A 65630-nucleotide genomic window follows, 5' to 3' on the forward strand; every position below is an offset into this window, starting at 1 on the left:
AATGTAGTGTCAGTCAGCGTAGCTGCCGAATCCATGTTCCAGAGGTAAACCTAACCGCTAACAGAGAACTGAGAGAACGCAAACAAGCACTTTCAAAGTCAATGTCCCACTTCCTGAGCTGCTGCAAACAAGACAGTGAGCACTGCCGCCACCCCCTAGAAGCACTCCAGAGAAAGGGGGCGTTCAACCAAGGGGGTGCCAACGGCGGCACTAGCAGCCTGTCGCCCGTAACCTGTCCCGACATCACTGTCAACCTGACCACTGAGCACCTGTTTCCAGTTGAGACACCCCAGCTGTCCTATTTGCATGCATGATTTGAGGGGAAGACCAGAGTGTTTTAAATCATCAGCAAAAACTGGAGAAAACAAAGGTTATTCAGAGCCTGTCTCTCTTGGGACACAGATCCTTTTGTCCAGTCTATTAGAAATATACATTTTTTAATCTCATGAATTAACCTTTAAAAAAGGGATCCCAAACAAAAAGCCCAACCAAATGCACACAAATAACCTAGAGGATGTGATTACTCTAAAGGATGTGCATATATCACAGAAACGTTAGTGCAGATTAATATATTAAAGAGACTGTTACATAAAATACTAAGGCTAAAGTTTTAAAAGACCCTTCCCCCTAGTCTTCGCGAGGAAAGCACACGTTACTGGGAATGTTAAGACTTAAAGTTACAAACCCCTAAAAACAGAAGTGCATGGTGGAAACACTGATAGGTTTTTAAAAAACATGTGAACACAAACCTTCTTGTTAAAATACCTGAACAAACCAATAAAGCAAACAGAATAATCTTTAACACCTCATTACAAAGTTCACAACTGTAAAGTCAACCATCATGAAAGATAATAGTCCAATTGCTACTTATGTTCAAGTTTTACATATTTGGCTGAGTACTAAAATCTCCAAATTCCTTCTTTAATCCCCACAGTGCAACAGTGAAATGACTCTCTGCCACCGGTGCTTTCTTTAAAAAAAAAAAAAAAAAAAAAAATCAGAGTAAGGATATTCCTTACAGTGTCTTAAAAATATTCCTTAAATAACCTTTTTTCCGTGAACATCTGTAGGAAAGCCAGGTTGTTTGAGAGAAAAACATGCTATAACAGTAGATAGAAAGAAAACTGCATTAGTAAATACTGAGGAAGCAAATCTAGATACAAAGGCAGATGTTAAATTTCACTAATTTTTCAATTTATTAGCACACTGTGTCCTGTGCTAGGTTGCTTCAGTCCTGTCCGACTCTTTGTGACCCTATAGACCATAGCCCGCCAGGCTCCTCCGTCCATGGGATTCTCCAGGCAAAAATACTGGAGTGGGTTGCCATGCCCTTCTCCAGGGGATCTTCCCAACCCAGGAATCGAACCCGTATCTCTGGCGTCTCCTGCATAGTAGGCAGTTTCTTTACCCACTTAGCCACCTGGGAAGCCCATTAGCACACTAAGACCCCCTCCTAAACCTTGTTCCCATTAGCTCATGGTATCAGAATGTGGAGAAGCAAGCCTACAGATCTGTCCCCCGACTACCTTCATAAGGCATGTAACTGGCCTGTTACCCACTGCACACAGGCCTCCTGAACGCATGGCTTCTCCAGCTCTGCACAGCCCCGTAAACTGCGGCTGTAAATGTCATGCGGTCAGCAAGGGCACCGGTATAGAGACAAACGCTAACTGAGCAGTGTCGGAGCAGCATGTCGCATGCTCCCATCAAGTACAGGATTAGAAGTGAAGCACAGAACCAGGAGAAACCATGCTCTGGAGCAGGGCGGTGGGCGCTGCGAGCGGGCTATGCAGGAGTGCCCTGTGCACTAGCAGGAAGCCAAGAGAGGCGCTCCACACGTTTCTACCAAGAGATGAGAAGGACGGGTCTGACAGGAAAACTCTCTATCCCTCAACAAAAGCAGAGCATGGTTCATGGACTCTGAGTGCACATTTATGGTGCAGAAGAATTTCAACTCTCTGTTTTCATAAAGCAAAAATCTCAAGTCTTTGTGATTGAGTTTCACATTAACTGGCACTTTATTTTGCTTAAAACCTAAACATTGTCAGTTTGAGAAGAAATCCATTGTGATATATAGATATCCCCATTTTAATCTTAGGGTTTTTTCTTTTGATCCTTGGTAAAATTTTTTATCCAAGAAACAGAATAGATACATATATATATTTAAAAACATGAACCGTTAGAGAATGAAATAGGAAATCAAGAAAGATTTAAGTTTTGGCGGCCCTTGCTTTTTTTAAGTTCTTTAAAGACTGTAGCTGAATAAAAGGATCACTGGCTCCGAGTCTCCTAGAGATAACAAGTGATGAGACTAAAACCAAGCAAACCTATATCCTCAAACAGGGTCAGGAAACCTCAATTCCCTGCCTTGCCCCACAGTAAAAAACATGAATACCTTTAGTAGCAGTTCAGAATTCATCTCTCTCTCCTACCTGCCCCATCAGTGGAAGTTTAACATCATGATTTTTTAGACATCTGTATTTTTGTATATAGAATATAAACTTGTATTAGATGACAATTGATTTTTTTTAAAATTCAGGTAGAGAAAGAAGCAATAACTTTTAACTAAAACCTTCTACATTTTTTGATTACTGTTCAACTTGCCACCATTTAGCAAAAAGCAAAATTTTCATAGCGTTTACCTTAAATCTTATTGCTTTACAACTGTGGCATACCCTCCATTGAAAATAAAAAGATGAAGCAGTCAATCCAGTGATTAATTTAACATGGCTTTCATTGGGGAAAGGGGAAGGGGGCGGAAAGAGGGGGTCATGACGAAGAGACCAATAGACAAAAAGGTAAATTAAACATACAATGCTTTTCTTTAAAAAAAAAAAAAAAGAAGAAAAAGAAGAAGAAAAGAAGAAAATGTTATTTTCAACAAAAGGGAAAAAAAGCATTGAAAGCCCATGAGTCAAGCCATAGCCAAAACCATATTCTATCTTAAGTAGCTTTTCTCCCCCCCCCCGTTTTTTTTTCTTTTTTCCTTTTTTTCTCTTTTTTTTTTTGCTTTTTAAATAAAATCTCTCCCCAGACCATCATCACTTTTAATCTTCCCCAGACTGGGCTTCCTCTTCAGACCCTTCATCCCCGGATTTCTCAGGCGGGGGACTTGAAGACGTTTTCTTCTCCAGAGGGCTTTCTGGTTCCTCATCTTCTTCTTTGGGAGAAGGAGTCTTTTCCTTTGATGCCTTTGAAGCTGTGGGGCGACCCACTTTCCCCTTGCCTTTCACAGGACTTGGTGTCACTGAAAGAAGAAAAATACAAACTTGGGGAAGGGAAGAAACGTCTAACGTTTTTAACAAAAATCAGCTACAGAACAATCTGTAAGAAAAAAAATCTTAAAGACGACACCCCGACTTACTGAAAATGAAGGTGGGTACTTGGTTTTTAAACACTTTCAGCCAACATTACTATGTTAACAGTAATGTTTGTAAATAAAGAAACTAAATAATATCCTTGGTGGCTTGTAAAACTGTAAGTTGTTTATGTTCGAAACTTGAGTGAAGAAGAGGGGATGCAACTTAACGGATTAGAAAGCCATCAAATACCTGTTTTTTTTACATTTTTTGGCCATGCTTTATGTGGGGTCTTCGTTCCCTCACAAGGGATCGAACTGGTGCCCACTGCACTGGAAGCTCTGAGTCTTAACCACTGGAGGGTCAGGGTAGTCCCCATCAAGTAACTTTTAATACTTCCATCATTACCAAACAGTAAGACATGATGAATAAAAGTTCTATTTGCCAGAATAAGAAGGAAATGGCAACCACTCCAGTATTCTTGCCTGGAGAATCCCATGGATGGAGGAGCCTGGTGGGCTACAGTCCATGGGATTGCAAAGAGTCAGACACAACTGAGCAACTTCACTTTCACTTTGCCAGAATAAAAAAAAAAAAAGCAAATCCAGCTTTCTGATTTAATGACAAACTAGCTTCACCCAGAAGAATATCTGACAGAAACCACAAGGGCCCAAAGAAAATGAGCCTATGCTGTCAAGAGTGATTTCATTCTTTGTACAAATCAGAACACTTCAATGTATTACTGTAGGTGTATATTTTCACAACTTTAAGTCTTTAGTAGCTGCTGGGATTGTGATATCAGTGGGAAAAAAGGCAGTTAATAGCTCAGCTGCTGCTGCTAAGTCACTTCAGTCATGTCCGACTCTATGTGACCCCACAGATGGCAGCCCGCCAGGCGCCTCCGTCCATGGGGTTTTCCAGGCAAGAGTACTGGAGTGGGGTGCCACTGCCTTCTCTGAATAGCTAAGTTGGTGCAGTGTGAATAGGTTATTCCCAAATCTTGCCTTCTGTACAGCACTAGTTGAAGAACAGGGTCAAGCCACCAAACTCCTAGAGGGGCTGGAGTCCTTAATAATAAATAAGTGATACTTCCAGGTACAGAAGACAGGATCATTTAGTTTTTGTTGTGTGACCACTATCAAGTCCTACTGAAGGATTTCTGTAGAGAACGTTTACTGGTGACTTAACCTGACTTCTGCAGAGCTCACCTGTGGCCTTTAGCCTGGGCTTCGGCATTTTCTTTTCTTTTCTCTCAGGCTTCGACTTCTTAACCATCTTTTTGTTTTTCTTTTTTGAACTGCCATAGTCACTATCATCATCATCTTCCACTAGGAAATCCTCATCACTGCCGGAATCTTCTGAGAGGAAAGAAGAATTTCAACGTCCAACTTAATGTATACATCCTTCCAAGTGAACAAAGGGAGAGAGTGCTAAGAATGGGAGATGGGATTTGGAAGTCAGACACTCTTGGGTTCTATTTGCAGCTGTACTACCAATTCAGTTGGAGCTGTCATTGGCCCCACCTGTAAAATGGTTTAACATGCCCATGAGGGTTACATGACTGACTTGTTTGAAGAGTAGGCAGAAAATAGGAAGAGATTAGGCTTAATGTGGATAAAAACTGAAGCCATCAAATAACTCTTGGTAGTTCTATATTTTCCATATAGTCCTGATAAAGACCAGGGAAATGAAAGCAAACTGATTTGGTGTCTTTGGCCCAACATTAAACAAAGTAAGAAACCTACATACAAAGCAAATATATATATAATTAATTAATCTGAGTAACCTGTGAAACATCTAAATTCTTTTAACACCTTTTTTGCAAGGAGAGGTCTATACCTTTCTCCACTAGGACAAAATACAGATCTTAATCACAGTACCCACCAGGTAACTGTTATTCTAACAATGGTTCATTCAGTATATGAGAATGAATGGTGTACTTAATCACTATTTGAGTATTTAATCAGTACTTGAGTATTTATTTGACGAACTTAATCAGATAATAATCATGAGAATCTGAGTCTTTTAAAATATAAATAGATATAAAACAATCATCTCTAATAACACTGAGTATCTAATTTAAGGGGCTGATTTTAACACTGAGCATCCAAAACATTGCTGAAGTAAAACTGAGGTCACAAACTACAACCATGACCAAGATGCAAGGCACGTTACGCACTCTCCTGGAATGGCGTCTCATCCTCCTCTTCTTGCTCTTCTTCACTGCCCACATCTTCCATGAGCATCTCCCTCTGTTTAGAGGCTGCTTTAGAGGCTGCCTGCCGTTGCTGGCGCACATTTTTATGATCTTCTTTTTCATCTTCACTGTCCTCTGCAATATCAAAGTTATAATGCAATGATCAAAGAGTTATGGGCTTGACAGATGACTGGAAAAGGCAATGTAAGATATAAACTGCAGCTTTATTTCATTCAGAAAGGGAAAGTTCTATTCCTAAAAATGTCTACAAAATATGCAAAAAGAGAGGTAAAATTCAAAGAATGAACTTGAATAAGGCTATGCATGCATTATTATGGGCTTCCCTGATAGCTCAGTTGGTAAAGAATCTGCCTGCAATGCAGGAGACACCAGTTTGAGTCCTGAGTCGGGAAGATCTGCTCGAGAAAGGCTACCCACTCCAGTATTCTTGCCTGGAGAATTCCATGGACTGAGTCAGACAAAGAGTTGCAAACAGTCAGACATGACTGAGTGACTTTCACTTTCACCCACTATTACATATGAAATAACCTAGGCATGTAGTTTTAAGTAATAATAAAGCTGAATTTAGGTATGAACACATGCTTCAAACTTACATTATTGCTGTACCCTAAAATTCTCAATTACATTCAAACCTATCTACACAGTTTTTAGAAACTAAAGTTAGAAAAAATATTTTAAATAGTAGAACAGGGGATGACTGTTTTCTAATATATCCATTCTACAATACAAAACATACAGAACTAAAAATAATGCCAAACTACTATCCTTTTCAATGAATGAGGTGTGGCCATTTCAGTTTAGGGGAGACAGAGGGAAATCTTCAAAACACACATTTAGATCAATCAGATCTTAATACAATTTTATAATTAAAAAATTACTCTCATATACTACAGTTTATTAATTAAAGCCTTTTTAGCACACAGTTGTGTGCATAAATCTGACTTAAAGGGCAGGATGCCAGCCTACTGCCTCTAGACCAAGTTATATTTGTATTAGTTTCACCTACAGCCCTTCTCCTGTCAAGGTTTAGCTGTTACTCTTTTGGAAACACTAGAATCTTATTAAGCCTTGCTATGGTCAGTGTTCAAGTCATCACTTCCACTACCAAAAACTTCACCTGAAGACAACAGACACAAGAACAGAGCTGATTTTGGCAGACTCAAAACTAAACCCACTTGGTAGGAGGTATGCTTAACATTAGTAGAGAGTTATTCATCTTGAAGTGCTCAAATGCTTATAAACATGAGAGATTCAAATTAGGGTTTACAAGGTAAAGGAGTAAAAGTGTATGTTACATTATCACAACATTACTAGCTAGATAGTGCGAAAAGTTAATACAATTTCTTTTCAGACAATCATTTAGCCGACTTGAACAAGTGAAAGCGAAACAGCTCAGAGGAGTGCTCTCCTGGTGACTCAGTGGATCCATCTGCCAATACCGGGGACACAGGTTTGATCCCTGATCCGGGAAGATCCCACGTGCTGAAGAGCAACTGAGCCCCTGCACCACAACCCTTGAGCCTGAGCTCTAGAGTCCGGGAGCCGTAACTTCGGTCTGTGTGCCCTCGTACCCGCGCTTGGCAACAAGAGACGCCACAGCAATGGAAGCCGTGCAGAGATAGCGCGGCTCGCTGCATCCAGGGAAAAGCTTTCGCAGCATCGAAGACTGAGCCCAATCCATGATTAGGAAAAAACAGCTCAGTAGAGCGAATGCAGTGGAACTTTGCCTACCCTTCAAATCTTACCTAAACAGCATGGGGACATAGACCAAGACTAAAATGGATGGGAGCGAGATGGAACTCTCAATTCTTGAACAAGTTAAATTTTTAAAAATAAATACCAACCACAAATAATCAGGATTTAACATTTAATCTAGTCAGAGTCTCTTCAATTGATTCTTTTTAAGTTAAAACTCTTAAAAAAAGCTTTCTCTGTGGCTACTGTTTCAAAGGACCTCTTCACAGCTAAAAAGTCAAACTAAAACTAATCATTGTTTGCTTTTCAACCCAGTCATCACTTCCTGTATTTTATACCTTGATTTCACTTAGTATTATATATATTCTATATAGTTTGATATCTTTTATTTGTTCATGTAAGTGGTTCAATTTCGGTTATGCACAATTTCAATTATGCATGAGAATAATCTGTAAATGCTTTTAAAAAACAAAGCCCCAACATCCCACCTAGACCTACTGAATCAAGTCCTGGGATGGGATGGACATAAGTATTCTTAAAAAAAAAAAAAAACTTTCATAGGAAACTGTAATAAGTCACCAGGACTGAGAACCATTGTGAGCTGTTAGAAGATGGAAACACTTACTGTTTGTAATGTGGTATTTACCACAGAGCCTGGCATTATTATGAAACCATTTATTAAAATGTTCAATAAATAAATATATAAATAGAATTACAGCTACTACATTAAAAATTGTTTACTACCTGCTGAATGAGAATCATCCTTCTTAGTCTTCACATCTTTTTCTTCTGAGTCCTCACTATAAGAAAAAGGGGGCAAGTTTAAAAGTCTTAGATCAAAATCCAAGTGAACATAAATCTCTAGAAATCTGACTGGAGAAGAATACTAAAGAAAATCTCTGTTATACATAAAATAATTCAGCTGCTGAGGAGTGAAATTGCTTCCATCATTTCCCTAATACATAGAGATACTGGTGATTAAGAACAATTTTATCCACTTTTGGAAAATATTGCTTCCTTTGAAGACCCAAAAGAAAAAATGAAGGTATCTCAACACAGGCTAAAACTTTTCACCTATGCATAAGCCTTGGTTCACTAGAACATTTACTAAGAAAAAAACTTCATTGTCAGAGACAGAGTATGACTATAGTGAAAATAAACCATGTAATCTATCAACGGTGGTAAAGAAGGCAAATGAGTGGATAGCACCAAATATAAATGCAGTAAATACCCTTATGATTATTAAAGGAAACTGGAGTTATATAAATTAAAATATGCCTAAAAATTTATCTAAAGCAAAATGAAAATTAATTATATCCTATTATTGATATTTAGGAGTCCAGTATGCTGTACATCAGAAATCTGAATACACAGGCCTGCCTTACATCATGGAGAAAATAAAAGCGAGCTAAAGATCATTGCAGGGTAAAAGTTAAAGAGCTTCAAAGTTAAATGGAAAATTTTATCAAATAATTTTTTATGTCACAAAACTGAACATTTTATATCCTCACAAATTTTAACTTAGAAATCTGGTGTCTAGTGTTCTGTCTTTGTCATAAATTAATTAGCTGTATGATCTTAGGCAATTCACTTGGTACTCTTCAGTGCTAAAATTTTATGATTCCATGAGAAATTCTGACAAACAACAACAAAAATCATACATAAAATTGTCTTCATAGCCTTCTTTTTTTCAACAGCAGATTCTGTAAATCTTTTGGTAAGTATTCCCATAATCTAGATCACACTCAAATGACAAACTATTGAGCCCAAGATTTCTAAGCAAAGGAAAAAACCAAACACATTTCTTTACTAAGCAATCTGATCTAAATATATTGTAATTTTGAAAATTGTGACTGTTCTATCTAAATATTTTATGCAAAATAAGCATTTAATTCACAAGTCTATTACAATGATGAAGAATGAAATAATTTTCTCTATTTATCTTATTATTGAGTTTATAGAGGCCACTAATCCTTGAGCCCTTTTAAAGTGAAGTCAAGTAATAGCTAAACTTTTAAGTAAAGACCAACAGAAAAATCAACATAATACTGGTCTGAGGGAATAAACATATGAGATAATACAAATGGCAACAAAAACTGTATTTCAACCATTCTTGGACACATAGGAGTAATAAAACCAAATAACTGCAACAATGAAAGATGTAGTCTAGATATCAATTATATTGATGAGACATGATAACAGGCAATGAAGATGCTCATTCCTAGGGAAAATATAATAAAATAAATACAATAAAAGACAGTTCTAAGTTGGGTTGCTGTATGAAACTGGAGTATGGACTTCCCCGACGGTCCGGCGGTTAGGACCTTGCTTTCCAATGCATGGGGTGTGGAACTGATCCCTAGCCAGGGAGCTACGATCACACAAGCCTTGTGACCAAAAAACAACCAAAACATGAAACAGAAGCAATACTGTAACAAATTCAATAAAGACTTTAAAAATAGTCCACATTAAAAAAAAATTATTTGAAAAAACTGGATTAGAGAGATATATTAATGAAACTATGGAAGAGTTATCTTCCTACAGTAAAATTTTATCTTATTTTTTCCTCAAAATTTTTCCATATTTCTGAAATTCACCAGGAAAGAAAATATTAGAGGTTAGTGATTCAAGCAAACAGAAAATGCTAGGTGAATGTATTAAATTTAGCTTTCTGTGAATTCAGAATGAAAGACTTCTACTCAGGGCTTTATTATACTGATTTTAGTGCTTAAAAGTAAATATCTTAGAAGAACTAATGAGAATTATCATTTCATTTCTTTGAAATGCTCATACTTAATAGTATTGTTTGGAAGTGGTATAGTCTAACGGCAAAAAAAATGGATTTTGGAGTCCAATAGACATGGCTTTAAAACATGTTGGTTCATTTGCCGGTCCTTAGATAAATCACTGACTCCTCTGAGTTAATGTTACTTAGCCTAATAAAGGTTTTGTGAGCATTAAATGATAATGATTATAAATTAACACATAATAGATACTGGCACATAATAATCATAAATGGTAACTATTATCACCACCACCATCAGGAAGGTCTTGGTATAGTTATACTACCTTGAATTTGAGAGCTTACACGTATGCCTGTAAGAGCAGAGATAAAAGCTACAGTACCCTGGTCTTGTGAGGCAATTACAGTTAAAAATATAACTCATCTGAACTCATTTATAAAACGAAGGGAAAGGGAACAGCTCAAAATGATTAAATTATTTAAACAAAGTAGGATTGATTATATAAAACTCAGCAGGCAAAGGAACTTAAGATTCTATAAGCTTTAGTTATAATTCTGTCAGTGATTTGTGCCAGTGATTTTCTGAATAGGAAAGGTCACTTATTCTTTGCTCTTTCTACAATGAAAATGGCAATAGTAACTTTGGGCAACAAATCATCAGTACATACTTAAACAATCTTTCTGCCTTTGTTCAGAGGTTTGTGGTAGCAACAAAATCATTCCATCATTCCTGGAGTTTACTTGAGGCTCCAGGTTGAGTTTAAGCAAGCCTCCATGACCTTAAGGAGGCTAACCTCTAGAATCAAAGCACTGCATGCTTTGATAATATGAAATACACAAAACAACACTAAGTGAGCAATGGGCACTTTCCCAAAGTAACTGAAGATTCTACCAGTTTAGAGATCAGAGACTACCCTCATCTTACAGTGGTGGCAGTGTAAGTAGAAACAGATAGGTAAAATGCCTTACCTATCTTCCTGTGAATTCTTTCCAGATCGCCTCTTATTTTTAGCTTCCCGGGGAGATGATCGAATTTTCTTAGCTGGAGGGCCTGAATCTCTTCCATAATCTTCATCTAAACAGATTATGAAGATAAAATTTTATTTATGAAGGTAAAATTTTTCAAATTCAATGAACTGTATTATGATTTTTACCTATCAAAAATACCACAGTATTTACTGAGATAATTCTCTCAAGCTGTTGAAAAGCTAAGAAGGCAGAATTTCCTAAATAATTTTCTTTCATTACAAAAAAAAAATTCTTTTCCACTCTAGTTCCACCTTGACTCAATCATTTTTATTTTTGCCTATTGCTTTCTAGTCCTCATGTGTATACTTTAATATACTCACAGTCAAACATCTCTTATTTTATATTTTACTCTTTTAATTTGCTAAAGCTTTTTACATGTTTCCACATCTTTGTATTTATGTGGAAACTATTATAGTAACATGGTTTTATTATAAGCATTTTAGAATGTAAAGAACCCACAATTCTACAATCCTAATACAATTACTGTTATCAAGCAAATTACTTTTACGCTAAAGTATTATATATAGCACTCTGACACTTGAAGAAAACACCGTCAATTTAAAAAGTCCCATAAAACCTTGAAAGGTGACTATTTCCAAAACTGTTCACTATACCATTATATACAGTCGTAAGGATCTAGAAGAGTGTGAAGCTTCCAGCAATTATTAAATGGTTGAATAATTATAAATTATGGAATACCACACAACCAGTAACAAGCATAAACTTTTCGTAACACAAGAAAGCTAAGCAGGGGCAGTTGGGAAAGGCACAGAATCCAAAATTCTACAGAAAGATGTCAATTATATTTTTAAAAGGAAAAAATAAGACCAAAAGCCTTTAAAAACAAAAAGGTTACTTGACGGCTAAGGGACCTTGAATAACATTTCTGTCTCAGTTTTCTTATCTGTAAAATGGAAATAACAATACTTATAACCCCATTTTAACAGGACTGAGCTAAGGATTAAATGAGTAAACAAAAATATTTAGGAAGTATTTCCTCTGGGAAGTTGGGTTATGTTTTTTTTTTATTCTTCTTTATACACTGCTGCATTTCCTACATTTCCCCAAAGCATATAATATTATCTTTATAAAGTAACATTAGATTAAAAAAATAAAGAAGAACAGTAAACACATCTTGAAAATTAGAGTAAGGAGATATTCTAAAGAAACCTTTTATGGCTAAGATTTACGATACACTAGCCTCTCTACAGTTAGTTCACAAATCAAAGGTGTTACACAAAATACTCTCATCTTACTTCATCATGTAAAACACATCAGTTCAGTTCAGTCGCTCAGTCGTGTCCCACTCTGTGCGACTCCATGAATCGCAGCATGCCAGGCCTCCCTGTCCATCACCAACTCCCAGAGCAAAATACATACATGCTCCCTATTACAAGGTATGAGTTTTATTGTGATTATAGCAGGAGATATATTAACTAATAAACAATGTATCAGAATTATCGCACATTTAAACTTTGGACTCCAAAACTAGGTAAGAAAAAAAATTATTGAAGTGTTTATTATCAATGATTTACTAAGGAAAATTTAAAATCCATGCAGGTTCAACATTTGAGTGACACAGACTGATGTAATTTATATGTCAAAATAGTCTAAAAATTAAAAATTATTTCAAAAGAATTAAAAAAAGTGTAAATAAGCTGGGTATTCTTCCACTAATCAGTTCAATTTACTACTTACTGAAATCATAAAACTTACCAGCATCATCGGATTCCTGAAATTGTGAATAATCAACGACCTTCCTATTTCTGTAGAAAGAAAAGACTCTAATCAAGATCGTAAAAATATAGGACTTTTCTAAGATATTAGAACACACATTTCTATTTCATAAACAGAATTAGAACTAGCTCTCTGAAATTTATTTTTCAAAAAGCCCTCACCTCAGCCAAAAGAATGTCACATTGTGTTATAGGAAAGCGTAGCTTAAAACAAAAGTATTTCAAATGACAATTCTTATAATGCTCTTCTCAGGGATAGCTCCAATATTATCCTTTCCAACAAAACAACCTCCCAGGAGTACACAGAATGGCAAAATGAGCCATAGTACCATATATTCTTTATATACAGTCTGATATCATATGCACACAAACCAAAACTGTAAATGTTATTTTATTCACACATATTCCTGATAAATAAGGTTACTACTAATTTTTTCTCACGGCAAAGTGTCTTAGCTTTTAAATATAATACAGTTAATTATAATATACAAACTATGGAGACTGTTAAGCTTTACACAGAAGGGAATGGAAGAAACTGATTCATTCAAAAGCTATTCTTTGGGACTTACATGGTGGTCCAGTGGTTAAGACTCAGTGCTCCCGATGCAGGGAACTCAGGTTCATTCCTGGTCAGGGAACTAGATTCCATATGCTGCAGTTAAGATCCAGCACAGCCAAATATATATATAAAGATGCTCTTTATTAAAGAGCATTCTAGGGGCCGCACCTCACAGCTTGCAGATCTCAGTTCCCTTTCCATAGCAGTGACAGCCTGGATGGAATCCTACCCACTATACCACCAGGAAACTTCCCTAAAGAGCATTTATTAGAGAAACAAATTTATGTATCTACTTGGCTCAATGATTTTTAAGTCCTTTCAGTTTAGTCGCTCAGTCTTGTCTGACTCTTTGCGACTCCATGGACTACAGCAAGCCAGCCTTCCCTGTCTATCACCAACTCTCGGAGTTTGCTCAAACTCATATCCATTGAGTCAGTGATGCCATCCAACCATCTCATCCTCTGTCATCCCCTTCTCCTCCTGCCTTCAGTCTTTCCCAGCATCAGGGTCTTTTCCAACGAGTCAGCTCTTTGCATCAGGCGGCCAAAGTATTGGAGTTTCAGCTTCACCCTCAGTCCTTCCAATGAATATTCAGGACTGATTTCCTTTAGGATGGACTGGTTGGATCTCCTTTCAGTCCAAGGGACTCTCAAGAGTCTTCTCCAACACCACAGTTCAAAAGCATCAATTCTTCGGCGCTCAGCTTTAAGAACTTAAAAGTACTTTTAAAAGTATTTCTTCCTAGGTAAAGCATCTTTAATACCTCAAACAAATTTAATTCACATTTTTCTACTTCATATTCTAAACCTAGAAGTTTAAAATTTCTCCCTTAAGAGAGATATAAGAGCTTCCATGTTAGTATCCAAACAGCCTGGCATTTAGAAGAACCTTAGATGCACTGTAACTAAGGGGAAATTGAACAAATGAATTTAAAGAACTAAGAGAAACATACCAGCAACTACACTTAAACCTAAGCTGAGGACTATTCCTGGTTTGATAGATTAAGACGCTTCCCAGGTTGCTCAGTGGTAAAGAATTCACGTGCTAATGCAGGAGACAGGGGTTCGATCCCTGGGTGGGGAAGATCCCCTGGAGAAGGAAATGGCAACCCACTCCAGTATTCTTGCCTGGTAAATTCCATGGACAGAGGAGCCTAGTGGGCTACAGTCTATGGGGTCGCAGAGAGTCGAACACAATTTAGTGACTAAATAACAACACAACAATAGATTAAGACACCATTTAAAAGCAAAAACAGGGCAGTCAGAATTCAAGTACAGGTGCAACGTCTATATAATATGCAAAAATGAGAGAGTAGGAGTGAATTCTGAACACATGCTTGGGGCTTAGATGTGCAAGAAGGTACAGTCACACTCTTCCAAACTGTGCTGGGTCTCTGTTGTGCACAGGTGTTCCTTGACCTGTGGTAAGTGGGGGCTTCATGTTATGGCGCACAGGCTCTAGGACCTTCGGGCTTTGGTAGTCAAGGCTCATGGGCTCGAGAGCTACAGGCTCAGGAGTTGTGGCCCCCCACGCTTAGTTGCTCTGTGGTATGTGGGATCTTCCCAGATCAGGGATCAAACCTGTGCCTCCTGTGTTGGCAGGCAGGTTTTTTTTTTTTTTTAACCACTGAGCCACCAGGGAAGCCCTATGGACACACTCACTCTTGATTAAAGAGAGAAAAAGGACTCGTAAGAAATTTTGCATTGTTTTTCTTTAGTCTACCAACAATGAATTATCTTCTGACTTTATTGCCTCAATGAGTCAAGATGCAAAACTATAAAATATATTGTAACTATGTTTTAAGAAACTGAATTTATAGATTAAAGATACCATTCCATTAGGAAAGTTAATTTAAAAAACATGACTATTAATTCCACTTACATGAGTTACCTAGTCAAATGCAGAGAGACAAAAAGTGGAATGGTGGTTGCCAGGACTGGGGTACAGGAAGATGGAGAAGTCAATAGTATGTATCATTTCAGTTTTACAAGAGTTCTAGAGACTGAATGCACAAAAATGTGAATGTATTTAACTACTGAACCGTATGTTTAAAATGGTTAAGATGGGGCTTTCTTGGTGGCTTAGTGGTACAGAATTCACCTTTAAATACAGGAGGCAGGAGGCCAGGTTCAATCCCTGATGCAAGAAAATCCTACATGTGGCAGAGCAACTAAGTCTGTGCACCACACTTATTGGGCCCATGAACACGACTACTGAAGCCCATGAGCCCTGGAGCCTGTGATCTACAACCAGAGAAGCCACTGCAGTGAGAAGCCCGAGCAGCCCAACTAGGGAGTAGCTCCAGCTCGCTCCAACTGGAGAAGAGCCCACACAGTAATGAAGATGTGGCACAGCCAAAAGCAAATAAATAAAATTATATAAAAGAATCGGGAAAAAACCAGTTAAGATGGTAAATATGCTACTTTACCACAATTAAAAAAAACTTTTCTTAAAAAAAAAAAAAAAAACTATTGGGGGAGCTAGTAAATATTCATGTTCTAGCAAAATAGTGATTTTTAATGACAGATACCATGAAAAACATTATGAACCCAATGCAAAGATGACCATTTTCTGCATTACTTAGTATCAAGGAAAATGGGACACTGAAGTAGGGGGGAAAAGGATCCAGGAGAGGGAGTTTTAAACTTCAACTTCTAATAATTATGTACAGATTCTGAAATTTCAGGTATAATAATTTTAGGTTATCCATGCTGGTGGAATTGTAGCTAAAATGCAGTACAATTTCCAGGGATAGATAGACATATCCTATGATACTGTATAAAGGCAAATAATCATAATGGAAAAGGATCATTGTTGTTCTTAAATCATTAAGTTGTGTCTCTTTGGAACCCCATGGACTGTAGCCTGCCAGGCTCCTCTGTCCGTGGGGATTCTCCAGGCAAGAATACTGCAGTGGGCAGACATTTTCTTCTCCTCCTTCCTTCTTCATATGAAGAACAACTGAATAAACTGGGATTTTTTTTAACTTGCAAAAGGGAAAATACGTTACATTTGGTGGTCAGATTAAGTATGGGTTCAATATAAAGAACTTTCTAACAGTTTGCTAATGATAGTTACACTTCTCTAGTGTATCCCTAGAAACACTCCTTAGAAAGGAATTATGTAGTGATAAATACAGAATCTGCCAAGAGGAATTCCAGGTTCTGGTTCTAGAACTTCAGGTCAATCACTTACTCTCTGGGCCCCAGTTCCTCAGCGGTTGGAACTGATGACCTAAGTTGCAAGATAGATCTAAAAAGTTGCTCTATAAAATTAAACACAATTATCAAAGTTTAATGAAAAACATGACTTTTTCAAATTCAAGTAGTCAATGATCCTTTTGGGCACCACACATCTTAACACATACTGCGGTACCATTTGTTTTCTTCACTAATTTGAGCTCTTTGAAGGTAACAATTATGTCTTATGTCCACACTGCTGCTACAGAACAGGTAGGCACTCAAATATTTTCTGAACTTTTTGCTCTTAGGGCCAAATTTTAAGAGCTCTGTTAGAAATTTAATTATAGAAAATATTGTAGAAGTTAATCATTCAATCTCCTTAAAGTCTGGAGAAGGCAATGGCAACCCACTCTAGTACTCTTGCCTCGAAGATCCCATAGGAGGAGCCTGGTAGGCTGCAGTCCATTGGGTCACTAAGAGCCGGACATGACTAAGTGACTTCACTTTCACTTTTCACTTTCATGCATCGGAGAAGGAAATGGCAACCCACTCCAGTGTTCTTGCCTAGAGAATAACAGGGATGGGGGAGCCTGGTGGGCTGCCGTCTATGGGGTCACACAGAGTCGGACACGACTGAAGACTGAAGACTTAGCAGCAGCAGCTCCTTAAAGTCTTTTTGGATCTCATTTCTTGCCACTTAACAATCAATACCAGGAGGCATAATTCCACTAGTTTTTTTTTTAAACCACTTGGTCCTGCAGCTTCCTTGCTTAGAATGCTATTTGTATCAGTCTCATTCATATCAGCTACACCATCACCTCTCAACGCCTTTAATCCCTTACTGATACTACATAAACCACTAATGTCTGTCTCCCCTATTAAACGTGAACTTCTTGAGGACAGAGGCTGTCTCCCCTTCACTTAGAACATCGGATTCAAGGAAGGTTTGATGAGTGAATGGATTTGGCCTCCGCAAAGGATTAGGGTGAGAAAGGGCAACAGAAGGGAGGATGTATGTGCCACTTGAGGTTTTAAACTATCAGACTTTCAATCCCACTGTCCTTACTCCAAACTAAAAAACTTTATTTTAGATTTAAGAGATTGGAAAGGGGAATTCCCTAGCAGTTCAGTGCTTAGGACTTGGTATTTTCACTGCAGAGGTCCAGGGTTCAATACTCAGTCAAGGAACTAAGATCTTGCAAGTCACCTGGCACAGCCAAAAAATTATTTAATACGTTTTTCTTAGTTTGGCCATGCTGCATGGCATGTGGGATCTTTCTTAGTTCCCTGATCTAGCCTCCTGCTTTGGCAACGAAGACCACCAGGTCCTTGGACCACCAAGGAAGTCCCATATTTCGTATCAATGTATTTTTTTCTATCCTAGTTTTCAACACAGGAAAACTACAAACATGTTATGATGCCACTGAAAGCATGGAGTCTTAACTGCTGGAGCAACTATCAAATGCCAAAACCAACCCTTCAGTGTAAAATGAACATCAAACACTCAAACTGGGAGGACAACACAAAATTTCAATACAGACACTGTGAAGCAATGATTCTTCAATTAAAACAAATTAAATTAAAAATTTTCAATACAGCATAAAAGTTAAAAACATGGATTTTTAAAATTGGGTTTAAATCCTGTGACTCCCAGTTACTTCCCCTCTTTGAACTTCAGTTTTCTCACCTGTAAGACAGAAATAACACCTGTCTCTCAAGGTTGCTGTGAGTGCCAGGCACACAATTATCCAATAAATAGTAGCCATTATTTCTTGTAAGTACTAACCTGTTCCATCCAAAATACCACTGCAATCTTGAACCCACCTGAATACACAACACTCTTCAACTATTTATCTGAACAGCATGATTAAATCACTCCTCTTAAAAACACTGTGTCTGGTTCTAGTATTATTTAGAAAGATCGTGTTCAAGAGTTTGTTGCTCATTTCACTAAAATGCAATGTCAAAATACCTATTTTAGCATTATTTCCAACTCTATGATAAAGTTTCCAGTTACCATTTAGGCCAGAGAAAGTAGCAATACTAGGTATTTTAAATCCACCATTCAAGTTCGATCAATTTCTATTACTCAAATCAAATGTAGTTCCATTTAAACAAGTCTAAAAATTTACACTAGAAAGCAGAACTGTAATCCAGTAAGGAAAACAAATGTTTAAAATAGAAACTATAGGAACACAAAAACTTCAATTATGCGCCTGTTCTTATTTTAAAAGCTGATATAATCACTATATTTAGATTCTAAAGGTAACTTGGTTACACATGAACCAACTCCTGGATGACCACCAGAGGGCTTTGAGATAAGTCCTCACTTTTGCATTGGTATAAAGTGCAAAAATGAAAGGTAAAGTTGGAAGCTAGACAAAGAACAAGAAAAGATCCGTTTTGGGCACCAAATATGGCTAACTCAAGCAATAGGATTTTTTTCTTCCTCTCTCTTGATCGTCAACTTCCTTCTACTAAATAATGGTGAGTCTACCCCCCCAAACATCTTTACTTTCTTATAGCAGCAACCATCTAAGACCAAGTCAATAATATTTGAATAACATTCTAAAGATCAAGTGAAGTGAAAGTCACTCAGTCGTGCCCAACTCTTTGCGACCCCATTGAATTCTTCAGGCCAGAATACTGAAGAAGGGAATACTGAAGGTTCCCTTCTTCAGGGAATCTTCCAAACCCAGGGGTCAAACCCAGGTCTCCCACATTGCAGGTGGATTTTTTTTTTACCAGCTGAGCTATCAGGGAATGAACAGTATTTCAGAGATGAAAATTACCACACCTTTGAGATGATCTCAACTAACCCTCTTAACCTTACAGATGAGAAAACAATTAAAACCACAAAATTTGATGCTAATCTATAACAAACTTTCACATCAAATTCCAGGTAAGGAAGCAGAACTTTAAAATAGAAACACACATTTAATTGTTGACACCTTAAGCTTTATACTACTTAAAGAGCACAAAATTATTTTCTCAAGGAAAACCAGAAAGAACTTATAAACAACTTATATTGTTTAGCTCATTCAAGCGGACTATCCTTCCATTTGTAACCCTGAAGAAATCACACTGCTCTGGTCAATGCAGGGAAGAAGAAATACCTAATTTTCTAGAATTTAGTTTCTCATTAGGCACTTAAAATGCACTTGAAATCTGAGTTTTGAGAAACCCAAAACAGCTAACATAGCTTTTTTCACTAATCATGTAAGTGGTAAATATCTAGTACAATGCTTTTTAGTCTGTCAGTCACAACCCATTATTGGGTCCTGAAGTCAATTTACTGATGTACGCCAGCGAGTGTGCTCAATCACTTCAGTCGGGTCCAACTCTTTGCGACTCTGTTGACTGTAGCCTACCAGACTCCTGTGTCCATGGGAGTCTCCAGACAAGAATACTAGAGTGGGTCGCCATGCCCTCCCCCAAGGGATTTCCCTGACCCAAGGATCAAACCCACAACTCCTGTGTCTCCTGCATTGTACGCAGGTTCTTTACCCACTGAGCCCCCTGGGAAGCCGCTCAGTTGTGTCTCTTTGCAACCGCATGCAATGCAGCATGCCAGGCCTCCCTGTCCATCACCAACACCTGGAGCTTGCTCAAACTTACGTTCATTGAGTCAGTGATGCCATCCAAGCAACTCATCCTGTTGTCCCCTTCTTCTGCCTTCAGTCTCTCCCAGCATCAGGGTCTTTTCCAATGAGTCAGTTCTTCACATCAGGTGGCCAAAGTATTGGAGCTTCAGCATCAGTCCTTCCAATGAACATTCAGGACTGATTTCCTTTAAGATTGACTAGTTGGATCTCCTTGCAGTCCAAGGGACTCTCAAGAGTCTTCTCCAACACCACAATTCAAAAGCATCAATTCTTTGGTGCTCAGCTTTCTTTATGGTCCAACTCTCACATCCACACATGACTACCAGAAAAACCATAGCTTTCACTAGACAGACCTTTGTTGGCAAAGTAATGACTCTGCTTTTTAATATGCTATCTAGGCTTGTCATAGCTTTTCTCCCAAGGAACAAATGTCTTAATTTCATGGCTGCAGTCACCATCTGCAGTGATTTTGGAGCCCACGAAAATAAAGTCTGTCACTGTTTCCATTGTTTCCCCATCTATTTGCCATGAACTGACGGGACCAGATGCCATGATCTTAGCTTTCTGAATGTTGAGCTTTAAGCCAACTTTTTCATTCTTCTCTTTCACTTTCATCAAGAGGCTCTTTAGTTCCTCTTCACTTTCTGCCATCAGGGTGGTGTCATCTGCATATCTGAGATTATTGCTATTTCTCCCAACAATCTTGATTCCAGCTTGTGCTTCATCCAGTCCGGCACTTCGCATGATGTATTCTGCATGCAAGTTACATAAGCAGGGTGACAATATACAGCCTTGACGTACTCCTTTTCCTATTTGGAACCAGTCCCTTGTTCCAAATGGAAGCCCTTACTGATGTGTAACTAGCATTTTATTTTTTTTGCCACACAGGTGGGGGATCTTAGTTCCCCCCACCAGGGGGTGAGACTACTGGACCACCAGGGAATTCCCTGTAACTAGATCTTTAAAAGAAAAAGCAGCAAATAGAAAATATCAGAGAAAATTGTACCTAAATAACTGGCAAGTGCCTGAAGCTTGTTTCTATGTTTGTATTCTTACATGTAACAAAATTGCAATGTCAAACCTATTTCTTACAGGAACCTCATCAAAAATGTTTTGAGAGCCACTGCTTTAGAATATACCGATTTCCAAAGTAGTTTCACTTTTACAAGAAACAGTTATAATCCGCGGCAACAAAAGTTAACATTTCTTCCTACTTTAATTGGTCTTTTCAAGAACATCACTTTTTTAAGCTTAAGCACTCATAAAGCCTATCCAAGGTTAGTGGCCTGTGGGGGTCAGGGGGAAGAGTGATATACCACCAGGTACTAGAACTACTGGACCTGGGAGCTAACCCAATCTTACCCAAAACACGTTATCCTATTAACAGAATTACTGTAAGGGCTTGACGAAGGACCTTTCATGATCTTCCAAGGCTACTAATTCTAAGAAAACTCCATAATGGAAGTTTCCAGTGTGGTGAGATCTGCCTCTAGGGTCCACTCACTAATTGTCTTGTCTAGCTCCTGGTATTACCATGGTCTAAATCTAAACTTTCTTTCACAGGGCAGCCCTTAAAATTGATGTGACAGTTTCCACTCTTTCCTTCAAGGCTAAATATGAAAGTTTCTGCTTATCAACAATCACTATCTACTCTCCCCTTAAAACTTAGGACATGTGCCTCTATTTTTCTAACTCTCAGGATTATTCATGTGCCAAATTTTCTCAGGATGTGAGAAAATTAGTTCATAGAAGCTGAGATACGTAAATTCAATTCAGGATAATTTCTCACAATTGCTTATCTTTGAACTTCATGTTCCTTTTGGCTAAGAAATGTTGCTTTAACTGTATCTTATATCTTTCTGCTTTTTACAATTAAATAGAATTCAAAACCAGTCACAAGATACAAGAAAGCAAAAATTTTTAAATAAAAATTAAAAAAAAATAAAAAAATCAAGAATGTTACAGAAAGAGTTCTCAGTTCTTCAAATGGGAAAAGTAAATTTCTAACTTCTGCACGAGAATAAAGGCATTCTGAATGATGAGCCAAATATATATTATATAGTTATTATAATTCCCTCCTAAACCTTTTATCAACTTGCTAGTATTTCAGTCCAGGTGAATAAATATAAACTGTTATATGGCATTCCTTACTCCCAAAATATATTCAGTTCCTCCATATAGGAAAACATTTCCCAACATAATTCAGTGCAAAAACTATGCAATTAGGAAGAGTAAACCTCAAGCAGGTGAGACTAAAGGGGTCTCAGATGAGCACATTACCAAGTAGAGTCCTGTCTGCAGCAAAGTCTTGGAAACTTCACTGGACTCTTCCAGTTGTCTTCACACAACTATCAGGGACAAATATGTAGCCTAAGAAAGTCAGATTTACTGACTCATTACAATAAAGATGATAGAACACCAGAAGTGTGGAGCATCTAACCAAACAGGAAAACTGAAAAGGATTTGGGGTACAATTTAGGTGAAATTTAAATGAATCAGTGTCTTGATGGGCTCAAAGCACAGTCGGACAGTGTGAAAAGGGGTCTTCATCAGGTTTAGACTGTGAAGTGGACCTTGGGTCCTATTTCTTGGCAAAGAAGTTAAGGTAGATGTGAATTTTGTGCCCAGGAAGCCCTTATTTGAGGCTCTAAAATTGTAAATCACGGACAGTTCTCTGCATCAAAAGGACAGCTTTTCCTGACAAAAGTGTGATGTTTCACTCTAAATGATGCAATATCAAACAGCAGAGTTTGACAGTCTGATTTTAGAGAACTCAGTGGGAAAGCAGTAGTCAAAATATTATTATAAATTGTTTGCATTTATTCATCGTTATAAATTATTATAAATCTTTCTAGTTGTAGCTTCTGTGGAAGATAGTCTGTTGTCCCAGCCCAATGAATAGCTGGTTGGATTTTTACTTCTCAGTGGAGCTAAGTTTTAGTTTCTTTCTTTTTTTATTTTTTTAGTTTCTTAAGAAATTCACTTTCTGGGTCATTTTATCTTGAGAGATGAAATCTTCCTGAAGATCATCTTGCTTTGCAGGTAACTGTACAGGTGCACAGTTCAAAAGAAAATAAGAAACACCTGAAAATAGAGCCAGTTGAAACACTCTGGCAACCTAAAGTTTTTCAAACACCTCTTGACTATTTAGATACTAGTTACTTTAAAATATGGCAATACAATTCTGTAACAATCAGTTCCACTTCCTAGAACTTAGACAGTAATACATTTTTTGAGACAAAACAAAGGGATGCCCCAGTTTGATCAAGTTGTCATGTGCTAGATCAAATGTTTTCTCTTACTGTCTACAACACTGCAGTCTCTTATTTCTAGACTCAACAATCCAAGAAGCCACTTCTTCATAATCCAGAGTGATATGTTTATTTCTCTTTGCAGCTAAGAATTTAAAAAGGCAAACAGAAGTAATACTTCACAGGATATTCAACAACTTCATTAAGTTCAAGTGAGTCAAGTTTGCAAACTCTATGTAACTGTGTATCATTAACTCTCAACTCCAGAGAGGCTCCATTCACATGGACTGTAACGTGAATGTTAACTGGGTTGGTATCCCAGAGTTACACAGAATGGTGGCCTTGTTTTTTATCTCTCTGGGGAAAACAGACCAAAAACATAAATAAAACCAATCTCCCTTTCTTTATTCCAAATTACTTCTCCTTACTAATGAGTTGTATTGCTAAATGATTTCAATCACTAAAACTCAACCACTTAATTTCTAACTTTTGTCAAGTTAAATCAACTCCAATTTATTAATCTTAATTTCCTACTAATTGCAGCATACTAATTAATGAGTTTTACAATTGGTGCTGAACCTTTTCAAATGGTCTTTCTCCTTTGGTTGTTTAATAATATGATGAAATCAGTGAAAGAGTCTACATTTTGTTTCTGGGACATATTGTACTTGATATTTTTAATACATACTAGATTCAGCTATGTTTGGCATTCTTGCATCTATGTGTATACGTAAAATGAGCCCATTAATTTCCTGTGGTGTCCTTTAGGTGGTTTTGGAATCCACTTACGAACGGTGTTCACTTAAAGCAATGCTATTTTCTTCCCACAAAAGCCTCATACTACTTCAGTGCGTTTTCCTCTACATTCAAGTGTCCTAACCCTTCAATGAACCTCTTTGCTTATTCTCTTCCCCCGAAACTCTCCTTTCCTCCATTCACACCCCTCCGCAGCTCACTTTAAAGCTGGTCTTGTCCACCAAAGTCCTGCTGTAAACCATAAACCCCCCCAAAGATGGCAAAGTGTGCTACTACCATGTTGTGAGTAATACCCCGAGGCAGTGACTCACAGAAAAGGTCACACTGGCTTTGGATTGGCCACAGTTTCTATTTGAATTCCTGCTTCCTCTTAGTGGTTAGGTCAACTGGGCCAATTATGTAATTACCTAAGTTTCAGCTATCTCACATACAAAATAGGGATAATATACATACTTTGCTTAAAGAGTTGTTTCAAGATTTTGAAAAATGCGTAAAGCACCCTGCAGAACTGGCACAAAGTGTTTCTCAGTAATAGCTCTATTGAGTTTTGAGTGATTTTACTTTTTCTAAAATTAAAAGGTTGAGAAAGGGACTGCACTGTTAAAACGTCCATTCTCTCATCTATGATTTGGAAATTCAAAAAGTTCTGAAAACCAAGTTTTTTCATAATCTATATGGTGGTAAACATATGAGGGGCAAATGAGAGGATTTTTAGAATTTTAGTGTGAAAATTCCTAGGTTTTACCAGAGATTAATGTGTTTCATTATAGAGGCACTACCCCCGACTGGTGATGGTACATTATATATACAGTATAGGAACCCTGTTACTTCTTTTTTAAAAAATCTTGTTACCTGCTTAAAATTTTTGAAAATACTGAACTCTCAAACACATATAGTCCCCCAAAGGTTTCAAACTAAGGATTGTGGACCTTTTTGTAATATATTCGGTGTGTAATCAAATACAATAAATACAAATCTGGAAGAGACTTAAATAAGTAAGATTCATGCAGCCTAAATCCACCTTTACTATTATTTCTACACCTTAGCTCCTTGACTTCAAAGTTACCACTTCAAACAGATGGTACTGGACTAAGCTGAATTTCTTTCTAGTTGTTCTTTTAAAAAATGCTTTTAATTAAAACTTATCTCTGAAAGTTAAAGATTGAGTTGGAAAAAAACATAGATCGCTATTTAAAACATTTTGGCCATATATTTCCCCTCAACTATTTTCTATATAAATCTTAACTACTGGTGCATACAGAATGCACTCACCATTAGAGATGACTAAATAAAGAGCATTTGCCCATCTTCATGCCAAACACTAGGAAGGAAAGAGTGGTACCACAGAATGAATGCCAGCATTGTACTCAGAAAATCTCAGTTCAAATACTGGCTCTGTTTGATAGCTTTGTGACACTGAGTAACATACTATTGAAACTTATTTTGTCATCTATTATTTGGAATTTTTAAAAATGTTCTATTACAGGGTGATAAGGATGACACAAGATAAAGTGAAATCCTCGAGTGGAGTACCTGATTCTGTATTTATACTTAGCAAATGTTTATTTACATTTAAGTTTCTTTACATTTAGAGAAATGTAATTTCTCTAAAATCAAACTTAAAACACTTTTTTTTTTGGCTGTGTCACATAGACAGCTTGCAGGAGGATCTTAAGTTCCCCAAACAGGGATCAAACCTGGGCCATCGCAGTTAAAGTACCAAAAGTCCTAAGCACTAGACCGCCAGGGAATTCTCAACGTTGTCTTGTTATAGTTTTCACATTACATATATACATGTTGGCAAATGTTGAGTATTTAAGTGTTGTTACAAAATTAACTCCTCCATTATTCAGGCTTTGCAAGTTATGTAAGGTATTTTGGAAGGTAAAATCTAGGAAGAGTTTGTCTTTTTAGAGGAAAGTGACATGTAAGTAACAATGTAGATTCAAGGTTAATAAAAATCACACTTCTTTCACATGCACACACACACACCCCCTCACTGGACATAAAGAATAAGATGAGATACAAGGAACCAGGCTCATCTAAAACCACATTTATTAGTATATGACCCTTAGTGTCTACTTGTGGGCTTTCCAGGTGACGCTAGTGGTAAAGAACCGGCTCAACAATGCAGGAGGAGACGTTAGAGATGCGGGTTTGATCCCTGGGTAGGGAAGATCCCCTGGAGAAGGGAATGGCTGCCCACTCCTGTATTCTTGCCTGGAGAATCCCTTGGCCAGAGGAGCTTGGCCGGCTACAGTCACAGTTGACTTAGCACTGCGTATACTTGGTATCAAAATCCAAACTATCTAAAATTTTCAGGTTTCTAAGTTTAACAGGCCCTTTTTTCCTGTTTTCCCTTTAACAGGCCGTTTTGAAACTAATTTCCCGGTAAGAGTGAGTGTCTTTAAAAAAAAAAAAAAAGAAATCCAGACACATTCCAAACAAAATTCTCTTTGAAAATAAAGCAATTTAAAATCTTGGGAAAGCTGTTAATTCTCAACAAAACTATAAACAAGACCAAAAGTATTTTTATCAATCTGTAAGAGCCTGAACTTTCAATGTTAAAGGTTCTTTGCAATCTCAAGTACTAAACAAAAAGAGGCAGGATATCAAGTACTTACAAGATGGAGAGAGAAGAAATAGATTAATCTGAGTGACTTGGGAGTATTTTCAATAAGAGAGGATCTCTGGAGAATACACCAAGCTGAATTTCAAAAAACCCACTTCCTAGTCTGGGCAAGTCAGTAAATCTCTGAGCTTTCTTTTTCATCTTTTACAAGTAGTAGCATTTTTAGTCTCTACCCCAAAGGATAAGAGTCATAAAAACAAAAGTTGAAAGTGTCATACAGTCAAGTAACATCAATACTTATCTGGTAGAAGGTAGAGCATTTATGTGGGAAGGGGGAGGATGAGGGTAAGCAGGGCTGGAAATTAAGAAATCCAGGTTCCAGGCCCAATATTGGCATGTATTAGCGGGTTACGCAAGGCACTTCATTTGTCCAGGTCCCCACATAAAGTCACTTGCAAGATGAATGTGCCTAAATTTCTTTCTGGCTCTAAGACTGTAATTTTATGATATAAATTTGAACCCAAGGCCTAAAATATTTGAGCTCTCATTTATATGTGAGTCCTATACTATAAAAGGTGAAGAGAGAGCAATATAGCCTGAACAAAACTACTTAGATATGTGTTGCGCACACATCTATGGAAAACCCTGCCATAGCTGATCAATTCCACTCATTTGGAAACTGGTGTCAAGCAGCCATTAGTACATTTCTAAATCTTCTTTAAAATGCTTAGGTTAACATTAATATAGGCATAGCAAAAACGTAAACCAGAAAACCCTCAAAATTATATACAGGCCTAAGGACAGAAACATACCCCAAAAGAAGCTGCATAGACACTTATCCAACACGTGCTTTTTTTTGTTTTTTGTTTGTTTTTAAACGAGGTTGATGATTCTGATACTGGGTCAACATCTGTAATTTTTGGTTACATTTCTTCAAGTACACAGATTCAATTACACCTTGAAATAAAAGCACTTCCCTAAGACAGAACTTTTTTTATTGCAAATTTAACAAACCACCAAACTCAAGTTTAATTATTTCTGCTTTATTATTGATCAAGAGTATGTAAAAGACTTAAAAAACAGTTACAAAGAGACTTCATCACTAAATATATAATCAGAAACCAAGTTGCTTGAAATTAATAATTTGAAAGAGACTCAAAGTCTACAATGTATTTAACTTCATTCTTCAACTAGGGGCAAATAAACACTTAAAAAAATTACTTTTAACATACTAAGAAAAAAGTTGTGCACAAATCCCAATGCCTACAAAAAAACGCATTAGAACGTGCTTAATGTATTTATTCCCCCTGGTGATATTAAAAAAATCCAAGTTTTCAAGAGATAAAAGATGTTCCTGCCCCAACATATAAATCTGGGGGCACAAACTCAGGCAGAGGAGTAAAGTTACAACAATGAAAAGTCATCAAAACCTAGTGACCTGCGGTTACATTTTCATCACGCAGTAATTTACTGCCAGAAGACAGAAGATCCAATCCAGGTGAAACAAATCTTTATTATGATAATTGTCCTGTTTGTTCTGATCCTAAATACTCTACGAAAATTGACCCGATACAACGGTCAATTATTATGCAAAAAAGTATGCATACTATAATTTGAACTATCGATTCAGACTCCGTGCCAAAATGCAGGCAGAACTCCTCCGGGTGGCGATGGTAAGGTATCAGAGATGCGGGTTGAAATTAAGCAGAAAGGCTGTCAGGTAGTTAGTGAGCACTCTCCTCACGCCCACCCAGAGCGCAGGAGTATGTAGCCCCAGACCACCTTCAATTGGGAGTGGACAGTCTAGTCTGGAGACAGAACGGTGTGCAACATTTAGAAACCCTTTCCGGGGTTCCAAACCTCCCTTTACAGCTCTAGGTCAAAATACTTCCGTTTCTCACAAAACTTGGAATGGAGAAGGGGGAAGACACTTAAAATACCTAAAGACGAAACCGATTTATCCAGAAAACGCCACGCCAAGCAGTCAATCCTTACATTGAAAGCCTCAAGGACATTATGTTAAAAATAACATTTATTAGCAACAGCGCTCCTTCTTAAGGCCGCAACAGATTGGATTAAGCCACACCCCTCCATAAATGGCACATTCCATACAATAGCCAGGAGGACGACAGAGGGCGATTCCAACGGGCGCTGGGGAACGGCAAACTTGTTGACAGTCTCAGAAGGAAGTCCAACGATTGCCCGACCCTAACCCGTTTATTATTAAAGTTATTCGGGGGGTAAAAAGAAGATTACAAACACACCCGAGACGTGTTCGGCCACGTGATAAGAGCCGGGTAGCGGGAAGGACGAGCACTTGGGATTTGGGCCGTGCAAGTTGACCCGCACCTCCCTCAGCAGGGACGCTTCCCCGAGGAAGGGCATTTCTAGACGGGGGCCGGGAGCGAACTCAGGACGGGAGGAGCGGCGTGTCACCCCGCTCAGAAACCCTCAGGAGGGGCAGAGGCCGCGGTGCGCGCCAGGGCCCAGCCCCGAACTCTTCCTCTGGCCGGAGGGGAAAAGAACGCGTCCCGCCCACGCCCGGCCCGATCCGGGAGGCGGGGCCCTGCTGAGACCCCGGAGGACGGAGGCGGGGCCCGCAGTAGCGCGGCCCCTCCCGCCCGGCAGGGAGAACCCCCGTCCGCCAGAGAGCAGGCAGCCTCCCCCCACCCCGACGCGGGCCGCGCGGGGCAAGCGCTCCACGGCGTCTCTGCCCCCACCCCCATCCCCGCCCCAAGCCCGCGGGGCCGTCCCCGAGTAGGTGGGGCCTGCGCGGGGGCGCCGACTTCACACCCCTCCCCCTCCGGCCCGGCCCAGTGCGGCGAGTGGGGGAGGTGGCAACGCGGCCCCGGGTCCTGCAGCGGCGCGGGGCGGGGAGGAGCCCGCGCTCGGGCGCGCGGCCGCCGCCCCCGCGCAGCCCCGCGCGCCAGCCAGGCCCCCCGCGCTCAGGGGCGCGCGCGGGGCCCGAAACGGAGGAGGCCACGCGCGGCGCGGAGAGGGCCGGCGCTGCGCCTCGGCACCCCTCCCCCCCCCACCCCGCTCCCTCACCAGTCACCCAGCCCCCTCCAGCCCGTTCCAGGCCTCGGACTCCGCACTGACCTGACAGGCCGAGACATGTTCGCTGTCGAAACAGGACCGAGTCGAGGAGCCAAAGACCAGGACCCCCCCCACCCCGCGCGCTCGGCGCCCCACCCCCCCCAACTTCGGCCGAGGAGGCCGCTGCCGCCGAGCCCCGAGCTGCTGCTTCTCAGACTCCGCCGCTCCCTGGTTCAGGGCCCCTTAATCAGACGAGCCCCCCGCTCCCCAGTCTCTTCAAAATGGATGAATCAAACCAGCCGAAAATGCGCCAAAGCCGCCGGACTACCGAACCCACTAGGGCCTGTGGACTCCGCCCCAGCACGACCGGTCATTGGCAGCTCCTGCCAGATGCGCGGAGCTCATTGGTCAGTTTGAATCATCACGTCCCTCCACGCCCCGCCCCGCCCGCGGAGAGGCCCCACCTCCTCCGTGAGGTCCTGTTTGTCAAGATTCTCTGAGAGCGCACGGCCGCAAAACAAAAATGGTCGCTGCTCGTCCCGCCCCCTGGTTGCCACTCCGGAGTTGCAGATTCGTCTTGGGTCGCGCCTTAGGACGACTGAGAAAAAAGATTTATGAACGGCTCAGTGTTATTTAATGTTAGCTTAATGAAACATCATTTCGCCTGTCTTGGTCATCTATAAACTCCACTGACAGCAATACCTGTGGGCTAGGCAGCTGATTCGTCAGCAAGGGGCTGCTTCTGAATTGGAGGGAAACTTAATAGCTTCAAAATTTTTGACCTTAAACCCAGAAACCCCTTCGCCTTGCTTCACCGTTAGACCACAGGAGCCCAGCAACTGCTGGAGCAGGGAGGCAGGCTCTCAGTCAAGGAATAACTTCACCACCAAGTTCCATTCTCCATCTAGGACCTTGAGATCACTTCAGTGTCATTAACGTCCCAGTCGTGGACCTTAGGGGCCTAAAAATTAGGAGCAAAAGCGCTGGGCCAGAAGGTGTTTCTGTTTGAACCTCAGGCCCACCACTTAATAGGTGTATAGCTTTACCGCTCTGTGCCTCAGTTTTCTCATGTGTAAAATGGGCAACAGTAGTGCTGAATTCATAGAATTCTTAGGGTTAAATGAGTTGATATATTAAAAGGCTTTAGGACAGTTTCTGGAATAGTAAGCGGAATGTAAGTATCTGTTATTAGTAAATTCATATTCCTAATTCCTTGGTGGGGGAGGGGCTGGTTCAAGACTCAAGTCAAATAACGGAGGGTAACTCAGATCGTTGCATTTAAATCTGTGAACATTTGTTGGACGCATAGAACCCTCAGAAGTAGAGCTCAGGATCACTATGGGAAAGGCCAAGGTTTACCTGACCATTGTAAAACAGACTTCAATCCCTGTCACAGGCAGCCTGTTAATAACCAACTGAAGCCACAGTTCATAAACAAACAAACCAAACCTTTACTATTGCCTCCTGAATGTCTCCCCTTGTAAAATCTGGCTTCCCCAAGGGAAAAGAATAGCACAGTCCACCAGTAAAGCGTTAAACAAGTTATATTTTCTCTTCCATGTCATGCCACTCTTTCCCCTCGAATGTTGTTGGTAGTTAAAAAAAAAAGCATACCATTAAGTACATTCACATCTCCAGAATATTTTCAACTAAACATTATACTTAAACACTAATCCCCCAGTCCCTCTCTCCCCAGCCCTGGTACCCACCATTCTTCTTCCTGTCTTCAGGAATTTGACTACCGCAAGGAACCTCACATAAGTGGAATCATAGTATTTATCCTTTTGTGACTGGTTTATTTCATATAGCATAATGTCCCTCCAGGTTCAATCATGTTTAAGCATGTATAAAAATTTTGTACCTTTTAAAGGCTGAATACTATGTCATTGTATGTATATACCACATTTTGTTTATCCATTCCTCTGTCAGTGGACACTTGGGTCACTTCCAGATTTTGGCTATGGTGAATAATTGCTGCTATAAATGTGATATATAAATAGCTCTTTCAGCACCTGCTTTCAATTTTGGGGAGTATATACCCAGAAGTGGAAATCCTGGCTCATACAGTAATTCTATTTTTAATTTTTTTTGAGGAATCTCCATACTATTTTCCATAGCAGGTGCACTATTTAACGTTCCCACCAACAGTGCACAAGGGTTCCAGTTTCTCCCTATCTTGCCAACACTTTTTTTGGTTTTATAATTTATTTACTTTTGGCTGCGCTGGGTCTTCATTGCTGCACAGGCTTTTCTCTAGTTGCAGAGCAAGTACTTCTCATTGTGATGGCTTCTCTTGTTGCAGAGCACAGGTTCTAGGGTGTGTGGGCTTCAGCGGTTGCAGCACATGGGTTCGTTAGCCGTGGTTCCCTGGCTCTACAGCACAGGCTCAATAGTGTGGCACACAGGCTAGTTACTTCACAGCACGTGGGCTTTTCCTGGATCAGGAATCGAATTCATGTCTCCTGCATTGGCAGGTGGATTATTTACCCTGAGATACCAGGGACACCCTTGTTTTGGTGTTTTTTGATAGTAGTCATCTTTTTTTTTTTTTTTTTTTTTCTGGTGGTAGTCTTAGCGGATGTCCAAATGTTTTGACTAAGTATTGTCAACCATTATTGTCACAATGCCAGTGCAGAGGCTGGTGTGGTGCAGTCACAGGTGACTTTCTTGGAAGCTCTTTTATTAGGTCAGATTGCTGTTATTTAGCAAATACCATTATTTGTTATTGTGAGATGAGGCAGAGGAGTTCTTGTTATTCATTTATTAGGCAATGAAAGGAACTGACCAGTCTACATATCCAGGCAGATGGAAAGTTCAGAACAGGTCTTCTGGGCCTTGGCACTGTAGTTTACTTCCAGGCCTATGTACAGATGGCCACTGAATGAAGGCTATTCCTCTTCCAAAGTGAGGGTCATATCCTCTCTCTCTCCTTATCTCAGCTTCAGCTAACAGCTTCTGTTTGCTTGTTTATTCACTATTTCTTTTTTTCTCTTTTTAAAAACACTGGATACCCTTTTCATTTGTTCCAGGTACTGTTCTTTTTGTTTTTTTGGCTGCACTGTGTGGCACATGGGATCTTAGTTACCCAACCAGGGATCAAACCTGTTCCCTCTGCAGTGGAAGTGGGGAGTCTTCACCACTGGATCAGCAGGGAAGTCCCTTCACTCAGTATTTCAACAAACACTGTCAGGAAGGAAGGAAGACTTGAGTTTCTAGTTTACCTTTTAGTGAGCAAGTACAGAGTTATGCCTACAAGACCCCTAGAACTGTCTCCCTAGCCATGAGGAGAATCTGAAATGCAACCTGCAAGGTCAGATCCCTGCAGCGCGTCCCCACACAATCTCCCCTGGACACCTGTCTCAAGCACAGCCATTCTGTAGGAAACTGAAGAAAGACACTGATCATCTGACATGTTAGATCTTAGATGCACTGTCAGTTAACCTTGAAGAAACAATATATGAAATTGTGAAAATGAAACAGGCTCAGGAGACAGAAAAGATGGTTATTCTTTCTCCCAGGAAATGAGATTTAATGGCTTTTGGAACCCAATGCTTAATTTCCCCTATGATTTTGTTACATGTTGAGAATTAGCCTTTTCCTTCTCCCCTGCATATGTTAAAGACAATAAGAAGTGACAGTGTGGGGGCAGTGAGTCTGATATTTCTTTCCTACCCCTAACAAAGACCCATTTCCTTCAAGGCTATGCCATAGTTTCTGGGAGCTTTGTAAAAATTTTTGAGCACTAACTCCATGCTGGGCACTTCCAGTTCTGTGGCCATGTGAAAATCAGCCAGCTAGGTTTAACGACAGACACTGCTTCAACACAGTTTTGTAAGTTTTAGCCACAGCAATCAGAGAAGAAAAAGAAATAAAAGGGATCCATATTGGAAAAGAAGAAGTAAAATTCTCGCTGTTTGCAGATGACATGATCCTCTACATAGAAAACTCTAAAGACTCTACCAGAAAATTACTAGAGTTAATCAATGAATATAGTAAAGTGGCAGGATATAAAATTAACACACAGAAATCCCTTGCATTCCTATACACTAACAATGAGAAAACAGAAAGAGAAATTAAGGAAACAATTCCATTCACCATTGCAATGAAAAGAATAAAATACTTAGTAATAACTCTACCTAAAGAAACAAAAGACCTATATATAGAAAACTATAAAACATTGATGAAAGAAATCAAAGATGACACAAATAGATGGAGAAATATACCATGTTCATGAATCAGAAGAATCAAGATCGTGAAAATGAGTATACTACCCAAAGCAATCTATAGATTCAATGCAATCCCTATCAAGCTACCAACGGTATTTTTCAAAGCATTAGAACAAATAATTTCACACTTTGTATGGAAATACAAAAAACCTCAAATAACCAAAGCAATCTTGAGAAAGAATGGACCTGAAGGAATCAACCTGCCTGACTTCAGGCTATACTACAAAGCAACAGTCATCAGGACAGTATGGTAGTGGCACAAAGACAGAAACACAGATCAGTGGAACAAAATAGGAAGCCCAGAGATAAATCCACACACCTATGGACACCTTATCTTCGACAAAACAAGGATATACAATGGAAAGAAGACAACCTCTTTAACAAGTGGTGCTGGGAAAACTGGTCAATCACTTGTAAAAGAATGAAACTAGAACACTTTCTAAGACCATACACAAAAATAAACTCAAAGTGGATTAAAGATCTAAATGTAAGACCAGAAACTATAAAACTCCTAGAGGAAAACATAGGCAAAACACTCTCTGATGTAAATCATGGCATGGTCCTCTATGACCCACCTCCCAGAGTTAGGAAATAAAAGCAAAAATAAACTAATGGGACCTAATTAAACTTAAAAGCTTTTGCACAAAGGAAACTATGAAAAGTGAAAGTGAAGTCGCTCAGTTGTGTCCGACCCTTTGCAACCCCATGGACTGTAGTCCACCAGGTTCCCCCATCCATGGGATTCTCTAGGCAAGAATACTGGAGTGGGTTGCCATTTCCTTCTCCAGGGGATCTTCCTGACCCAGAGATCAAACCCAGGTCTCCTGCATTGCAGGCAGGTGCTTTAACCTCTGAGCCACCAGGGAAGCAAGGTGAAAAGACAGTCTTCAGAATGGGAGAAAATAATAGCAAATGAAGCAACTGACAATTAATCTCAAGAATATGCAAGCAACTCCTGTGGCTCAATTCCAGAAAAAATAAGTGACCCAATAAAAAAATGGGCCAAAGAACTAAACAGACATTTCTCCAAAGAAGACATACAGATGGCTAACAAACACATGAAAAGATGTTCAACATCACTCATTATCAGAGAAATGCAAATCAAAACCACAACGAGGTACCACTTCACACCGGTCAGAATGGCTGCTATCCAAAAGTCTACAAACAGTAAATGCTGGAGAGGGTGTGGAGAAAAAGGAACCCTTTTACACTGTTGGTGGGAATGCAAACTAGTACATCCACTATGGAGAACAGTGTGGAGATTCCTTAAAAAACTGGAAATAGAACTGCCATACGACCCAGCAATCCCACTGGTGGGCATACACACTGAGGAAACCATAATTGAAAGAGACACGTGTACCCCAATGTTCATTACAGGACTGTTTACAATAGCCAGGACATAGAAGCAACCTAGATGTCCATCAGCAGATGACTGGATAAGAAAGCTGTGGTACGTTTTACACAATGGAATATCACTCAGCTATTAAAAAGAATGCATTTGAATCAGTTCTAATGAGGTGGATGGAACTGGAGCCTGTTATACAGAGTGAAGTAAGTCAGAAAGAAAAACACCAATATAGTATATTAATGCATATATATGGAATTTAGAAAGATGGTAACGATGGCCCTATATGCGAGACAGCAAAAGAGACCACAGATGTAAAGAACAGACTTTTGGACTCTGTGGGAGAAGGCGAGGGTGGGATGATTTGAGAGAATAGCATTGAAACATGTATATTATCATATATGAAACAGATGGCCAGTCCAGGTTTGATGCACAAGACAGGGTGTTCAGGGCTGGTGCACTGGGATGACCCTGAGGGATGGGATGGGGAGGGAGGTGGGAGGGAGGGTCAGGATGGGGAACACATGTAAATCCATGGCTGATTCATGTGAATGTATGGCAAAAAACCACCACAATATTGTAAAGTAATTAGCCTCCAATTAAAATAAATAAAAAATTTAAAAAAAAGAAACTATGTAAGGCTGTATGCTACATCAACCATAACAGAATGACAAATGTTCTTTCTTACATCAAATACTTCAATTAAAGATTCCACACTGTCCATTAAAAAAAAAAGATAGACACTGCTTCTACTGTCTACAGGATATCAGAAAGGGACCTGTCTTTGAAGACCCTGCCAGGAAATTAAAGAAAGATTCTTGAGTTGTGTTTTTTTTTTTTCATTCTTCTTCTTTTTAAAAATCTTTTACCTCCAACCTGCTGAGTCTCTGTCCCATCACAACACTCATAAGAAAGGGTGGGATAGAGGAGCTGTGTGTTTAGTTAGTCTTTCTGCAACCCCAGTGGCCAAAAACCTTCTTGGAGATAGGTTCATGGTTAAGAAGGATGCTCCCTTGCCTCAGGTCACAGCCAGAAAAAGACTGGGCCAAAGTCCATTTAAACTTTCTAATTCATTTTCTCAAGTGTATATTTCTTCTGCTTCAGACTTCTATCTTCCTTTCTACTCCTAAGAATGTTAAGAGCTGGGGCTTCCCTGGTGCCTAAATGGTAAAGAATCTGCCTACCAGTGCAGGAGACATGGATTCAACCCCTGGTCCGGAAAAATCCCACATACCAAGGAACAACTAAGCCTGTGCACCACAACTACTGAGCCTGTGCTCTAGAACCCGGGAACCACACACTGCAGCTACTGAAACCCTTGCGCGCTACAGCCATGTGCCGCAACAAGAGCAATGAAAAGCCTGCGCACCACAAGGAGGAGCACCCCCCACTCGCCACGACCAGAGAAGAGCCCACGAAGCAAAGAAGACCCAGAACAGCCGAAAATAAATAAATAAAAGAATGTTAAGAGCTAAGTTTAGGTGGGTTTCTAATACTAAGACAAATAGGATGTACAACTTGACATCTGGTTGAAGGAAAAAAACCCCAAAACACTAACACTTGCTGTTTGGCTCAACAGCAGTAAAATCCATAGAAAACTTGCACTTGTAACATGGAAGATGACACAGCCTTATCCATCTAAACCACCAGTAAACACTGTTACGTGAACACTGCTGAAAGAGGAGGCCCCAAGGTATAACAAAAAGAGCACTTAACTTGTAATGAAGAATATTGGCCCTGAGCACTGTGGTTTACTACCTAGGTGATCTTCAGCAAATTTTAAATTCTTGTGCCTCTGCTTCTTCATTTGTAAAATGGGGATAATTATGCTAGTCCTTCCCTCCTTCATGAGATTGGTGTAACAACAGCAACAGAAAGGGCTCCCTTGTGAAAGTAGGTTGGACACTGTGAAGCACTGTAGGAGGAAGAATGGATTACACTGTCTTCACTGAAGAGAAAACCACAAATCCAACAGCTGGTTTATGCCTCGACCGGAACATAACAATCCTTAGGAAGAGAGTAAACAAAGAGTAACCACAGCTACACATGGAGAAAAGGTGACAGTGAGAAGTGATGACAGTCATCTTTTACCTCCATGAATGTCCAAGGAAGTATGTCCTTAATTTCACCACCTGATGTGAAGGGCCAGCTCATTGGAAAAGACCCTGAGGCTGGGAAAGATGGAAAGCAAAAGGAGAAAAGGATGGCAGAGGATGAGATGGTTAGATAGTATCACCAACTCAATGGACATGAACTTGAGCAAAATCCTGGAGAAAGCGAGGAGAGGGAAGCCTGGTGTGCCGCAGTCCATGAGGTCGCAAAAAGTTGGACACGACTTAGTGACTGAACAACAATAACATGTCCAAAGTGCTGTCACTTATTCTCCACTATCTCCTAACCGTTCCTAGGAGAAGTACTGTATTCTGACCACGCCCAGTATGGACATGATTCTACCAACTGCTGCCAGCCTCTCTGCCTCCAATGAATTCCAGTATATTGGAGTTCCAGTTCAGTATCCTGACTGCGTAGCAGACATTTCTACTTGAATGCCCACAAGCTCAGTTCATCTATGCCAAACAAATTATCTTCCCTACCCACATTCTTTTCCTGACTCCTCATTTCTGTCAGCAACATCTTCTTAATCGCCTGAGCTCAAATCCTTGGTGCTACTGACTCCACCCCAACCCTTCACTGTTAGTCTTCAACAAGGAAACCTCTTGATTCTTTCTTCACTGCATTTCTCAAATTCACTATTCACTTGCCATGTCCATTGTCACCATTCATGCTTAAATTACTGCAACAGCTTCTCTTCGATTTTTTTTTTTTTCTCTTCCCTTTTTGGAATGTGTGGTATATACAACAAACAATACTACCCTCCTGAACTACAGCACTCATGGCATTCCTAATACTTAAATTTTCAATATGTCCTTACAGTTCTCATAATAAAGTCTGAATGCTTTATACTAACATTTAAGCTGTTGCCAGTTTCTCAGGCACAAGTCTAATATTATTCTACTTTAAATCTCTTCATGAACTAGGAAAAATATTTACAATATGTATGAGAAAAAGTTAATATCCTTAATATACAGTGAGCTTTTACAAAAGCACTAAACAAAGACAACAAATTAAAAACAGACATAGGATACAAATAGGTGACTAACATAAGAAATAAAAATGACAATTACATTTAATCATAACCAAAAATTTTTTCTTTACATTTCACTACTTAAATTGGTAAAGGTTGAAAATAGTCTTGTTAAGGATATGGATAAACTGGCCCTTCATATCCTACTGGTGGGAGTATATAATGGGACCAACATTTTGGAAGGAAATTTGGCACTATATGTAAAGTTAAAGTATGGATACCCTTTGACTTACTTCTAGGAGTTCATAAAGAAGATTTCACACAAGTCTATAAATTTATAGAGAGATTCTGTGGCACTATTTGAAGAGAGGAAAAAGAAATAATCCAAACATCCATTACTAGATAACTGGTCAAGTAAATTATAATACATCCATATAACCCTATGTAGCAAGTAAAAGGAATGAGGTAGAACTATGTATTCTAACAAGGGGAGATATCCAAGATACATTAAAGAAGAAAAAAAGCAAGTTTCAGGAAGCCATGCATAAATTTGTTTTGTTTTGTTTTTAGGAGAAAGCATTGTACAGCTGGGGTTGCATATGCAGAGAAAATCCTGGAGGAATATTCATACTCTTATTAATCAAGTTGTCTTTCAGAGGTCAAATTACAAAAGAATTCTATTTCTTTCTAAAAAATATATTATTTGAATTATAACAATAATGTTCTTGGCCCTACTTACTACCAGCTAGTTGTGTGACTCCAGACCAGTTCCTTAACCCACTACTCCTCAGTTCTATGACCTAACCTCTGGAACCTGTGACTGTGGGAAAGGGAACTAGATTGCTAATCAGATGATCTTAACATAAAATTAACCTGGATTATCTGAGCAGGCCCAGCATAATCACAACGGTCCTTAAAAGTCACAGAGAGGGACAAGAAATGTCAGAGTGATAATATGTGAGAAAGACTTGACGGACCTTTGCTGGCTCCGAAGACGGGAGAAGGGGACCATGAGCCCAGGAATGTGCGTGGCCTCCGGAAGCCAGAAAAGGTAAGAAAATGATTCTTCCCTAGAGCCTCTAGAAAGGAATGCAATCCTTCCAACAACTCAGTTTTAGTCCAATGCAACCTATTCTGGATCTCTGACCTCCAGAATTATAAAATAATACATTTCTGTTGTTTTAAGTCATTTTTAAAAAAGTAGGCAGACGCTTTACCATCTGAGCCACCAGGGAAGCTGTTGTTGCCAGTAGCCAATATCTGAATGTTTCTATACGCCAAATACATATTTGTCTAAGTAGTTCACATGGATTATTTTTATTTTCATAATGATCCCAAGATTCTATATATATAGACACTTAAGGCACAAAAAATTAAGACTCTGCTCAAGGTTAGACAGCTAGAGAGTGGCAAACTGATTTTTATCCTTTAGCTGTGTTAACTTCAGGAGCTCCTTTTATTAAATAAACTGCCTCCTGTTTTGTATGTGTCTGTTTTGGTGGTGGCTTCCCTGAAGTTTTCCCACATAAAGAGTAATTTATTAAATGGGTGTACAGGGTTTTAAGTACTTCTGTAACAATTTTAAATCTGCTCCTTAAGGAAAATGTCCCACAACCCAAACAAAACCTCTATTTACATTTTGATAAATTCATGTTCAGTCCATTTTTGTCATGTGCAGACTTTTTTCATATAATTGGATTCACACTTGTCAGTTTTGATTGGATACTTTTTATGTATCCAGTATTGCAGTAGGAGTTGTGGAGGATATAAGATCTATGCCATAGAAGTTCATAGAACGAGGTCAAGAAAGATTTCTTAAAGGGAAGTAGGACACGAGATGGATACCAATTGAGAAAGAGGTGGGATAGGATTTCAGGCTGGGAAGAAAGGGGGCTTAGAGTTTTTATGCAGGTTTGAGTAGTAACCAGTAGACCAAAGGGGTCATGTTATAGAGCAGTGGGAAATAAGGTTAGAAAGGCCATGGAGAGATTATATAGGTCACTAATTAAGCGGTATACCTACCGTTATAATTGTGGGATGAGAGCTGGGGAAGAAATGCTTTCTGTCCAGGAAGGGCAGTCCAGAAGAGAGCCAGGCATGTAAAATAATTGCATCTCACTGCAGGGAGTCTACTTCTTGTAGTGATGTAATGATGTAGTGATGTAGAGGAAGGAGGTCAGGAACAATCTCATGGAAGAAGGCACTCCAACTGGAGGACTACAAGAAGAAATGCATTCTTAGACAGAATAAAGTGAATGCATGGGGGCATTCACTAAACAGCAGAGCTTGCTGTAAGGACAGTAGATGGATGTTAGACCTAGAGCTGTGGTGCGGGGGGGAGGGGGGTGGCGCTGGGGTAGAGAGAGGATGGATGGAGGAAAGCAAGGGACTATGAGAAAATAAGATTGGAGAAAGGGTAAATCAGGAAGAACTCTATAGGCCATGCTGGGGCATCTGAAATTCATCTTGTTGGAGAACTGTTAAAGGGTTTAATTGTTTTTTAAATATTTTTTCCTAATTGAAAAATACATAAGCATTATTACTTATTATTTTATTATTTCTTTATTATTTTTATTATTTTATTATTTCTTCCCCAGCTCTCATTATTACAGGGTCGCAAAGAGTTGGACTGGCAACAACAGTTGAAAATGGAATGGCTGTTAAAATCCCTGTCAGTTCAGTCAGTCAGTTCAGTCGCTCAGTCGTGTCTGACTCTTTGCGACCCCATGAATCGCAGCACACCAGGCCTCCCTGTCCATCACCAACTCCCGGAGTTTACTCAAACTCATGTCCATCGAGTCGGTGATGCATCCAGCCATCTCATCCTCTGTTGTCCCCTCCTCCTCCTGCCCCCAATCCCTCCCAGCATCAGGGTCTTTTCCAATAAGTCAACTCTTCACATGAGGTGGCCAAAGTATTGGAGTTTCAGCTTCAGTGTCAGTCCTTCCAATGAACACCCAGGACTGATCTCCTTTAGGATGAACTTGTTGGATCTCCTTGCAGTCCAAGGGACTCTCAAGAGTCCTCTCCAACACTATAGTTCAAAAGCATCAATTTTTCGGTGCCTAGCTTTCCTCACAGTCCAACTCTCACATCCATACATGACCACTGGTAAAACCATAGCCTTGACCAGATGGACCTTTGTTGGCAAAGTAATGTCTCTGCTTTTTAATATGCTATCTAGGGTGGTCATAACTTTCCTTCCAAGGAGTAAGTGTCTTTTAATTTCATGGCTGCAATCACCATCTGCAGTGATTTTGGAGCCCCCAAAAATAAAGTCTGACACTGTTTCCCCATCTATTTGCCATGAACTGATGGGACCAGATGCCATGATCTTAGTTTTCTGAATGTTGAGCTTTAAGCCAACTTTTTCACTCTCCTCTTTCACTTTCATCAAGAGGCTTTTTAGTTCCTCTTCACTTTCTGCCATAAGGGTGGTGTCATCTGTGTATCTGAGATTATTGATATTTCTCCTGGAAATCTTGATTCCAGCTTGTGCTTCTTCCAGCCCAGCATTTCTCATGATGTACTCTGCATATAAGTTAAATAAGCAGGGTGACAATATACAGCCTTGACGTACTCCTTTTCCTATTTGGAACCAGTCTGTCGTTCCATGTCCAGTTCTAACTGTTGCTTTCTGACCTGCATACAGGTTTCTCAAGAGGCAGATCAGGTGGTCTGGTATTCCCATCTCTTTCAGAATTTTCCACAGTTTATTGTGATCCACACAGTCGAAGGCTTTGCCGTAGTTAATAAAGCAGAAATAGATGTTTTTCTGGAACTCTCTTGCTTTTTCAATGATCCAGCGGATGTTGGCAATTTGATCTCTGGTTCCTCTGCCTTTTCCAAAACCAGCTTGAACATCTGGAAGTTCACGGTTCATGTATTGCTGAAGCCTGGCTTGGAGAATTTTGAGCATAAAATCCCTGTACTTGCATATATAGAATAAACAACAAGGTCTTACTGTATAGTATAAGAAACTATTCAGTATCTTGTGATAAACTATAATGAAAAATAATAACTTTTTAAAATTTCTGTATTTGCAAACAAGAAAGCTGATGTTCGAAATTAAATGACAGTCACTGTATTTGGGTGACATTATCTTAGTCATTGGAACCTGTCAAACATCTCAGGATATATCTATGCTGTGTGCTATTCAAACAGCACTAAACTTGGCCCCAAGTTTAATTACACATGTCTCTGAACATGATCTCAAAGTCTAATACAAACTAAATTTCCAACCCAAGAAGAGCCAGTTCTGCTTCTCTAAATGTCTGGGCTCATATTCTATTAATAAAATAGGTTTTTCAGGTCAAATGTTTCCCAGAAACCTAAATCATAGAATGGAGATGGGGAATTTGAAGATTTGCAGTTATGTCTTGGCTTTATTACAGATTCAAATGGCTGCCTTTCATTAGTCAAATTTTGAGATATTTGTTACCTCAAATATAAAATGAGAACTGTTTGCTTTCTTATTTCCAGGGTAGTATATGAAACATGCACAACTCACAGATCTGAGGGAAGAGTTTACACAAAGTCAGATATTGGTATCCAGTACTACTGGACTGCCCGTCTCATGTCATGATAAATCATAAAATGTCTATCTTATTTTCTTCCTTTCATATCTGCTTTTCCTCTTTACTCCCATTGTATGTAGGTTAGTTCCTAATCAGATAAGTGTAAATCAAGTTGAGTGTGAAGAAAGTTATCAAAACAGTACCATTATATAGTAAAGAACTGTTAAGTGCAAGTAATGGTTAATTTTGTGTGTCAATTTGACTGGAACATGGGTTTACCCAGATATTTGGTTAACCATTATTCTGGGTATTTCTGTGAGCATGTTTTGGGATGAGATTAACACTTACATTGGTAGATGCCATATGGCAGATTGCTTTCTCTAATGTAGGTAGGGCTCATCCAGTCAGTTGAAGACCTGAACAGAACAAAAGGTTGACGCCCCATCCTGAGTAGTAGAGAATTCTCCTGTGTGACGGCCTCTGAACAGGAACATCAGCTCTTCCAGTTTGCCAGTCTGGGGACTTGAACTGAGGCCTCAGCTCCACAGGTTCAGGCTGGCCAGCCTCCATAATCACACGAGACAAATTCTTATAATAAATCCCTTTACATATATACACACACATATTCATATACATACATATCTGTATCTTATTACTTCTATCTCCCTGGAGGAACCTAAAGCAGAACAATACCATTATTATACTAAAACTGCAGATAAAACTGAACAGAATTCAGATTACGCTTGAAAGTCAAAGAGAGGGCAGGGTTTTTCTAACAACAACAAAGATCATGTGTAGATACATTCTCAAGTCAAAAATACATGTAGAGTTCTTTCCAATGCACATTTTCAACTGGCTTTCTACCTATTCCAATTTGCAGCAGGGGGGTATTTGCCTTTAATAAATGAGTCATGTACACAGCTGGGGCCTCTTCCTATACATAGTGAACCAAGGGGGTGAAGGAGAAAAGGGCACTTAAGTTTATTTCCTTGAGCAATCTAATGACTAGAATGTACAGAATATCTATCATGGAAATTTTTACATCTGCTAACCTTGGCCACTTCCTACAAAAGTATAAAAGGCAGGAAGAGCCTTCTGTTAGATGGGACAGTGTTCTGAGGACAGAATACAGACCAGCTAAGGAAAAGAGTTAAATCTGGAGATTAGGGGGAAAATGAAGAACTCAAATAGTCCTCAGCTATTGCTAAGTGAGTTAGAGAAATCATCTCAGAGCAACCCTGGCTCATTATAGCACAGAAGAGCACACCATCACTTGCTGCTGAGGGGCCTTCCGTGACCTGTGGTTCCATTCCCAGCTTGTTTGATCACTCAGCTATTCTGCTCAAAATAGCAAGCCAGGGCAGTCACAACCTCACAGCTCTGTTCTCAGCCCTTCCTCATATCTCTTAGACCACTCTGCAGGGAATGCTTGTGTTTTCTTCTTGGCCACAGACTAGCTGGATAAGTGAAGGGGAATCTTGTCTCAAATACGGAAATTTCTCTAGAGAAGGGCTACAATGATATCCATGTTCCAAACAGTTTTACCCAAGAGGTAGCATCCAAGTGATAAGATCTAATTATTTTTAATATAATCACATTTCTAATCATGTAAATATTTTTTCTTCCTTATCTTTTTCTTTCTCTTTTCTTTACAGATAGGGATATGGAGAGGAATTATATTTCACTTTCTTCTTAATTGGTTTCAGGGCCATAATGTTCACCAGTTGGGAGAGAAAATCCAGAAGGGCTGGTAGGCCAGCCTCTAGCAGTGCTTGAAAAGGCAGAAATACCCTGAGTCAACAAGTGGGAAAAGAAAACATATTCAATTTTTTTTTAAATGGTCACATTTCCAAGCAGTATTTGAGAAGTTACATCACTGAATTGGAACAAGGCAACTGGTAACAGTAAATTAACAGATGAACAGAATAACACTTACTTTCATTTTAAAGAAGGTATTTTAAAAAGTCTCCATTTCCACAATACTCTTATCAGTATAAAATAACACTTTAACAAACTCATATTGAAGGTCAGTAACTACCATGAATACAACACTTATTTCCCATTTATTTGTGATTTTGCAGGGGTTCAAATCAGTGAATAAAAATCAATTTTGTTTTCACAGATAACTTGTTCTTCCACTATTATTTTCAGAATCATTGTAATAAAAACTCTATCTGGAATGGGTTATACAAAAGAGAACCTGAAGGTCTAAAAAGACTGTGCAAAATTTATAACAACTGGCATTAAAAACAAACCACCAAAGCTCTGCTATCTGGCTTCTGATCTCTTAGGAGAGTGGTTTTCAGTCTGCACGCGTGTGTGTTAAGTCACTTCAGTCATGTCAGACTGTGCAACCCTATGGACTATAGCCCATCAGGTTCCTTGTCCATGAGATTCTCTAGGCAAGAATACTGGAGTGGGTTGTCATTTTCTCCTCTAGGGGTTCTTCCTGACCCAGGGATCCAACCCTCATCTCTTATGTCTAGTGCATTGGCAGGCGGGTTCTTTACCTCTAGTGCCACCTTGGAAGCCCCAGTCTGGTGTGTGTCAAAATCACCTAGAGAACTAATGAAGCCTACAGAAGCCCAGGAACATTTCATTGGGAAGGCCTGGATCTCTGCATTTTTACCTCATTCTCCAGCTGTGGTTTCCAAACTGGCCTGATCAGAATTGCCTGGGAAGTTTCGAAAATAACAACAATGAATCCCCAGGTTTCACTCCTGGGCATTTTGATTTAGTAGGTCAGATTTGGAAACTAATCTTAAAACATTTTATTTTAAAATCTTTAAACAAACTTTCCAGGTGGTTTTGATCAGATGTGGGGACCGCAGACTTAGAACACTTATTTAGCTAAATGTCTCTCACAGAGCTCTAAGTCTGAGCTCACTAAGAATATTCATAACTCTAGGTAGGTTATAAATCACCATCCTGTGAGAATTTAACAAATTAGACTGTCTAGAAGTGATTGGATACTAAAAACTCTACCCAATTTAGCACTTAAATTACCTAATGATTTTCTCTCTATCTACTTTCCACCTCTAGGCAAAGGCCTATACATAATATTTATTTCCTATGGTTGTTAAGTGCTAGCCACAAAAGTGCTCATAAGCAAGTTGCCCCACAGGATTTTGTTCTGTTAACCTCTCCCTCTTCTTCCACTCAGACTCCCAGAGCTTTGAGGAACAGACCTATTTTAGGGCACCAGAGCCAACTGATGTCACTTGCAGCATTATGCAGCAAGACATCAACCCAGAAACCTGCAAACCAGGTCCCCAGCCCACTGGGAAAAAGACACTAGAAAACATTAATGTGAGAATCAATTTCTTTGGAGAAAGAAATGCTCTCACCAAAGAGTTCATTTAAAAGCTTGGCTATTTTTAGAGCCAAGACAAGAGAAAGCTAATACAACTTTAGAATCTTAAAAAAAAAATACAGTGACTTTTCGTTTAGGGCCTCCAGTAGCCCTAAACCCATATTACCTGGCCCCACTCCTCCTGCATCTTGGAATCAGATGTTTAATTCGAAGGCAAAACAGAAAGAATCTGAAAGCAATGGCCAACAAGGAATTTGGGAAATGAGCTTTGATCTCACTTTCCTTGTAACTGAAGTCCTATCAGACTGGGATATCAATATACATTGAATGGAAAAATACACTCAAAAGCAGGTGAGAATTATGCTTCCTTAAACACAGATGCTAATTTCTAATCCTTCCCACAAAATCAATCCCAGACCACAAACTGAGGGATGAGATGATCTTTTTGGACAGAGGACACTGACTGGTCTCTCTAAGCCAGCAGCAAGCAAGAGGCAGAAATGCCCATGGGTTCCACGCATCTCTTCTTAGTGATGATGGCTCTCCTTACCAGACAGTCACCAGCAGACAGGTCAAATGTACTTAGTAAAACTGTTGGGTGGGCAACCAAAGGGAAGAGAAAGACCTCCTGGAGCTGAGAGGGAAAACAAGACAAATGCTACTAGCAGCAGGCCCAGCTGGAGGAGGGCTTGGTTTGCAGGTTGATGTAGTTCCCCTGAGTGGACAAAGACATATCTTCTCTGGAATTGCTCATCATCTTTTCAATGAGGACTCTAAAAATCAAATAAAAAATAAGCCTGAGAAACTGAATGGAGAAACGGCAGGTATTGTCTGTTTTGTCACCAGATGGCATTCAGTAAAGCCACAAGGTTTAAATGCCTCATTGTCCCCAATTATCTCAGGAGAGAAGAGAGTATCCCTGGCCTTCAGAAGCTGGCATTCCATTCTGTTCTTGTTTGCTCAGAAACAAGAAGGTCCAAGATGCTGCAGTGAAAGATGGGTAAATCTGTATGCCTATCCCTAGAACAGCATAAGCTACTCACCTCATGGCCTCATTAATATTTTTGTTCTCCTTGACTGAGGTTTCTGTCCAACCTGTGAAACCATTCTCTTTGCTGAACCGGTCAACCTGGTCTCGGCTTACTGCCCAGGGGGATAGATCACACTGGCAAAGAAAATAAAGGCAACACCATAAACTTCCTGGGAATAGGAACATTGTTCAGATACATGTGGATTTGAAATAGTTCCCCCAATGGCTAGAACAGCAGCATCAGAAATCTACAGTCAACATTCTTCTCAAAGAAAGTTTCAACATCTCTTGAAAAGAGGTAGAGAAGATTTTGCCAGCATGAGAAGGGCAAGTGGAAACCTAGAATCAGAGTGCATTTTAGATTCACTTACTCTCTGACCACAGACTGAAGCCAGGGGCCGTTTTCCAAGCTGACCACATACCTTGTTGGCTAAGAGCAGGCAGGGCACTGGCTCTCCATTGGGCAGTGTAAGCTTGCTGTCCAAGTCTTGCTTCCATTTCTGGCTGTTTCTGAAGGTAGTGGCATTGGTAACATCAAACATAATAACACAGGCAGAGGCATCCCGATAGTAAAGTCGGGTCATAGAGGTGAAGCGCTCCTGCCCTGGGAAGTAAGACAGTTCTTAAGAAAGTGATCCTCAGAACCAGCTTGGGGACCCTGTCTGACACCGGGCCCTTTCCATCTTCATTAAGGGAAAGATGGCAGTATGAGGAGTGGGTGAGTCCAGATTCTGTACCCAGATCATCCACTTCCAAATTCCTGCTCTGTCATCTACTACCTATATGACTTTCGATAAGTCAAGGTTTCAGTGCATCAGATTGCTCATCTGTAAAGTGGGGGAAAGCAGTGGCTTTTTACTATAGGCTAGTTGTAAAGATTAATGAGTCAGTGAATCTAAAACACTCAGAAAAGTGATTAACAAATAATAAATAAGGGTTGCTGTTGTTCAGCCGCTCAGTTGTATTCAACTCTCCGTGATCTCATGGACTGCGGCATGCCAGGATTCCCTGTCCTTCACTATCTCCCGGAGTTTGCTCAAACTCATGACCATTGACTCTGTGATGCCATCCAACCATCTCATCCTCTGTTGTCCCCTTCTCCTTCTGACTTCAATCTTTCCCAGCACCAGGGTCTTTTCCAGTCAGTCCACTCTTCATATCAGATGGCCAAAAGTACTGGAGCTTCAGCTTCAGCATCAGTCCTTCCAATGAATATTTAGGGTTGATTTCCTTTATGATTGACTGGTTTGATCTCCTTGCAGTCCAAGGGACTCTCAAGAGTCTTCTCCAGCACCACAATTTGAAAGCGTCAGTTCTTCAGCGCTCAGCCTTCTTTATGGTCCAACTCTCACATCTGTACACGACTATTGGAAAAACCATAGCTTTGACTAGACAGACCTTTGTTGGTGAAGTGATGTCTCTGCTTTTTAATACACTGTCTAGCTATTATTATTGTCTTCTCTTGTTTCTCACCAAGGTCAGCTGGAAACCTTAGAAAGAGCACCCTCTGCCTGCTGTGGGAGCATCCACCTACGGTCTTCATAGTTCACTACCTCACCAGCGCCTTCCACTCACACAGAGACTGCTCTATATTTATTCAGGGTAAAACATTTACAGAACACATCTACAAAAGCTCCACATCTATTCAGCTTACATATCCTCAGAGCAGTCTGATCATTCCAGCTTCAGAAAAAAACTTTTGGTTCTACTTTTTCTCTGAAAGCTTGTTGGTTAAACCAAAATATCTCCCCTTGTTCTTGTCCCATCTTCCCATCCTACCTGCAATATCCCACAGCTGGAGGCGCACCATCTCTGAGTCAGACCACTGGAGAACCTTCAGAGCAAAGTCCACTGAAAATATATGTATAATGTACTTGAATAAAGTTTACCTTTAAAAAGTCCATAAAGTCATATCAAATATGCATATACAACCCTAGGAACACACAACTCCCATCACATTCATTCATTCATTGTTTGTTTATTTGGTTATTTTAAGCCCTCAATGGACCACACCCATGTACTAAATATGGGACTTGTAATTCACATGCATATTCTGAAGGCATCTCTGGCTTTTACTCTTTTCAAACCAATTATTTGATCCTACTAATATTGCCTTATCTCTTTTCAGACAGTTGGCTCAGGCTGAGAAAACTCAATTGGAGAATATTAGGTGAGAGTAATTACAAAAACAACTCCTTATCTCAGGTTAAACAGTTTTTGGAAGATTTAGGGGGCTTTCTCAGGGAAGGGATGATGAGGTAGAAGAGGGAAATGAGGTAAGTGTGTTGGCCTTTACATCTTCCACACTCAGTTTCACTGTTGGTTTCTTATCCAATTGTATTATGAGAAAATCACACCGTTGGGGGGAATTCTACATCCTTCATAAGGCTGTAGGAATTATCCTGGGCAGGAATGAGATAAAGTGAAAAGGTTCCAGAGGATTCACCCCATGGCTGATGCTTAAGAGCTGTGCTGGAAGCTACTGTCACGTCTGTAGATGCTGAGACACTGTGAGTTGAGGCCAAGGGGGAAGAGCTTTTGACAAAGACAGAAACAGGATAATTTCTGATGTTTGGAAATATATTTCTTCACATCTATGACAGAAATGAAAGCTAGGGGAAATTTAGAGTAAACACTGAAAAAAACAGCCAGTCAATTATATCTTTACTATAGAAAAACTAGAGCAATTGCTAAAAATTAGTGGGATACTTTTAAACCAAATCCATGAATTAGGGGCCCTCATGTTACTAATTTTTTTTATTTGTTTGAAACTTAAAACCCTTTGTTTTGATGGATGTTCTTAAGGAAGATGTCTTAGTTGCAATGTAATTGCATGTTAATTTTTAAAAATTCCATAATGAACACTAGTGTACATTTTCAAAATTTGTATTACAAAAGTTCTTTTAATGGAGATAAATAAATGTTTGTTACTTTCCCTCTTCACCAGCTCTCCCCAGCTAAACTTTTAATTAAAAAGCATTCTTCTACTTCTGGAAAGATGAGTCCAAAGGCCACACCTGGAAAGAAGTGAATTAACCCCTGGTGTCCCCTTTGTCCTTTGCCTCCCCAGTTTGAGAGAAAAAGGGGTGGGAAAATAGGTCAGAAAAGTGGTATATTTTACACTAGGAATAGGTTGTCTACTTAAACAATCAATGGACAAAAAGCACACAGCTCATCAGTATCTGACTGAGTGTCCAAGCGGCTCGCCCAGGCAGGCATCTCCATAATAAAGCCAGGCTCCTTGAGGCCAGGTTCCTTGAGGCCGTTCTGTTCCTTCAACAGCTGTCTGTAACTCTCGTGAACGGTAGAACAGGCAGCCCCAGCTGGTACCTAACTAGGTTCTCCAGAAGGTCTCAGCGGCGTCCGCTTGTCGCAGAGATTTGCCGGTGACCGCTAGGAAGGCTGGACACTTGAGTTCTCAGTTCCCCAGCGAAACGCAGCAACTGCTCATTTGCTCACCCACCCTTCCCCATTTCCTACATCACACCTTTGCCTTTCTCTCTCGAGACAGTCAGCTCTGACTGGGAAAATTTAACTGGAAAAACCCCCGAGAGGCATGCACATCAAACACTAGGGTCCCAGAGAGCTCCTTCCTAGCCCGGGGAAGGACCTAAAGACCGCAAAACCCCCAGCCCCCAGCCCACTCCAGTCCGCGGCTGGAGTCGCAGGACCCCGGCCGCTTCCCGCAGCGTCTCACCTCCCACCGTGGACTTGTAGTGTTTGCTGAAGCTGTCCTGGGAATATCGCTGCACCAGGGACGTCTTGCCCACCGCGGCGTCCCCCACCACCAACACTTTGAACAGGTGGTCGCGGCTGTTCATGGCTAGCGGGATGGACGCTTTACGGAGGCGGGGAGTGGGGGGCTCGCTTATTTTCACCCTTTGGTCTCGGGACCCCCGCTCAAACTGAAGTGTGGCATACCCGCCCCACGGCCCGTTAGGGCGAATCTGAAGAGAAAGCAAAAAAAAAAAAAAAAAAAAAAAAAAAAACAAAACAAAAAAGGAAACTTTGCGCTTAACTAGACGCGCTTCCTCCCCGCGCGGCCGCAGCCTGGGCGGGGCGCAGGGCGCAGGCTCCGAGCCCACGGCTGTTACCTTCTTCCCCTGCCCGCCCGGCTGCCGAGAAAAGGGGCGAGGCACCACGATGCCTTACCCGACCGGACTTCCCCGGGGCTGCTCCGGCGGGCGACGTAACACGGCCAGCTTATTTCACCTCGCCGTGGGGAGGAGATGGGGGCCATCCCCTAACCGCACAGAAAGAGAGGCGTGCGCCTAGCCGCCTCAGGTGGTGCGGTCCCCTCGCCTGCCTCTGCGTGTCACGTGCAGCATCGCTTGGCGCACTACATTTCCCAGCGTACCTTGCGGCGAAAGCTACTTGACAAGCTCAGCGACTCACCCGCATGGCTTCCTGGGAGTGTAGTTTATGCACTATTAAAAAACCAACCAACCAACCTACATTTAGTTTCAAACTCCTACAATGGTTTGGAATTTTATTTTTAAATAATTCTGGAATAGAAAATATCCTTCAGTAAGTGGTTTGTCCGACATGATCTAACCTTCCTAAATCTGTCACCACATACGTTTCTCACCTTTAATAAAAGTTTCATGGAGCCAAGATTAAAAAATTATTCCATAGATTCCATACATTATTTCGACTAATAAAAGCTAAAGCCTCATCTCTCATGCTTCAAGTCCATTTCCTGTTCTTCCAAATGGATAGATAGACATACCCACCCCCAAAGACCCCAAACCAGTCAAATTCAAGGACAGATTAAAAGACCGACACAGGAGGCCACATGTCGTTAAACGTTAGTTATTAATGTTTGATAACTTGCTACTGCAGTAAAGACAGAAAACAACAGACGGCTCTTCATTCTCACTTGCACAATCTTCAGTCACACTACACCGCTCACATCATTTGAGTTGAAAGCTGACTGAAGTACACTGCTGGTCCTCCTGCATTTGTTTTTGCTGTTGCTCATGAATAATGATTAAACTACAGTTTTGCAAATACTTTTAGTTTTTTAGCCTGTAACTTCTGACCTGCCTGCCCTTTAGGTAGGAGTTAAGTGGACATGAGCTTCATGGCAAACAAAATAAGCTCCGTTTTCTATGCTTTTCCCAGGAATAGAAGAGAAAGCAACAGGAAGATGGAAAAATCAGCCTTGCTCAGGTCTTTTGACCTTCTTAACCTTGAGGAGAGACCATCAGCATGGTTCACAATGTTTGTTACCCACGTAAAGAAGGTCAGGCTAGGCTTCTTGTCTGTTTGGGATGTCTTAGTTTCCTTCCCAGTGGTCTTTTCTCAATTCCCGTTGGCTTTGACATAGTTAACCATTTCTTGAAATTTGCTTCTCATGTGACTTAGTGACATGGTTCTTTCTTGTTCAGCCTCCTTCTCTGATGATCACCTTATTTCACCGTTTCCTTTCATCCTGTCACTCTTTAAGTATTTCTAAAGGCTTGATTCTTGGTCCCTGAGCTGATGATTCTTTGAACTTTTTACTTGGGTGAATTGCCCTTGGCTTCGCATTTTTCTTTGTCTAAGTTTTATTTATATCTTCATCTCTAATCAGTTTTGCTCAGTTGATATAAAGATACTTTTAGTTGGCTGTCCTGTCAGAGCCTCCCTTTCATTGCTTCACCTCAAAAACAACTATTTCTGTCACTGGCCTCATCATTTCTTCCTTCCACTCAGACCTGAAATTTTCTATTTTACTGTGGTAGGAACACTTAACATGAGACCTACCTCTGAAGTTTTTTTTTTTTAAGTTTTAAAGTATGCAGTCACAGCAATATAAACGTTCAAATTTTAAGTGTGTAGTAGAGGTACAGTGTTGTACAACAGATCTCTAGAACTTATTCATCTTGCTTAAATGAATCTTATGCCTACTGATTATTAACTGCCCATTTCTCCCTCCCTCCAGCCGTTAGTCACCACTATTTAGTCCATTCTTTATTTCTATAAATTTAACTATTTTAGATACCTCGTATAGGTGAAGTCATGCAGCAGTTTTTCTTTCTTGGATATTTCACTTAGCATAATTAATATCTTTAAGGTTCATCCCTGTTGTCATGTATTGCAGAATTTCCTTCTTTTTAATGGCCAAATAATATTACATTGTATGCATATACAATTTTTAATTTTATTTTAAAATTTTTATTGGAGTAGAGATGCTTTACATTGTTGTGTAGATCTCTATTGTACAGCAAATGAATCAGTTATGCATATACATGTATCTCCTCTTTTTCGTATTTCTTGCACATGTAGGTCACTACAGAATGTTCAGTAAAACTCCCTGTGCAATACAGAAGGTTCCCACTAGTTATCTATTTTAAAAATAGTATCAGTAGTGTATATATGTCAATCCCAATCTTCCAGTTCATCCATCTCCCCTTGCCTTCTTGGTATCCATGCATTTGTTGTCTACATCTGTGTCTCTATTTCTGCTTCATAAATAAGATCATCTATAGCAATTTTTTCAGGTTCCACATATATGTGTTAATATACAGTATTTGTTTTCCTCTGTCTGACTTACTTCACTCTGTATAACAGTCTATAATAAGTCCATCCACATCTCTAAAAGTGACTCAGTTTCATTCCTTTTTATGGCTGGGTAATATTCCATTACCCATACACACATATATACACACACATATGTATTCTTTGGCAATGCCAAAAAATGTTCAAACTACTGCACAGTTGCACTCATTCCACACACTAGCAAAGTAATGCTCAAAATTCTCCAAGTCAGGCTTCAACAGTACATGAACCATGAACTTTCAGATGTTCAAGCTGGATTTAGAAAAGGCAGAGGAACCAGAGATCAAATTCCCAACATCTGTTGGATCTTTGAAAAAGCAAGAGAGTTCCCAAAAAGCATCTACTTCTGCTTTATTGACTATGCCAAAGCCTTTGACTGTGTGGATCACAACAAACTGTGGAAAATTCTTCAAGAGATGGGAATATCAGACCACCTCACCTGCCTCCTGAGAAATCTGTATGCAGGTCAAGAAGCAGCAGTTAGAATTGGACATGGAATAACAGACTGGTTCCAAACTGGTAAAGGAGTACGTCAAGGCTGTATATTGTCACCCTGCTTATTTAACTTATATGCAGAGTACATCATGCAAAATGCTGGGCTGGAAGAAGCACAGGCTGGAATCAAGATTGCTGGGAAAAATATGAATAATCTCAGATATGCAGATGACACCACCCTTATGTCAGAAAGTAGAAAAGAACTAAAGAGCCTCTTGGTGAAAGTGAAAGAAGAGAGTGAAAAAGTTGTCTTAAAAGTCAGCATTAAAAAAACTAAGATCATGGCATCTGGCCCCATCACTTATGGCAAATAGTTGGGGAAACAGTGAAAACAGTGACAGACTTTATTTTCTTGGGCTTCAAAATCACTGCAGATGGTAACTGCAGCCATGAAATTAAAAGATGCTTGCTCCTTGGAAGAAAAGCTATGATAACCTAGACAGCATATTAAAAAGCAAAGACATTACTTTGCCAACAAAGGTCCATCTAGTCAAAGTTATGGTTTTTCCAGTGGTCACGTATGGATGTTAGAGTTGGGTTGTAAGGAAAGCTGGGTGCCAGTGAACTGATGCTTTGAACTGTGGTGTTGGAGAAGACTCTTGAGAGTCCCTTGGACTGAAAGGAGATCCAACCAGTCAATCTTAAAGGAGATCAGTACTGAATATTCATTGATGCTGAAGCTGAAACTCCAATACTTTGGGCCACCTGATGGGAAGAACTAACTCATTGGAAAACACCCTGATGCTGGGAAAGATTGAAGGCAGGAGGAGAAGAGGATGACAGAGGATAAGATGGTTGGGTGGCATCACTGACTCAATGGACATGAGTTTGAGCAAGATCCAGGAGTTGGTGATGGACAGGGAAGCCTGGCATGCTGCAGTCCATGAGGTCGCAAAGAGAGTCAGACACGACTGAGTTACTGAACTGAACTGACATATATATATATATACATATGTACACATATATATGTATACATATATATAATTACATCTTCTTTATCCACTTTTTGTTGATGGACATTTAGATTGCTTCCATGTCTTGGCTATTGTAAATAATGCTACAATGAACACTGGGGTGCATGTCTTTTTGAATTATGTTTTTCTCTGGGTATATGGCCAGTAGTGGGATTCCTGGGTCATGTGGTAGTTTTCAGTTTTTTAAGGAATGTCCAAATTGTCCTCCAGAGTGGCTGTATCAATTTACGTTCCCACCATCAGTGCAAGAGGGTTCGTTCTTCTTCACACCCTCTCCAGTGATTTATTGTTTGTCGATTTTGTGATGATAGCCATTCTGACCAGTATGAAATGATATCTCACTGTAGTTTTCATTTGCATTTCTCTAATCATTAGTGATGTTAAGCATTTTTTCATGTGTTTGTTGGCCATCTTTATGTTTTCTTTGGAGAAACGTCCATTTAGATCTTCTGGCCATTTTCTGATTGGTTTGTTTGTTTGTTTTGCTATTGAGCTGCATGAGCTGCTTGTATATTTTGGAGATTGATCCTTTGTCAGTTACCTCATTTGCAAATATTTTCTCCCATTCTGAGGGCTGTCTTTTCATCGTGTTTATGGTTTCCTTTGTTGTGCAAAAGCTTTTAAGTTTAATTAGGTCCCATTTGTTTATTTTTGTTTTCATTCTCATTACTCTAGGAGACGTGTCAAAAAAAGATCTTGCTGTAATTTATGTCAAAGAGTGTTCTGTCTATGTTTTCCTGTAAGAGTTTTAAAGAGTCTGGCCTTACATTTAGATCTTTAGTCCATTCTTAGTTTTTATTTGTGTTTGGTATTAGGGGGTGTTCTAATTTCATTCTTTTACATGTAGCTGTCCAGTTTTCCCAGCACCATTTATTAAAGAGACTCTCTTTACTCCACTGTGTATTCTGTCCTCCTTTGTCATCATTAGGTGACCATAAGTGGATGTGTTTACCTCTAGGTTTCTGTCCTGTTCCATTGATTTGTACTTCTGTTTTTATGCCAGTACTGTGTACTGCCTTGATGACTGTAGCCTGTAGAATAGCCTTAAATTAGGGAGCCTGCTTCCTCCAGCTGTTTTTTTTTTTCTTCTTAAGATTGCTTTTGTTATTTGGGGTCTTTTGTGTTTCCATACAAATTGTGAAATGTTTTGTTCTAGTTCTGTGAAAAATGCTGTTGGTAATTTGATAGGGATTGCATTGAATCTGTAGATTGCTTTGGGTAGTCATTTTCACAATATTGATTCTTCCAATCCAAGAACATGGTATATCTCTTCATCTATTTGTGTCATCATTGATTTCTTTCATCAGTGTCATAGTTTTCTTCATATAGGTCTTTTACCTCTTATGTTTTTACCTAGGTTCATTCCTAGGTATTTTATTCTTTTTGTTGCAGTGATAATTGGGATAGTTTCCTTGATTTCTCTTTCTGATCTTTCATTGTTAGTGTATAAGAATGCAGGAGATTTCTGCGTATTGATTTTGTATCCTGTGATTTTACTAAATTCATTGATTAGCTCCAGTAGTTTGCTGGTGGCATCTTTAGGATTTTCTACGTTTAGTATCATGTTATCTGCAAACAGTGGCAATTTTACTTCTTTGCCAATTTGGATTCCTATTATCTCTTTTTCTTCTCTGACTGCCATGCTAGGACTTCTAAGACTGTGTTGAATAATAGTGGTGAGAGTAGGCACTCTTGTCTTGTTCCTGATCTTAGAGGAAATGATTTCAGTTTTTCACCATTGCATACACAATTTTTAAAAATTCATATTTTGATGGACATATAAGTTGCTTCCTTATCTTGGCTATTGTAAATGGTGCTGCAATGAACATAGGAGTACTAACATCTCTTTGAGATTCTGATTTCAATTCTCTTGGATAATACTCCAGAAGTGGGATCATTGGATCATATGATAGTTCTATTTTTAATCTTTTGAGGAAACTCCATGCTGTTTTCCATAATGGCTGCAGCATTTGCATTCCTACCAACAGTGTGCAAGGGTTTCAGTCTCTCCACATCCTCACTAACACCTGTTGTTTCTCTCTCTCTCTCTCTCTCTCTCTTTTTAAAAATAATAGCCATCCTGACAAATGCAAAGTGATACCTCATTGTGGTTTTGATTTGTATTTCCCTAATGATTAGAGTTATATATATATATATATTTTTTGCCATCTGTATGTCTTCTTTGGAGAAAAATCTATTCAACTCCTTAGCCAATTTTCAAAATATATCCTTAGGTCTTTGTTTTTGTTAGTAGAATTTTCGCACTTTTTTGCCTTTCTTTTTTACATTTTTATTGAAGTAAAGTTGATTTAGAGTGTTGTGTTAGTTTTAGGTATACAGCAGAGTGAATCAGTTATATGCACACATATGTCCACTCTTTTTTAGATTTGTTTCCCATATAAACCATTGCAGAGTATTGAGGAGAGTTTCTTGTGCTATACAGTAAGCTCTTATTAACTAGCTATCTTATGTATAGTAGAGTGTAAATGGATCTTGAGCATTATTAATATTTCCTCTTACATACATTCCTCTGCAGCCCCTCTCTTTTATTTTTAAGATTTTTAAAATTTATTTTAATTGGAAAGTAATTGTTTTACAATGTTGTGTTGGTTCCTGCTGTACAACAACTCAAATTAGCCATAATTATATATTATATTCACTCCCTCTTGAACCTCCCTTCCCCCTCCATCTCCCTTCTCTAGTTTGTCACAGCAGCAGGCTGGACTGCCTGTGTTATATAGCAGCTTCCCACTAGCTATCTATTTTACACATGATAGTGTAGACCCTCCCTTTTAAAAAATCAGTCACCACATCCTATTGATCTTTCCTTCAAAGATACTTCTTCCACTCATCCTTTACACTTTGTATCCAGTGCTGCTTTCATTACTCACTCCTGGATCATCTTCAAAAACCTGTTTATTGGTCTCTCTGATTTTAGTTTTTTAAAATCTTCAATGCATCCTATATAGCCAGCCAGGTTGATTGTTCTAAAACCTCATTCAGTTCAGTTGCTCAGTCGTGTCTGACTCTTTACAACCCCATGGACTACAGCACGTCAGGCCTCCCTGTCCATCACCAACTCCCGGAGCTTGCTCAAACTTATGTCCATAGAATCAGTGATGCCATCCAACCATCTCATCCTCTGTCATCCCCTTCTCCTCCTGCCTTTAGTCAGGGTCTTTTCCTGTGAGGCAGTTCTTCGCATCAGGTGGCCAAAGTAGTGGAACTTCGGCTTCAACATCAGCCCTTTCAGTGAATATTCAGGGTTGATTTCCTTTAGGATTGACTGGTTTAATCTCCTTGCTGTCCAAGGGACTCTCAAGAATCTTCTCCAACACCACAGTTCAAAGGCATCTATTCGTCGGCACTCAGCTTTCTTTATGGTCCAACTCTCACATCCATACATGACTACTGGAAAAACCATAGCTTTGACTGCTGCTGCTGCTGCTAAGTCACTTCAGTCGAGTCAGACTCTGTGCGACCCCATAGACGGCAGCCCAACAGGCTCCCCCATCCCTGGGATTCTCCAGGCAAAAGTCCTGGAGTGGGGTGCCATTGCCTTCTCCTATAGCTTTGACTAGATGGACTCCTATAGCTTTGACTACTTTGTTGGCAAAGTAGTGTCTCTGCTTTTTAATATGCTTTCTAGGTTTGTCATAGCTTTTCTTCCAAGGAGCTTTTAATTTCATGGCATCTGCAGTGATTTTGGAGCCCAAGAAAATAAAGTCTGTCACTGTTTCCATTGTTTCCCCATCTATTTACCATGATAGGACTGGGTGCCGTGATCTTCATTTTTTGAATGTTGAGTTTTAAGCCAGCTTTTTCACTCTTCTCTTTCACTTTCATCAAGAGGCTTTTTAGTTCTTCTTCACTTTCTGACATAAGGGTGGTGTCATCTGCATATCTGAGGTTATTGATATTTTTCCCAGCAATCTTGACTGCAGTTTGTGCTTCATCCAGCCCAGCATTTCGCCTGATATACTCTGCATAGAAGTTAAATAAGCAGGGTGACAATATACAGTTTTGACATACTCCTTTCTCAATTTGGAACCAGTCTGTTGTTTCATGTCCAGTTCTAACTGTTGCTTCTTGACCTGCATACAGATTTCTCAGGAGGCAGGTGAGGTGGTCTGGTATTCACATTTCTTGAAAAATTTTCCACAGTTTGTTGTGATTTGTTCCTTCACTATTTACCTACTGTTCAAAAACAGGCCAACCTCCCTGACTGGTGTCAGAAGCTTTCTGTACCCTGGTCCCACCCTACCTAACAATTCTGTCTCACCTGATCTCAAATGGGAATTTTCCCCCTCTGAAGGATTCTACTCTTTAAAAGCCCAATTTCTTTCTTTCTTTTTTTTAAGGCAGCGGAGGATTTGATGGGATATAGCCAGTTCTACAATCCTGAGCACAGTTATTAAGCTCTAGCATCCTCTCCCAGGACGAGTGTATTTGAGTTCATTAGTTTTGATGACACTGGGTCTTCATCACTACATGTGGGCTTTTCTCTTGTTGTGCCGAGTTGGGGCTACTCTCTAGTTGCGATGTACAGGCTTCTCATTGCAATGGCTTCTCTTTTTACAGAGCAGGGGCTCTAGGGCACCCAGCTTTCAGTAGTTGCAGTTCCCAGGCTCTAGAGCACAGGCTCAGTAATTGAGGGCTTAGTTGCTCCGCAGCATGTGGAATCTTCCCAGATCAGGGATTGAATCTGTGCCCCTGTCTTGGCAGGCAGATTACTATCCACTGTACCACCAGGGAAATCACCAATTTCATTTTTGACTTTGTATATTTGCTTCGTGTTCTTCACCTATCAGGATACCCCTCAGGTTTCTTTTCATACACCTAAGTCTTAACCACACTTTAAGTTCTCAAACTTCAGTGTACTTTAGAATCGCTGGGGGGTGCTTGTTAAAAATGAACATTCTGACTCTGTAAGATTGGGGTAGGACCCAGGGAAATCTGCCTTTTTGTCAAGTACTAAGGTGATGCCTAGATCAGATCCACTTTGAGAAAGCTGCTTTAAGGCCTGACTTAAGTATCAACCCATTTGGGAATATTTCCCTTATTAGGGAAATATTCCCTGTAGCCCTTATTCATCACCTGGAGCATTTACAATTGGTTTGACCTGTGGTCTCTTAACTGACCAATATAAAATTATTTAACATATATGCAAACAGTACATTGCAAAGTAAATAAGAATTTCAAATACAAAATTTTCGCTTTGGCCCTGGTTGTGTGTAAGAGGAACTACTTTAAGTTTGCCATATCTGAAGTATGAAGAGGGAAGATTAGCAAGTTCCTGGGTGTCTCCCCATCTTACAGAGTTTCTATCAAAGGAGTGACAATTCTTTGGTGGGAATAGGGGTATTGTGTTTCTTTAATAGTAGCTGCCGTTTCCCAGAGAGACAGTTATAAATAAGAGAGAGAAAGTACATTCAGAGTGCCAAACATGAGTTTGCATGTTCATGTTTGGAACACAGCTTTTTGGAAGCTGGGGAAAGTGGTCAGCCTTGCTCTGATCCTGTCACAGTTCCAGTGGGTGCTTGCCTCTTTCCTTTGTACTTCCCACTTTTTATTTAAAAAAAATTTCAAGCCCATAGAAGTGTTAAAGAGTATAATGTATGTCAATATGTCCTAAAACTGAATTTTCGATTACTGACATGTTGCCGCATCTGCTTTGTCTCTTTGTGTATATGTATGTATCAAACCATTTGAAACTAAGTGGCACACAGTTCATCCCTACACACTTCAGTACACAGGATCTAATACTTAAATTCTCTTATAAAACCAGAATATTGTCATAGAGAAGGATAAATGTGACTCCATATTAGACCTGTTTCTTTTACTTTAACCTTTGAGTTCTACTGGTTTTGTTACAAGTTAAGAATGTTGCCTGTCGCCTGAAATATACAGGATAACTCATTCTCAAAGCTCTGACCTTTAAAGGTATAATACTTTTCCATTCATGCAGACATAAAACATTGTAGAACAGAGAATAACATTTGTCTTGTTAGAAGTTTGTAGGAGCATCATGACTTGACCTCTGTGGACAGCTACAAGAAAAAAGGATTCTGACACCAGAATGTTTGCAACAACTCACCACAGTCACTCCATCTTTAGTATACAAGTAGCCTTGATTTTAACTAGGTAAAATGGTTCTCTGGAACATTAGTCCGCCGTCTTCTTGATCAGCTGACTTTCAAAATCAGCTGACTTTGTGATTCCTTGCCCCCAAAATCAGCTCTCCATTTATTGGCTTGTTGTGGGGTTAGCAGTAGGAGCTTGGACTTGGTAACAATACTATTATCATACCTAACAAAATTAACCTTAGCTCAATAATATCTTAAGCAATTTACATTTATCTATATCCTTTGAAATATTTTTTTCTCATTTCTCCTACTCTGATCCAGAATACAATAAAAATTCATTCATTGCATTTGGTTGTTTTATTTCTTTAGTCTTTTGTTTTGTTTTGTTTTAATGTAGAACTATGCTGTATCCTAGGGGCTTCCCTATTGCCTCAGACAGTAAAGAATCTGCCTGCAATGGGGAGACCCAATTTCAATCCCTGAGTTGGTAAGATTCCCTGGAGAAGGAAATGGCAACCCACTCCAGTATTCTGGCCTGGAAAATCCTATAGACAGAAGGGCCTGACGGGCTATAGTCCATGCGGTCACAGAGTCGGACATGTCTTAGCAACTAACACTTTCCCTTTCATGCTGTGTTCAATACAGGAGCCAGTATCCATGTGTGATTATTTATATTCAAATTAGTTAAAATTAAATAAATTTAAAATTCAGCTCACCAGTCACACTGGCCACATTTCAAGTGTTCACATGTGATAGTTGCACTATATTGAACAGCTCGGACCCGGAGTATTTTTCTTATCACTGACAGTTCTGTTGGACAGCTTCAATCTATAATTCCTTGTCTTTTTTTTTTTTTTTTTGCTTTTTGTAGCACTGAGTTTCTTTCTTTCTTTTTTTCAATAGCTTTGCCTTTATTTTTTTCATTTTTTTAAAATTTATTTTTTTATTGAAGGATAACTGCTTTACAGAATTTTGTTGTTTTCTGTCAAACCTCAACATAAATCAGCCATAGGTATACATAGATTCCCTCCTTTTGAACCTCCCTCCCATCTCCCTCCCCATCCCACTCCTCTAGGTTGGTACAGAGCCCTGTTTGAGTTTCCTGAGCCACACGGCAAATTCCCATTTTAAAAGCGTTTTATTGTAGAGAGTCTGGATTGTTGACCTACATTCTAGACTATCGGATTATTTTCTCAAGAATAGATCTGGAAAAACGTTTTTGGCAAGAGCACTACATAAAGGACATAGCGTACAGTTTATCACATCATTCATTTCAGGTTGGTGATGTCTACTGTATGAATAAATAAACATTGATATTTATTAAAGAAGTAATGCAGCACCAGGAAATTGTCTAACAACTTGGGGGTTTGACTTCAAATAGAAGACAGAGTTTAGGGGATTTCCTGGCGGTCCCGTGGTTAGAACTTGGGGCTTTCATTGCCATGGCCAGGGTTCAACTCCTGGTTGGGGAACAAAGATCCTGCAAGCTACGAGGTGCAGCCAAAAGAAAAAAAAAGAGAGAGAGAGAGACTTTATATAATCTCCATAGCTTCACTCCTGTGCTAGGAAGAGAGTGAAAAAATGCTTTGTAAGATGAAACGGAGACTGAAGGGATACGGCAAGTGGCCCAGGAGCAGGGATGAGGTGGATGGAGCAAGAGAAGGGTCTGCCCACGGGGCTCCAGCTGTCCCTCAGCCCCAGGCTCCAGACTGGCTTAAGTAACTGTAACTTTTTGGTGGTTGCTCTGGGCACAGAAAGTGGCTTGGTGAGACGCCTGTGACCCAGCTGAGCATTCAGCCGGAAGGCTCCACAGCAAGGTGCCCTAGGAAACCCTCTAGAGAGAGGCTGGCGGGCTCAAAGGCCAGTGTGTCAGTCACTTCTCTGCAGGCTTGTGCCCGAGGGTGCAGCTAGCTCTGAGCTGGGAGTATCTGGGGAAAACATCGGACCCCAGTTTTTACAGCTTTTGTTGCCACATTTGCCTTCCTCCATGGATACTCTCCCATTCATTCCAAATAAAGGCCAGGGAAAGAAGATAGGAAAAGGGGTAGAGGAGAATTTGTGGTTTAAAGAACTGAATGTGGGCTTCTCTGGTGGCTCAGGGGGAATGAAGCTGCCTGCCAATGCAGGAGACACAGGTTTGATCCCTTATCTGGGCAGATACTGCATGCCGTGGATAAACTAAGCCTGCGAGCCACAGCTGTTGAGCCTGTACTCTAAAGTCCTGGAGCCACAGCTACTGAGCCCACGCTTCCTAGAGCCCATGCTCTGCAACAAGAGAAGCCACTGAATTGAGAAGCTTGCACATCGCAACTAGAGAGTAGCTCCTGCTCGACACAACTAGAGAAAAGCCTGTGCATCTATGAGGACCTGTTGCTGTTGTTTAGTTGCTAAGTCATGTCTGACTCTTTTTGACCCCATGCACTGCAGCCCACCAGGATCCTCTATCCATGGGATTTCTCAGGCAAGAACACTGGAGTGCCATTTCCTTCCTGATGTGAAGATCGAACCTGCATCTCCTGCTTGGCAGGCAGATTCTTTACCACTGAGACACCTGGGAAGCCCCAGTGAAGACCTAGCACAGCCAAAAATAAGTAAATAAAATTAAAAAGAGAAGACAGTGTGTGTTAGCGTGTCACTGAGAAAGTCACATCTCTCTAACAAAGGCATTCCCTTCACACAGATGATTTTGATTTTCTATGTCTTTTCAACTCTCTAAGAGGTGAGCAAGGCAAAGATTATTGTACTCATAGACCGTCCTTAGTTACCCACTGACAACCCCCTATCCCGCCGCAAAGAGCTTGGAAATATTGTGTTCTTCCTAGGCCTCCCAGAGGTAAACTCTAAAATCAACATGTAATGAGAAGTTCTGAGCAGGAGACAGTCTGACTGGAGCATAAGCAAATCTAAAGGAGAAATGCGTGGATTTGAAGGGAAGTTGGTCGGTCTTAGAAGTGAAGGAGACACTGAGAGCAGAGCTCGCAGCTCTCTGACTTCTGTCTGGCAGACACTAGGGTCTGAAGGGAACACCTGCCTGCCTGTCAGATGTCCCGACGGTGAGGACTCAGGCAGCTGACTAGCAAGGCATGGTGCCATTGTATTTTCAAGTGCTGAAACGAACCTCTCTGTTGTGATTCCAAGCTCTCTAAGTACCTTCTGATCACCTTTCTCCTGGGTAAATTCCCTCTGGGCAGTGATTCTGTAGGCCAGGCGGACATGTCTGTTGGACCCACTGACCATCTGGTCTCATGTACAGGCCTCTGTGAGCTTGTGGGCGTAGGTTAGCCTCCCCAAGATAACTTCTGGATGGGACTGAGTTTCTGAACTTCTGAGGATGAAGCCAGGTCAGAGTCACAGTTTTCTTACTCCACGGAGACCTGTGGAGCTGGCTGGCTCTCCTCACGGCCCAGCTTTTTCCAACCTCAACTGTAACCATGCCACCAAAGAGTAGAATCCGGGTGGGCCTGGGCCCATCAGCTTCTCAGTTCACTAGTTCCTTCATAGCATCCCACACTCTATGTCCTGGGTTATTTCTCTTCTCGTTTCAATTAACATTACATATCATAATAATAAAAGTTTGTTTATTGAATCTTCTGTGTGCTAAAACAGCCCCACAGAGAAGGCATTATCGTCCCATTCTACAGATGGGACAGCTGGGGACAAAAGAACTGAGAAAGATAGGATTTAAACCTGTGTCTACATCCAGAGCTTGTGCTTTGCTATTATATTTAAAACTAAACTGCGAGAGGAAACTAGGGTGACTTCTCAGAAGAATGTAACATCCTCAGCATGTTTTCCAAAAGTTACCTCATTCCAAAAGTGGACACGAAGACACTCACTTACTGACCTCAAAAAATAAGCGTCTGCCTTGATTGGAGGAGGCAGGCTGGCAGTCGTGCCTCGCTGGGGGAGTAGGAGAATCTAGAGATGTCCTGGGGTATCCCAGAGGAATCTGGCCGTCAGCTTTGACCCTGACCCAGGAGAAAGTGGATCTGGATGGTAAGTGAAGCAAGAGACAGCGTGTAGAAGGCTGGGTGGGTGTGCACTGTGCTGGTCTGTCCTCTGTAGCATGGGGGGCCCAGGGAGAGGGTCAGTGGTTGTTCCAGGCTTGGGATGGGGCTCCCCAAGAACACCTCGGGCAATGGTGACATCTCGCCACTGCACCTTCCTGCACCTGTATCGAAGGCTGTTTTGAGTTTTAGCCTTGAAATCTTAGTAATAGTCCATATTTGACTTAGTTCCTTTCCGCACACATTTCTAACTCCTAAAACCCAAAACATATACTTCACTTCAGGGTAATTTGTGAGGTAGTCAACAAGTTAGGTAATGTACTTAAAA

General features: G+C 40.1%; 2 protein-coding genes across 5 annotated transcripts; both read right to left on the minus strand.

Moving 5' to 3' along the window:
* Positions 1–977: 977 nt before the first annotated feature.
* NUCKS1 (nuclear casein kinase and cyclin dependent kinase substrate 1) lies at positions 978–29848 on the minus strand. Its single transcript, XM_065938255.1, has 7 exons — positions 29745–29848; positions 12701–12750; positions 10925–11030; positions 7957–8012; positions 5479–5631; positions 4508–4657; positions 978–3247 (listed from the first exon to the last, which is right to left on the minus strand). The coding sequence occupies exons 1-7, from the start codon at positions 29759–29761 to the stop codon at positions 3048–3050; spliced, it is 732 nt and encodes a 243-aa protein (XP_065794327.1). The 5' UTR covers positions 29762–29848; the 3' UTR covers positions 978–3047.
* Positions 29849–40907: 11059 nt separating this feature from the next.
* On the minus strand, positions 40908–51508 carry RAB29 (RAB29, member RAS oncogene family). 4 transcript variants are annotated; one of them, XM_065938256.1, is made up of 6 exons: positions 51350–51508; positions 50895–51035; positions 48977–49048; positions 47620–47801; positions 47211–47332; positions 40908–46940 (listed from the first exon to the last, which is right to left on the minus strand). In XM_065938256.1, the coding sequence occupies exons 1-6, from the start codon at positions 51435–51437 to the stop codon at positions 46829–46831; spliced, it is 717 nt and encodes a 238-aa protein (XP_065794328.1). In that variant the 5' UTR covers positions 51438–51508; the 3' UTR covers positions 40908–46828. The 4 variants fall into 4 exon arrangements, with proteins under 4 accessions (XP_065794328.1, XP_065794329.1, XP_065794330.1 ...); XM_065938257.1 differs by having other exon boundaries at positions 50895–51144; positions 51350–51490; XM_065938258.1 differs by having other exon boundaries at positions 50895–51144; positions 51292–51489.
* Between the last annotated feature and the right edge of the window lie 14122 nt (positions 51509–65630).

Source organism: Muntiacus reevesi, chromosome 5 (assembly GCF_963930625.1).
Source record: "Muntiacus reevesi chromosome 5, mMunRee1.1, whole genome shotgun sequence".
In the NCBI taxonomy this organism is placed as follows: Eukaryota; Metazoa; Chordata; class Mammalia; order Artiodactyla; family Cervidae; genus Muntiacus; species Muntiacus reevesi.

Excerpts from the sequence above, each read along its gene's own strand:
- NUCKS1 (XM_065938255.1), bottom strand. Across the intron at positions 11,031-12,700 it reads TCAGGAATCCGATGATGCTG|ATGAAGATTATGGAAGAGAT; the intron begins GTAAGTTTTATG and ends TAATCTGTTTAG. Across the intron at positions 3,248-4,507 it reads GCCCAGGCTAAAGGCCACAG|TGACACCAAGTCCTGTGAAA; the intron begins GTGAGCTCTGCA and ends TTCTTCTTTCAG.
- RAB29 (XM_065938256.1), bottom strand. The coding sequence starts at position 51,437 with ATGGCCCCCATCTCCTCCCCACGGCGAGGTGAAATAAGCTGGCCGTGT. Across the intron at positions 51,036-51,349 it reads CCCCGGGGAAGTCCGGTCGG|CGTCCATCCCGCTAGCCATG; the intron begins GTAAGGCATCGT and ends GCCTCCGTAAAG. Across the intron at positions 47,802-48,976 it reads CCAGCTGTGGGATATTGCAG|GGCAGGAGCGCTTCACCTCT; the intron begins GTAGGATGGGAA and ends CTTACTTCCCAG.